The sequence below is a fragment of the Zea mays genome, chromosome 5, assembly GCF_902167145.1.
Source record: "Zea mays cultivar B73 chromosome 5, Zm-B73-REFERENCE-NAM-5.0, whole genome shotgun sequence".
Taxonomy (NCBI): Eukaryota; Viridiplantae; Streptophyta; class Magnoliopsida; order Poales; family Poaceae; genus Zea; species Zea mays.
Window position 1 is genome coordinate 139,086,045 of NC_050100.1, and position 72,089 is coordinate 139,158,133.

The following is a 72,089-nucleotide window of genomic DNA, read 5'->3' on the forward strand; positions in this document are numbered from 1 at the left end:
TCATTCTAATTGCAATAATTTTGTATTAATATTGTCTATCAACTAGTAACACTGTTTAGCCTTGTAACTTGGAATAAAACTGTTCACTTGAATTAATTTGTTCTAAGTGCTTAATGACTTTAGAAATTCATAATTTAATAACCGTAACTCCGAATTTAGTGATTCTTGTTCCTACGATCTCGTTACACAGCGCAAAATATTATTATGCATTCTGATCTATTGTTTGATGTGATGTTAATTTTTGCTATACTATGTATGTTTGTATTGATGCGAGTAAACGGGCAAGCTACTGAGGAGTCAGGTGTTCAGCAGGAGGAGACTGCTGAGCAGGAGCTCGTTGAAGGCAAGTTGTGCCCTTGATCACTTCTTTTTACCCAGTCATGTTCTTATTAATCATAATTATCTGCATATGTTAATTTTGATGGGACCCTTTAGGTTACCCTAGTTTGATTATCTTTATACCTTGACTCCACTAAACTTTTTGGGTAGTACTTGCTATTGCTTTATGTGGTTTTGGGTATGAAGATACATTATTCATGATCACACTTTTATTATCAGTTTATTATTATGGTTCATGTTAAGATCATTATGTTAATTGGAACATGGAGCGACCACGCAGGAAAACAGTGCTACCACAAGGGTGGTATGGGACGCCCTTGGCTGATTAACTAGGAAAGCTAGTGGATGACTACCTTACTCGATAGGGGCAAGGGCAGTAGGGGAGTGGTCAGTGTAGGGAGGTCCTTGGGTTGATTTTGCTGCGATGGCGGTCAAGCGAGGGATCCCTGCATTGGAGCTTCCTATAAACTATAGCGGATTTTCTGAAGCTAGTGGAACTTTGTAAAGGCCTCATAGTGTTACCCTGCCTTGCCTCCTCGGTAGAGGTGTATGGGATTGGCCTTCTCTTGGCAGATGGGTAACATGACTTGTGGGTAAAGATGCGCAACCTCTGCAGAGTGTAAAACCGGTATACTAGTCGTGCTCACGGTCATGAGCAGCTCGGACCCTCACATGATTAATTTATGGAATTAAATTCAATTTATCATTTGCATCGCATTGGGATTATTTTATTATTACTTTTATTTATTATTACTATGGTTTGGTATTTACTTACACTTAGTAATTGCTTATAAAATTTTGACCAACTTATAAAAGCAATGCTTAGCTTCAACCTTTATTTTGTTGATCAGTCTTACAGTTCACATGAACTCCCACCTTTGGTGAGTTCATGCACATTATACCTCACAACTTGTTGAGCTATGAACGTATGTGAGCTCACCCTTGCTGTGTCACACCCCCCACAGGAAAAGAACAGGTGGTTCAGGAGGAGCCACCTAACGAGGAGTTCAACTTGATCTAGGTGGTGTCTCCTAGTCAGCTTTGTAGCTCCAGGGAAAAAGATTTAGTTCGTTTTATATTTATCATTTATTTTGTAAGACTTCCGCTATGTAATAAGTACATTTATGATATTTATGACACTTATCTCTATTCACTCTATAATTATATGTGTTGTTCTTCCTTGGCGCACATTTGAGACGCACCTAGCTTTATCCCTTAAATCCAGGTGTGACAGAAGTGGTATTAAAGGAAATGTTGACTGTAGGACGAAACCTAGATAGAAATAGACAAAACCCTTACCTACTTACCTTACTCTGATTCTTTCTATACTTTTCTTGATCCTGTCTCACCTTCTACTATTCTACTATGATTATTCTTACCTTTTTCTATTCTAATACAAGGAGGATTTCACACTTTGGAATCCTATATTTATGACCTTCTTAAGAGATAGGAGACCTAAGACAAAAAAATAAAATTATTTTCTCTACTTAAAATTATTGGATGTTTGTTCTTATGATAAATGCTTGATTTGCTTCTTTGATTGATTAAATCAGTATAGCAAGGCATTTTAGCATGTACCACCATAAGGTAATGTATTAGCTTTAGTAGGTGACACACTTAGCTAATAAATCCCCCAAAGTAACATGCCTCGTAATTACATGCCTTGTCTACAATCCTTTCTTTCTTACCATATGTTTCTAACTCAGATGGTCAATACCAGGAAGGGTAGTGGAATTGATCTACCCCCCAATCGACATAGTCAGAGGATATATAGACAACCACAACAACAAGAAGAAGAGATGAATCCTCCAAATCCTCCACTAGCCGGAGCTGACCAAGCTGTTGCAGCCCAGATGTGGATAATGCAACAGATGGCAGATACTATGGCGGACATGCACGCGTAGATGCGGCAGGAACGTCAAGAGATGTGCCAAGAGAGAGAGGAGATGCGCCAGGAAACGAGGGTGCAACAGCAGCAAGCACCACTGCCACCACCACCACTTCCACCCCGGGACAAGCACCGGGAATTTTTGAGCCACAAGCCGCCTACCTTCGTTAGTTCTCCAGATCCTCTGCAAGCCGATGATTGGTTGAAGTCAGTGGAGAAAATGCTAAACATTGCGCAATACTCTGACCGGGAGAAGGTTCTATATGCTTCTGGTCGTCTGACTGGTCCTGCTGCTGACTGGTGGGATTCTTATGTTGCTGCCCATGATGCTACTGACACTATTACTTGGCAGAATTCATCACACAGTTCAGAAACTACCACATTCCTGCTGGATTAATGAAGATCAAGAAGGAGTTTCTGTCATTGAACCAAGGCAACATGTCTGTCAGCGAGTATCGTGACAAGTTCATTCAGCTATCAAGATATGCTCCTGATGAGGTGGCTGATGATGAAAGAAAGCAAGAGCACTTCACAGAAGGACTCAATGGGACACTATAGTATGCATTGGTCGCTCATACATTTCCATCATTTCAGAGATTGTTGGATAAAGCTCTAGCTATTGAACACAAGCATGTTCAACTGGGAGACTTATAGAGGAAGGTCGTTGCCCAGGGGTAGGGTAGCAGCAGTGTTCGTCCTTGCTACATGCCACCCCAGGGTACCCCAGCACATCTAGGAGGAGGACCACGCCCAGCTCAGTACGCTCCACAGGGGACTCCGCAGACGCCCCACACTCGTCAGGCTGCCCCCACTAGCACCCTGGCGAGGCCTATAGGACAGAAGACCAGCCCTACATGCTTCAAGTGCAGTCAGATTGGGCAATATGGTAATGCTTATTCGGTGGGGAATTCCATTGCACCAGCTCAGAACAAGCAACAGACTCCTTGCAAGGGATTCTCTATTGCCAGGGTTAATCAAGTCAGCGCTGATGCTACTACTAAAGGGGCTGACATCGCACTTGGTGTGTTTTACAATAATGCAATTCCTGCAACAATATTAGTTCATTATGGTGCTACACATTCCTTCATGTCTGCTCGATATGCCAACACAAATGAGTTACCACTGAAAAATATGAAAACACCAATGTTAGTAATTACACCTAAAGGGCTTGTTGAGGCAAATTATATGACACATAGATTGACATTGACAATTATGGGAAGAGAATTCTGGGCTACCCCTATAATATTAGAAGAAAGCGGTATAGATCTAATCCTTGGTATGTCATGGTTAAGAAAGGCAAAGGTCGTTATACAATGTGGTAGGGGTACTGTAGAACTCACAAGCCCTAAAAGAGAAAGATTTGAAGTTGAAATTATAGTAACTACCTCTACCTGACGTGCATTATTCTTAATAGATGGGAAGTTTGTTGGTGACAACATCTGTGTGGTTAGGGATTTTCCAGATGTCTTTCCGGAGGAGTTACCAGGGATGCCACCAGAGAGGGAAGTTGAGTTTGTCATTGATCTCTTACCTAGTACTGCTCCTAATTCTAGACGCCCATACAAGATGTCCGTAGAAGAGTTACAAGAACTTAAGAAGCAACTAACTGAGTTATAGGAGGCTGGGTACATTCGTCCGAGTTCCTCACCTTGGGGAGCACCGGTACTGTTTGTACAGATTAAGGATGGTTCGCAACGGATGTGTGTGGACTATAGATCACTTAATGATGTAACCATTAAAAACAAGTACCTATTACCTCATATTGATGACTTATTTGATCAGATGAGAGGTGCTAGGGTGTTTTCTAAGAGTGACCTCAGGTCGGGTTACCATCAAATGAGGATTAGGCCATCTGATATTCCCAAGACGACTTTCTCAACCCGATATGGTTTATATGAATTCACAGTCATGTCGTTTGGCTTAACCAATGCACCACCCTACTTCATGAATTTGATGAACAAGGTGTTCATGGAGTATTTCGATAAATTCGTCGTGGTATTTATCGATGATATTCTTATTTATTCCAAGAATGATAGTGATCATGAGGAACATTTATGGATGGTGCTACAGAAGTTACGTGATAATCAGCTTTATGCCAAATTTACCAAGTGTGATTTCTGGCTTGATGAAGTACATTTTCTCGGGCATCTCCAAAGGAGGAATTTCTGTGGATCCGGCTAAAGTAACAGCGATAGTTGATTGGAAGATACCAAGTACAGTCTCGAAGGTCCGAAGTTTCCTGGGACTCGCGGGCTATTACCGGCGATTCATCGAAGGGTTCTCCAAGATTGCGTAGCCTATGACCTCGTTGTTAGAGAAGGGCAAGGAGTTTAAGTGGACTAAGGAATGCCAAGAGAGTTTCAACCAATTGAGATCTAAATTGATGGCAGCCCCAGTGCTGATTGTGCCAGATTTACAGAAGAATTTTGATATATATTGTGATGCAAGTCGCCAAGGCCTGGGATGTGTGCTTATGCAAGAAGGACACGTCATCGCCTACGCGTCTCACCAGTTGCGGAAACATGAGTTGAATTACCCCACTCATGACTTAGAACTGGCAGTCGTTGTGCATGCTCTCAAGATTTGGAGACACTATATTATGGGAACCAAGTGCCGAGTCTACACCGATCACAAGAGCTTAAAATACATCTTCACTCAAAAGGATCACAACCTTAGGCAACGCCGACGGTTGGAGCTCATCAAGGATTATGACCTAGAAATTCACTATCATCCGGGCAAGGCAAATCTGGATGCAGATGCCTTGAGTTGGAAGGAGCATGTCCATGCAGCTATTGTCACCCAGTTACCCGATGAGTTAGCAGAAGATTTTGAGAGGCTCAATCTGGGAATAGTTGCTCATACTGAAGGAATTGGAACCTACCTTAGAGCAAGAAGTACGAAAGGGTCAAATCGGAGATGCCAAAATTTAGGAGATCAAGGATCTGATAACGGAAGGTAGAGGCCCAGATTTCACGTAAGATGAGCAGGGCACGATATGGTTCAAGAACCGGATTTGTGTTCCTGATATTGATAGTCTTCGTGAAACCATATTGAAGGAGGCACATGACTCAGTTTATTCCATCCACCCTGGCAGTAATAAGATGTACCAGGACTTGAAGCAGAAATATTAGTGGTATGGACTAAAGAAGGATGTTGCTTCACATGTAGAACTATGTGATGTTTGCCAGAGGGTGAAAGCGGAACATCAAAGACCTGCTGGTTTACTGCACTCGCTTAAGATACCTGAGTGGAAATGGGAAGAGATTGGCATGGACTTCATTGTGGGTCTACCCCGCACATCTGCTGGGTATGACTCTATATGGGTGATTGTGGACATGCTAACTAAATTAGCCCACTTTATTCTAGTGAAGACCACGTATTCAGGAGCCAAACTAGCCGATTTACTGCACCCGCTTAAGATTCAAAGTTAAAGGGAAGTTGTCTCCTCGCTTTATTGGACCCTTCTTAATCCTAAAACGAGTGGGAGAGGTTGCCTATCAACTAGAACTACCCGATCATCTTGCGGATGTACATGATGTCTTTCATGTGTCTCAATTGAAGAAGTGTCTCAGGGTACCTGAAGAGCAGCTACCTATGGAGGATCTTACTGTCTAAGATGATTTGACTTATATTGAATATCCTATCAAGATTCTTGATACTTTGACTCGTGTCACAAGGAGCAAAGTGATTAAAATGTGCGAAGTATAATGGAGTCATCATGGAGAAGATGAAGCTACTTGGGAGAGAGAAGAACTATGAGTAGATTTTCCTCGCATCTTTCCTAGTCCTTCCTAAATCTCGAGGATGAGATTCTTTGTAAGGGGGTAGGATTTGTAATACCCAAGTAGTGAGAGTAATAGAATGTACAAGAAAAGAGAAATATAAATGGTTCATTTGACCACTGGTGTTGTTAATTTCATTTTTTACATATTTCAAATCATGGGATTAACCCTGACTACCAATAAACATACTAAATAAAAAAATGTGCATCATGCTGGAGATTGTATGTTTGTGCATTAAATAAAAATAATCATGATAATAATAATAATAATATAATAATGAATGGAGTTTTGGATTAAACCCTAAATTGAAGTTTGGATTTGAAACTAGAAAGTGAGAAAAGAAAGAGATAAAGAGTTTAAAACCTACATAAAATATATAGAAGTATATGCTCAAAGTTAGTACCTTAACTACCCAATAAATTTGAAGACATTTGTCACAAGATTTAAATTTAAATTTGAAAGGAAGTTAGATTTGGAAAGAGGTGAAAAAGGAAACGAAAAGAAAAAGAAAAAGAATAAAAACTCTACATGGGCCAACCAACATCATTCTAGCCCATCTACTCTTCCACGCTGCGCGGCCCATTCCACAAACTCGACGCCGACGGGTGGGACCAGGCGGTCGGTCTCTCCGCGCGCGTGATGTCACTGTGCAGCTGACTAGTGGATCCACAAGCCAACTCCACTACGCGCGCGCCACAACCATTCGAATCGTAGACAGGTGGGCCACCCAGGTCAGATCGATCCTCGCCACCGAACTCTCCCCGTGCATGACGCACATCTCGCATGGAATCCGGCATTCTGTTGCGAGGGGATATAACCGGGGTATGTACTCGACCTCGAGTACCTTTGCCCTGGTAAACCCAAGCCTCTTCCCTTGAGAGCCACCATCACCGTGGAATTCGTGCGCGCAGCGGAAGAACCTCGCCAGGTCCCCGCCGTCGTCAATCGGCGTCCACACGCGTTGCCCCAACGTCAACCCGTGATCGGGGGGTAGTCTCTGGGTTCGCGATTCCGCACAAGCAAGAGCCCGAGCGCGAGGATCCGGGGCGTGGCCAGAATTCCTCGCCGTCAAAGCACCTCCGCCGTGCGCCATGGACAGGGCGGAACTCTACTCGGATTCTGGTAAGAACCCCGCCAACGCATCCGCAACATTGTCCTCTTCGTAAAGTAGCGTTTCGCGCAAGAACCGAGAGCTAGGAATGTAGATCGAGGGCGCCGGCGATGGCGCCGCCGTATGTGCGCCGGCACCGCCGCGAATGTGAGGTTGGGTAGAAGAAGGACTTGCGACCGTAGATCAGGGATTGGACGATCAAGATTGATCCAGCCTTCCCTTTGGGGTGATTTCAACCAGCGCCCTTAGATTATGATCTCATGGCCTCGATCACGTATATATGGGGTGTTGATCTACGGATCAATGATCCTGATGGCACACCGGTTCATTGCACGTAGATCTAATCTGGGCGGTTGGAGCTTGAACCAACGACTCGAGATGATCCCGTAACCCTTCGACCGAGCAAGGTTTCAAATAAGTCCCCGAACTTCACAGAATCAAACCCACGGTCCTTCCCTCGAGGTTTTTTGTGTCTGCGGAAATTTTTTGAGAAAGCCCCTGGCTTTTCTGGAATTTGATGTGTCGTCCAGGCAACAGTAAAACAGTGAAAAAGAAATTAGAAAATAGATTTTTAGTTTAAAAACAATTCCATAAACTTGTATAATTCATATTAAATTCATTTTAACTCCAAATTGAGTCATTCTAATTGCAATAATTTTGTATTAATATTGTCTATCAACTAGTAACACTGTTTAGCCATGTAACTTGGAATAAAATTGTTCACTTGAATTAATGTGTTCTAAGTGCTTAATGACTTCAGAAATTCATAATTTAATAACCGTAACTCCGAATTTAGTGATTCTTGTTCCTACGATCTCGTTACGTAGCATAAAATATTATTATGCATTCTGATCTGTTGTTTGGTGTGATGTTAATTTTTGCTATACTATGTATGTTTGTATTGATGCGAGTAGACGAGCAAGTTACTGAGGAGCCGAGTGTTCAGCAGGAGGAGACTGCTAAGCAGGAGCTCGTTGTAGGCAAGTTGTGCCCTTGATCACTTCTTTTTACCCAGTCATGTTCTTATTAATCATAATGATATGTATAGGTTAATTTTCATGGGACCCTTTAGGTTACCCTAGTTTGATTATCTTTATACCTTGACTCCACTAAACTTTTTAGGTAGTACTTGCTATTGCTTTATGTGGTTTTGGGTATGGAGATACAATATTTAAGACCACATTTTTATTATCAGTTTATTATTACGGTTCATGTTAAGATCATTATGTTAATTGGAACATGGAGTGACCACCCAGGAAAACAGTGCTACCACAAGGGTGGTATGGGACGCCCTTAGCTGATTAACTAGGAAAGCTAGTGGATGACTACCTTACCCGATAGGGGCAAGGGCAGTAGGGAAGTGGTTAGTGTAGAGAGGTCCTTGGGTTAATTTTGCTACGATGGCGGTCAGGCGAGGGATCCCTGCACTGGAGCTTCCTACAAACTGTAGCGGGTTTTCTGAAGCTAGTGGAACTTTGTAAAGGCCTCGTAGTGTTACCCTGCCTTGCCTCCTCGGTAGAGGTGTATGGGATTGGGCTTCTCTTGGCAGATGGGTAAGATGACTTGTGGGTAAAGATGTGCAACCTCTGCAGAGTGTAAAACCGGTATACTAGTCATGCTCACGGTCATGAGCAGCTCGGACCCTCACATGATTAATTTATGGAATTCAATTCAATTTATCATTTGCATCGCATTGGGATTATTTTATTGTTACTTTTATTTATTATTACTATGGTTTGGTATTTACTTACACTTAGTAATTGCTAATAAAATTTTGACCAACTTATAAAAGCAATGCTCAGCTTCAACCTTTATTTTGTTGATCAGCCTTACACTTCACATGAACTCCCACCTTTGGTGAGTTCATGCACATTATTCCCCACAACTTGTTGAGCTATGAACGTATGTGAGTTCACCCTTGCTGTCTCACACCTCCACCCACAGGAGAAGAACATGTGGTTCAGGAGGAGCCGCCTAACGAGGAGTTCAACTTGATCTAGGTGGCGTCTCCCAGTCAGCTTTGTGGCACCAGGGAAATAAGATTTAGTTCGTTTTATATTTATCATTTATTTTGTAAGACTTCCGCTATGCAATAAGTACATTTATGATATTTATGACATTTATCTCTATGCACTCTATAATTATATGTGTTGTTCTTCCTTGGTGCACATTTGAGACGCACCCGGCTTTATCCCTTAAATCCGGGTGTGACAGAGTTGGATTAAAAGACCAAAAAGTGCAACCTTGGGCCAAAACCACAAAAATAGGAGATTTAAGTGTTTAAATAAGTCATACTTACTTTATGCTATGTTTCTTGCATTGCTATTTGGCCACTAACTTATATGTGCAAATAAAGTGGCAAATTGGACTAAGTTTGAGCATATTGCAAACCATTATGGAACAAAGTGATAAAGGTATGTTTCTAGCACTTAGTCCATTGATTATTTGCTAACAATGTTCATCTGAGTGCTAGGGAACTCTTCAAGTCAAGCCAAAAAGAAGCAAAGAAGTTTGGCACAAAACGGGAGAAGTTGGGCCAGACTGGGCACCACAGGACATGTTCGGTGTTGACCTAGTCGGCTGGCCCAAATTGGCCGCTCTCGGGAAGCTCACGAGCGCGCTGGCTAAAATTCACCAGACTACCCGGTGTGCATCGAACATGTTCGGTGTGTGAAAGGATCACGATGCCCAAGAGGGGGGTGAATTGGGGTTTTCTAAAAATCAACACTAATTAAAAGCTAAACAAGAGCTAAGCAAGAGCCCAACTTCACCCCAACAACTAGCACTAAGATAATAATACTAGAAATACAATAATGCTAAGACAATACTTCAAATACTTGCTGAACAAATACACAATGAAAAGTGCTTGAATTAAGTGCGGAATGTAAAGCAAGGTTTAGAAGACTCCTCCAATTTTTCCCGAGGTATCGAAGAGTCGGCACTCTCCACTAGTCCTCGTTGGAGCACCCGTGCAAGGGTATCGCTCCCCCTTGGTCCTCGCAAGAACCAAGTGCTCACTACGAGATGATCCTTTGCCACTCCGGCGCGGTGGATCCCTCGAGACCGCTTACAAACTTGAGTCGGGTCACCAACAAGATCTTCACGGTGATCACCGGGCTCCCAACGCCACCAAGCCATCTAGGTGATGCCGATCACCAAGAGTAACAAGTCGTAGACTTTCGCTTGACCAAGAGAAGCCTAATGCAAGTGGTGTGTGCTCTAGGTGGCTCTCGCTAGCGCTAATGAGGAACAAACATGGATTAAGATTCTCTAATCTCCTCACTAGGCTTTTGGTGCTTGCAATGCTCTAGCAATGTGCTGGAATAAATGTGGGGTGCAAGACATTGAATATGGTGGGTGGAGGGGGTATAAATAGCCCTCACCCACCAACTAGCCGTTACCAGCATTTTCCTGCGCGTGGGCGCACCGGACAGTCTGGTGCGCCAACGGTCGTTTCCAACGGCTAGTTCTGACAGTTAGCCGTTGGGCTGATGGCACACCGGACAGTGAACAGTCACTGTCTGGTGCACACCGGACAGTCCAGTGCACTGTCCGGTGCGCCATTATAATTCAACTCTGAAACCTGCGCTCTCGGGTTTCTGCGTGGGGAAGGCTCTTCCCTGGGCCAGCCTGGCCCCACCTGGCAGAGGGTGCACCGGACAGTCCGGTGCACACCGGACAGTCCGGTGCCCCAGGGCCAGAAACCCTATCTCTTGTTTTTCAGCTGATTTTCAAATCGGTTTTCGTTCTAACTTGTGAGTGAGTTCTAGAGTGACACCTAGCACTGAATGTGAGTGTGATTGTGCACCAACACTACACTAGAACTCTCTTGGTCAAACTACTCATCGACAACCCCTCTTTATAGTACGGCTAAAAGAGAATAAAAGACCTAACTAAATCACGAGTGTCCACATCTCCTTGACACTCGGACTCCGTAGTCCTTCACCTTTTGTTTCGTCGTTTTAGCCGTCGCTTCGAGTTCTTATCTCCGAGATTGTTTTCACCGTTGTAGTACTTCTACCTGTCATGCGACCTAACTTACCATTTGTCTCTGCAAAACACACGTTAGTCACATATAACATTACGTTGTCATTAATCACTAAAACCAACCAGGGGCCTAGATGCTTTCAGTGTGCCAGGCGTGCAATGTCTATGCCCCACGCCAACGGTCGGGAGGGTAACCGTACAAGTCTAGTGTGCGAGGCGACTGTCTGGTGCCCACTTGAAAAAGGAAGGTGACCAATCAGATGATTCGGTGGCTGTTGCACAGGAGCTATTCGGTGCACCACCGGACAGTCTAGTACACCAGTAGACAGAAGGCAACCAAGGCCTTTCAAATGGGACTTCAACGACTCCTGGGCCTCTTGGGGCTATAAAAGGGACCTCTAGGTGCATGGAGCAGCACACCAAGCATACTTTGAGCACACTACAACTCTGAGACTCTGTGACCATGCCTCCGAAGTGTTTGAGAGAGATTTGAGCGCATTTTCTGAGTCGTTACTCTGTTGTTTTATTGTTGCGCTCTTTTCTTTGCATTTGTGCCTGTTGTTGCTGCATTGTGCTCTTATGTGCGTTTTCTACTCTGTTCCTTACTCCAGTTTTGATTGTGATCACTTGTGTAAGGTGTTAGAGACTCCAACTTGTGGAGATTCCTCACATCCGGGATATTGTGAGATATAAGGAAGAACTATGGTACTCAAGTTTGATCTTTGGATCAATTGAGAGGGGTTGAGTGAAACCCTCATCCATTAGGACGCCACAATGTGGAGTAGGCAATCATATTACACTTGACCGAACCACGGGATAAAAATTGGTGTGTCCCTTGTGCCATTTACCTTATCGCAATTTTTATCTCCTTCTCATTCCAATTCTTCACTTATGATATTGTTATAAGTTTTCAATTAAATCTCGATAGAGCAATCAAGTGAAAAGAACTACTCTCTTCTATACTCTCAAACATGGTTTTAACCCACTCTAACTCATATTTTAGACCAAGTTTGTGTTGTTTGAATTAAGTTTTGCAAGATCCCCAATTCACCCCACCCCCCTCTAGGTGCTCTCAATAATTTTCCCCTCGCAAGAATTTCCACAACTTGGAGTCTCTTGTAGTCGTACATAGTTTGATGAGAGTTACAACTCTGGAACTACAAGAGCGAGAAGAATAATAAACACTAGATCAAAAGAACAACACCACAAAGCCAACAACACGAGTGTATAGCAGTAGCACAAGACTATATCACAAGAAGTCAAGAACAGATGCTCGGATCGCTTTGCTCTGTCTCACAATTGCGTACGAGTGAAGTACTTGATCTTGGTATGCTTGGTGTGTAGTGGCGGTCGAAATGGGGGCCTATTTATAGCCCCAAGGCACCAAATGGTCTTTGGACTTGCCTCTAAAAACATCCAGAAATTCTGCTCTCGGGTGACGCACCGGACTGGGAACAGTGACGGGTCCTCCAGGTTCTTGATAGGGCCTTCCAAGTCTGGCAGGCATTAGATCGGTCTAGTCCACCACCATACTGCCACGTGTCATCCGACAGCTGAACTAGTCGTTGCACGCCGAAGAGTCGTTGGAGCCAATGGTCCAGTACATCATCGAACCACTACTATATATGGCTCGTTGAATTTTGTAATAAATTCCCGAGACTAATAAGTTTGTACGGAGGGTGGTCTGGTGCACCATCAGACTAATCCAGTGCACTAGGCCTTCAAAGCCTTTGTCTGGCCTCTCTGTGAACTTGGTTTGGTGCACCATCAGACCGGTCCGGTGAGACCCAGACCAGCCCAAGTTTAGCTCCTTTGAATTATCTTGGGAGCTTCCCTACGACTTATACAAACATTGTTAGAGTATAACCAATTGAACTAAGTCGAGGAAACTCACATCTTCCCTATCGTCTCACATAGATTTTTGTTTTGGCTCATACTAAGTCCAAAAATCACTTTTCTCAAGAAACTAAGTTAGAGATTGAATCAAAGTGCTAGAAACATTATAATAGGCATACGCAACATATCTAAAAGTTCAAACCTCACATTTTGCCCTTTTACACAAAGTTGCCTTTCCTAGCCTCTTTTATGCTCATTTGGACTTAGAATCTTCAAATTGAGCTCAAGTGAACTTATGCTCATATACTTAGCAAACAAGTTAGTCTAAGATGTTGTGTTGGACATTCAATCACCAAACATGTAGAAATAGCTAACTTGCCAAATTCCCTTTCAATCTCCTTCTTTTTGGTGATTTATGCCAACACAACTAAAGCAACTAGAGTATGACTAACTCTTAACAAGTTTGCTGTGTACAAAGATATAAAAGCTGCAATTTGAAGTTCAAACTGAAAAAGACTAAGTTTTTTTAATGATTTGGCAAATTTGGACCATTTAGCCACCACTTGTTTTTATTTTGCAAATCAAGACATTTTCAATGTTATCGCTTTTCTAAGTCAAATACACTATGAGTTTTGTAAATCAAAATAGTTTGACTTAAAGCAACTCTTTTTCACCAAAAACTCAACTTTTAGCAATTTTCACGATAAGAGAGCTCCTCTTTGTTGTCAAGAGGGTTTTGGATCAAAAGATAAGTTTAAACTCAAAACACTCAAAAACTCAAGTGGTTCGATCCATTTGCTTTGGCCCTTTAATTTCTCCCCTTTGGCATTAAGCACCAAAACAGAGAAATCCACATGGCTTTTCCCATTGGATCACCAAAAATTGAGAAATAAAGAAATAGAAGCAATGAAAACCAATTGAATGTAGACAGATAACCTTTGAAACCAAAGTATAGTGGAAGTGCCCTTCTTTGTCTAGATTCACCATTTCCCTTTCAAGCATCTTGACACTACACAAATGATCAGCTTCAAAAGTATTGTTAGTCTCAAGGAGGTCAACTTGTAGACTATCCTCCCCCTAAATGTGTGCATCCAAAGAAGTTAGACTTGTGAGGTCCAGGGATGATTTTGTACAGTTTGTCCTTGATAAACACATTTATATAATATGAAGAACAACCAATTGATATAAAAGACAACATGATAACAGTATAAGAAAAGTATGCAAGTGTGCAATACTTCAATCCATGTTCCAAGTGTCTAAGATATTAAGCTCACTCCTCAACTCACAAAATCTCTTTTCATCCAAAGGCTTGGTGAAGATATCGGCTAATTGGTGATGGGATCTCACATGGTCTATAACGATATCTCCCCTTTGTGACTGGTCTCTCAAAAAGTGGTGTCGAATGTCTATGTGCTTGGTGCGGCTGTGTTCAACAGGATTCTCCACCATGCAGATAGCACTCTCATTGTCACATAGGAGTGGGACTTTACTCAAATTGAAGCCAAAGTCCCTAGGGTTTGCCCCATCCAAAGTAATTGCGCACAGTAGTGTCTAGTGGCAATGTACTCGGTCTTGATAGTGGATAGGGCAATGGAATTTTGCTTTTTTAGCTCCGTGTCACTAGGGAACTTTCCAAGAACGAACAAGTCTCTGACGTGCTCTTCCTATCTACGTTGCATCCAGTATAATCGGCATTAGAATATCCAACCAGGTCAAAGGTAGACCTCTTTGGATACCAAAGCCCAAAGTGAGGTGTGTGAACTAAGTATCTCAAGATTCTCTTCACAACCCTAAGTGGCATTCCTTAGTGTTGGGAGCCTTCGGCTTCCGAAGGTCCTCAAAAACATGATTTAACAATGTCTCTGGAGTATATTGTATGAACAGGGATCTTCGAACAAAGGCCCACGGTGTGAAGAGGCACGGAAGCAACACGAAGGATGGAGCAGAGCCGAAGCTGTACGCAAGGGAGCTTCGGCATGATGACAGAAAACAGGGAACCGACTTAAAAAGGAAAAGACTATTTAGACCCGGATAAATTACTATAGAGTTGTTGTCATAGGCAAAGGGCCTGGATGTAATTTTACATGGGCTGCGACCCGTGCCTATAAATAGATGAACAGTACTCCCGTACTGTTCACGCTGACTTGGCATTCACTTTTGCGTCACGCCTGTATTCTCTTTCCTTCAAGCCGAAGGTACATTTGTAGTTTATCATTGTTTACATAAGTAATATAAATCGAAATAGATTAATAATAATGTTTACAGAAATTATGTTACTTTCTGTACTTTGTTTGAATGTTCTCCATCTTTTTATCATGATCATGAAGATATGTCCTTCATGACCTTCGTCCTAAATTCGTTATATCCGAAGGGAAATAATGATTTGAAGGACGAAGGGCTTTAATATTTAACATTTTATGTTGCCTTGTTCTTGATTCATAGCATTTGAAAACAAGTCCCCAACATTGGCGCCCACCTCCGGTGAACTCACTTCCATGTTTTGAGTCTTGAACACTTTCGGCAAGCATCACCTTCGTCATGCCGCCGAAAAAAGCTTCAGCGACAGGGGCTGGTACTTTACAGCCGCTAGATCCCAATCAGGACGTCCTTTCTCTCAGAGAGGCCCGAAGCCAGAAGAGGAAGGCTGTTAGTCCGACACCTCCGGAAGATGACTTGGATCAGGAGATCCAAAACCTGGAGATCCTTCAGCAACAGGTGCAACGCAAGAAGGAGAAGATGGCTCGTCTAGCTGACCTTCAGAGACAGATAGACGAAGCTTCCGAAGAGGTTCGTCATCTTGTTCAAGATGACCAGAGCCGAAGGCCTCCACGCAGAGAGCTCCATCAGGAAGGCTTTCACAATGAGGACGACTGGTATGAAGATTTCCATCATGGAAATTTTGCTTTCGATGATGCTTCTCCTCTATCAACAGAATTGTAGGCTACACCATGGCCTCAGTCTTACAAGCCACCCCAGCTCCCCATGTACGACGGTCATACAGACCCGAAGCAATTTTTGATGAGCTATGAAGCGGCCATATCTTCGTATGGTGGCAATACTGCAGTTATGGCAAAGTCTTTTATCATGGCCGTCAAGAGCGTCGCTCAGACCTGGTACTCTTCTCTTCGGCCAGGGACAATCACCTCATGGCAAAAGCTGAAGGATATGTTGATAACCAGCTTCCAAGGATTTCAGATAAAGCCAGTCACCGCCCAGGCTCTATTCCAGTGTACTTAGGATCACGAAGAATACCTTCAGGCGTATGTCCGAAGGTTTCTGCGTCTGAGGGCAGAGGCGCCAACAATGCCCAATGAAATTGTCATTGAGGCCATGATTAAGGGGCTTCGGCCGGGACCTTCAGCGCAATACTTTGCCAGGAAGCCACCACAAACTTTGGAGAAGCTGCTCCAGAAGATGGACGAGTATATTCGAGCTGACAATGACTTCCGCCAAAGAAGGGAGGAAGCATTCAGGTTCTCTGAAATGACCAGGGGCTTCGGAGGAAGATTTCACCCGAGGCACGTTAGGTCAATTCATAACTCTACTCAAAGTGATGATCGAGGGAGCCAGCAGCAAAGGCCACAATACTCTTCACAAGCTTCGGGGCAGCAGCAAAGTTCTTTTCGGCCGCCAGCGCCAAGGGGCAGAGGCGCCAGGGGCTTCGGGGGAAGGTTTGGAGATCAGCCAAGAAAAATTTACTGCCTATTCTGTGGTGAAGACAAGGGCCACACCACCAGGATGTGCCATGTTACCATCCAGAAGCAGAAGGAGATAGCAGAAGCAGCAGCGCAACAAAGTCAGCCGAAGCAGGTCATGCATACTGCTTCGTATCATTCGCCTTATATTCCAGAATATGTAGGCAACCACCCTGCAGCTTCTGTTGCTTCGGCAAGCCAACCCCAAGCATCTTGGCAACAGCCTCCACCGCCACCACCAACGCAGCGAGCACAGCAGCCAGAAGGGAGTCAGCACAATCACCTTCAGAGGGACTTCAGAGAGGAGTCCGAAGCTCGCACATTCAATAGCACTGTGCCGGAGTCGAAGCACATTTACTGATAAATATCCTACCTCAACAGCAATTTTTTCGTATTTTCACATTCAATATTACTTTTTTGTTAATAAGGAACAATTATGGGAAGTTTAAGTGTCTTTTATCGTTTTTTAATTTCTTGTAACACTTTTGTCTTTTACCATAATAAAAAATATATGTATTTTCTATAGGCTCGAGTTGCCGAAGCATACGAATTTATGGTGGCACGAAGGACCTTTGTATTGTCAAAAATTTGTTCTAACGGACATAGTGCAATTTATTCGAAACAGTAAAAAGTCGTTCCTAAGGAGCGCAGTGTAAGTTTTCTGAGCCTACAGCGAAAAGTCAGCGCTGATTCCGCCGAAAGTAAAAGGCGAAGAAGCTCCTAAGGGAGGCTTACAGCGAAAAATAAACGCTGATTACGCTGAAAGTAAAAGGCGAAGAAGCTCCTAAGGGAGGCTTACAGCGAAAAATAAACGCTGATTCCGCTGAAAGTAAAAGGCGAAGAAGCTCCTAAGGGAGGCTTACAGCGAAAAGTCAACGCTGATATAAAAAATGTGTGTGCTCTATTACAGGGACATGTATTTGCGACACAAATATCATTTTGCATAACATAACATCATCACATCATTCTGCATAACATAAGCATCATACAACATATTGCATGTGGAACAAGAAGGGGATACAGTATTGATCTTCGGAGAATATTTTGAAAAAAGAGAAAACCGTGCTAAAGCACAAGATAAACCGAGAAGAAGTGTAGCTTCATTAGACAGGCTTTTTTAGCTTCGGAGAATATTTCACGAAGCTTGGATAATTCTTCATCAGAGAAGTATGCAAATTCTTGTGATATAGAAAAGATTTTCTTCACGAAGCATGAAAAGAAGGGAAGGTGTTTTTTCGCCGAAGGCTCAAAAAATGGTATGTATGCAAAATTTCATGCATCGTAAAGAATTAAACTACAAATAGATTATATATTACATTCAAAGTTACAATGTATTACACATATTACGTTCCAAATATTTCTATAATAGCATTTAATCCTCCTTAAGAACTATTTCTGCAGCTTCGTTCAGTAGCTGGTTGACAACCTTGTCCATAATGGCTTCGGCCATTTTTCTAATTTCATCGTCCCCCTTCGGGTGGGGCCCGGGGATGCCTCAGCAGGTTCTGAGGAAAGAAAAGATACGGCTGTATTACTATTACAAACCGCGAACAAAGTCTGGAATCAAAAGTTACAACGTAATAAAAACCACTAATTAATACCTATTTGCCCTTCGGGCTCTGTACTTTTCTCGGTAGCCTCCATTACTTTTCTAGCATCATGGATGCCTTTTTCGCTCTTTTGAATAATTTCTTGCGCCATTTCTCGGCCACCGTTGTCCCAGATATCGGTGAAAATTTTTCCGCCGATCATGCTTGCTTCGGCTGAGGGGTCTTTAATGTCTTCGGAGGACAAAGTAGCTTCGGATTGCGCTAAGGATTTTACATGCTTGCAACCTTTCCCCTCCAAAACAGTAGCAATTCCTCTAGCACCCGAAAAAGCACATATGTCTCCGCGGCTATTCAGTATTTCCTCGAAGGCCTCAGCTTCGTGACTGATCCATTCAATCGGACCTTCAGGATTGACCCTTGAGAAATTCTCTTCGCTAGAGAATGCACCAACATTGGCGAAGCTGGATTTTATCTTCTTAACGCACTCTATGGATTTAACATAGCATCTTCTCTGGGATGCATGAAGCTCTTTAACATTTATTTCTAAATGATCGACCCATTGATCACTAAGCTCTCGTTTTGTCTCTTCAAGTATACGTTCTTCTTTAGCTCTAGCTAGCTGTTTCTGAAGATCTTTAATTTTGCGTTTTTGGGCTTCAGCCTGGGCTTTTGAGGCAGCTTCGTCCTCTTTTATCTTGTCCACCAATGTAAGCAGAATTTTATCCTTTTCCAGAGCTTCGTTTCTCAGCTTAATAACCTCTGATCGTAGGTTGTTGAAAGCAATATCATAGCTCTCGTCTTCGGCATTCTTTTGCGCTCTCAGCGCGTTGCTCGATATTAAACCCTATATATACAAGAATTAGTATAAGAATAAAAGAATGATTCAAAAATTGTAAATTTCTAAATATACAATTCTCGCACCTTCAGGCTATTGTATGCAAGGCTATCCGCAAGATCCTCCTTCGTCATAGCGCATAATCCAGCTTCAAGCTTCGGAAACCCCATGCTTCTAGCCATCTCCCGGCAGACGGATAATTATTTGTTGTCCGGGAGGCAGTATAGGAAGTCATCTTCGTCTGTCCCATTGAACACTAGTGCCCCCTTCGGATATTTCAATTCTCTGGCATAGTGATTAGCTTCAAAAATTCCTTCTTCGGATAATTTCTTCCCCGAAGCGTGCCGCACAATATAATCGTATATTTTGGAAGGTGCTTCGGGGGCACCAGTGTCAGTTTCTTCAACCAAAATTGGCTCTGGTATTTTTATTTTTTCGGTTGCCTCTGCAATGTTCCTTTCTTCGGTTTCAAAAGGTTTTACCTTGGCTGGCTCTGAAGGCCCAGTTTCAGTTTCAAATTGTTGCTTCGAAGCTTCAGCATCAACGGCTTCAGTAGACACTTCAGAAGTTTCAACAGTTTTCTTTGGAGTTATGCTCGAAGATTTAATTGTCTCCAAAACATCTAATACATTAACCATTCTTTTTCTTTTTGGGGTTACGGTTGGACCTTTCTGGCTTTTTCCTGTCTCAATCTTTGCCGAAGGACTTAAAACCTCTGATGTTTTTGCTTTTTCAGTCCTTGGTTCTTCCATCTTTTCTATTGCTGGCACTTCGGCCAGCCCTTTGATTTCTGGCAGCAGAGCCTTTGGTTGTTCCAATTTCTCTGTTGCTGGCACTTCGACCAACTCTTTGATTTCTGGCAACAAGGTTGGTTCTTTAGCTTCGGTGGCCGAAGAGGTCTCACCGGCGTACTCAGGTACCGTGGCTGGTTCAATATAGTGTGGCCGGTGTGTGAGAACCTTTACCCTTTTCCTCTTCGGTGCTGGCTCGTTAGGAGCAGCTGAAGCAGTTTCTTTCGCAGAAGTTGTGCCTTTTCTTTTTTGCCCCCGCGCTGGATAGCGGTAGTCAGGGTAGACAAAACCAATTGCATCAAATACGCGGTTGAGTCTTTTCTTTTTTCGGCCGCCAAAGTCCGCTGACAATGCAGTGTCTTCGGCCTTCGAATATACCCCAAGCAATTCATCACTTACAGTTTCAATGCTTTTCAGCCAGTCGTCATCTGGCTCAATGAATTTATCTCCGAACTTAAATGTGTACTTCAGCCTGACTAATCCACCTTCGTCAGTCTCTTTAATGGTCTCCTGCGGCATTTCCCATTTTTCCACAAGCGGCCATACTCTGAAGGCAATGTGTTCTTGGACCAAATCCCTCGTCCCAATAAAAGAGCAAACAACTCCGAAGGCTCTCTGGCATTCTTCGGTTGCTTCATTCATTTCCACCTTCGGCCTCCGCAGGCCGAAGCGTTGCCAGATGGGATGCATAATGATCTTCTTTATATCTTCTCGCGATTTCAAGTCATTCTTCACGTAAAACCATTCCGTCATCCAGTCGCCAGGCCATCTCTTTCGAAAGGTCGGTACTGGGCAGCTTGACCCAGATCAGGAGCCGAAGCTGTAGCAGCCAAAGTTGTTATGATACTGTTCCTTACCCTAGGGTTTTGTCTCGTATAACAATTCATGTATGTTGCAGAAACTTTTCGCATCAGGTTCCAAGCCTTGGCTTCTCGCAGCCCACACGAAGATATTCATCCTTATGATTGATTCAGGAGTGAGTTGGTGAAGGTAGACTTCAAAAACCTTCAGTACTTCCATAACAAAACTGCTTAAGGGAAATCGTAGTCCAGCTTTCAAGAAGCTTCGGAATACCACGACTTCATCTTCTTCGGGAGTAGGCACAGTTCTCTCCCCAATATCCGCCCTCACAATAGACATGTCTCGAAAATACCTTCCCTTCATGGTATCAAGATGACTCTTCTTAATACTCGACTTGCCGAAGATTGTATGGCTTGGTCGCCAGGGTCGATCTTCGAAGTCTTCTCCACCACTTTCCACATCATAACTGTCGCTATCGCCAGTATCTTCAGACAAACCTTCCAAAATCTCCCTGGTAATCTTCTCTGTATTTGTCTTTGCCATTAATTCAAGAAAACCAAGATTCTTCTCTTCGGAAAGGCTCAGCCTCGACTCAGCGACAGCTTTCTTGTCTTCAGACATCTTTGAAAATGCTGAGAAGGTACTCTCAAAGCCGAAGCTTAAAAATTTAAAAAGCCAACCAGGTCTTGGTGCGCAGGAGCTAAAAATTGAGTAAGCAAGAACAGATGGCAAGAAGGCGTGCCAAATGAACCCGTGGTGACTTCTTATTTATACGCCTAGCGTGTTGAGAACTGGAGGGTCCCGCTTGTCAGTGACTGTTGCTATTCTAGCAAAGGGAAGGTGTTTTTTCGGACCTTCGGCTTAAGGCCTTCGTCCGTGTCGCAATATAAATTCATCATTCTAATAAATTAATATTGCGAGGGGCTGCTGTTGGGGGCCTTCGGCTTCCGAAGGTCCTCAAAAACATGATTTAACAATGTCTCTGGAGTATATTGTATGAACTGGGATCTTCGAACAAAGGCCCACGGTGTGAAGAGGCACGGAAGCAACACGAAGGATGGAGCAGAGCCGAAGCTGTACGCAAGGGAGCTTCGGCATGATGACAGAAAATAGGGAACCGACTTAAAAAGGAAAAGACTATTTAGACCCGGATAAATTACTATAGAGTTGTTGTCATAGGCAAAGGGCCTGGATGTAATTTTACATGGGCTGCGACCCGTGCCTATAAATAGATGAACAGTACTCCCGTACTGTTCACGCTGACTTGGCATTCACTTTTGCGTCACGCCTGTATTCTCTTTCCTTCAAGCCGAAGGTACATTTGTAGTTTATCATTGTTTACATAAGTAATATAAATGGAAATAGATTAATAATAATGTTTACAGAAATTATGTTACTTTATGTACTTTGTTTGAATGTTCTCCATCTTTTTATCATGATCATGAAGATATGTCCTCCATGACCTTCGTCCTAAATTCGTTATATCCGAAGGGAAATAATGATTTGAAGGACGAAGGGCTTTAATATTTAACATTTTATGTTGCCTTGTTCTTGATTCATAGCATTTGAAAACAAGTCCCCAACACTTAGGATCTAATTGCAATCTTGCACACATATAAACTAAATGCATAATATCCAGTCTAAATGCACAAAAATAAATCAAGGATCCTATCATAGACTGATATACCTTTTGATCTACGAACTTACCTCTAATGTTGAGATCTAGATGCTCGTTCGACACCATCGGTGTCTTGGTGGGCTTTGCATCCATCATTCCAAACTTCTTAAGTTTGTCCTCTATGTACTTAGTTTGGGAGATGAAGGTTCTGTCCTTGAATTGTTTGACTTGAAATCCAAGGAACTAGTTTAGCTCGCCCATCATTGACATTTCAAACTTCTACACCATAATCCTGCTAAACTCCTCATAAGACTTTTAATTAGTAGAACCAAATATAATGTCATCAACGTATATTTGGCACACAAATAAATCTCCATCAATAGTTTTGTGAATAAAGTAGGTGAAAGTCGCCTAGAGGGGGGTGAATAGGGCGAAACTGAAATTCACAAAATTAATCACAACTACAAGCCGGGTTAGCGTTAGAAATAGAAACGAGTCCGAGAGAGAGGGCGTAAAACAAATCGTAAGCGAATAAAGAGTGTGACACGCGGATTTGTTTTACCGAGGTTCGGTTCTTGCAAACCTACTCCCCGTTGAGGTGGTCACAAAGACCGGGTCTCTTTCAACCCTTTCCCTCTCTCAAACGGTCCCTCGGACCGAGTGAGCTTTTCTTCTCAATCACTTGGAACACAAAGTTCCCACAAGGATCACCACACGATTGGTGTCTCTTGCCTCAATTACAAGTGAGTTTGATCTCAAGAAAGAATGAGAAAGAAAGCAATCCAAGCGCAAGAGCTCAAAAGAACACAACAAATCTCTCTCACTTAACACTAAAGCTTTTGTGGAATTGGGAGAGGATTTGATCACTTGGGTGTGTCTAGAATTGAATGCTAGAGCTCTTGTAAGTGGTTGGAAGTTGGAAAACTTGGATGACTTGAATGTGGGGTGGTTGGGGGTATTTATAACCCCAACCACCAAACTAGCCGTTTGGTGGAGGCTGCTTTCGCATGGCGCACCGGACCGTCCGGTGCGCCACCGGACACTGCCCGGTGCACCAGCCACGTCACCAGGCCGTTGGGTTCCGACCGTTAGAGCTCTGACGTGTGGGCCCGCCTGGCTGTCCGGTGGTGCACCGAACAAGCCCTGTAGGCTGTCCGGTGTGCCACCCGCGCGTGCTCTGACTTCTGCGCGCGCTGGCGCGCATTCAATGCGCCTGCAGTCGACCGTTGGCGTGAAGTAGTCGTTGCTCCGCTGGCTCACCGGACATGTCCGGTGAATTATAGCGGAGCGGAAATCCGAAGCTGGCGAGTTCAGAGTCGCTCTCCTCTGGGGCACCGGACAGTCCGGTGAATTATAGCGAAGCGCCTCTGAAAATTCTCGAAGGTGCGAAGTTTGGCTTGGAGTCCCCTGGTGCACCGGACACTGTCCGGTGGCACACCGGACAGTCCGGTGCTCCAGACCAGGACACACTTCGGTAATCCCTTGCTCTTTTTGTTGAACCCTTTTCTTGGTCTTTTTATTGTCTTAGTGTGAACCTTTGGCACCTGTATAACTTATAGACTAGAGCAAACTAGTTAGTCCGATTATTTGTGTTGGGCAATTCAACCACCAAAATTAATTAGGAAAATAGGTGTAAGCCTAATTCCCTTTCAATCTCTCCCTTTTTGGTGATTGGTGCCAACACAAACCCAAGCAAGTGTGGAAGTGCATAATTGAACTAGTTTGCATAATGTAAGCGCAAAGATTACTTGGAATTGAGCCAATATAAATACTTATAAGATATGCATGGATTGTTTCTTTGATTTTTGACATTTTGGACCACGCTTGACCACATGTTTTGTTTTTGCAAATTCTTTTGTAAATTCTTTTCAAAGTTCTTTTGCAAATAGTCAAAGGTAAATGAATAAGATTTTGCGAAGCATTTTCAAGATTTGAAATTCTCTCCCCCTGTTTCAAATGCTTTTCCTTTGACTAAACAAAACTCCCCCTCAATAAAATTTCTCCTCTTAGTGTTCAAGAGGGTTTTAAGATACTGATTTTGAAAATATTACTCTCTCCCCCTTTTGAACACAATGAGATACCAATTTGAAAAATCATACCAATTGAAAAACTCTTTTTAAAATTAGGTGGTGGTGAGGTCCTTTTGCTTTGGGCTCATGCTCTCTCCCCCTTTGGCATAAATCGCCAAAAACGGAATCATTAGAGCCCTTCCATAACTACTTTCTCCCCTTTGGCAAATAGAACATATGAGTGAAGATTATACCAAAGCCGGAGAGATGCTCGGAGCGACGACGAAGGATGAGTTACGGAGTGGAAGCCTTTGTCTTCGCCGAAGACTCCAATTCCCTTTCAATACACCTATGACTTGGTTTGAAATATACTTGAAAACACATTAGTCATAGCACATGAAAGAGATATGATCAAAGGTATATTTATGAGCTATGTATGCAAGACATCAAAAGAAATTCCTAGAATCAAGAATATTTAGCTCATGCCTAAGTTTGTTAAAGGATTGTTCATCAAGTGGCTTGGTAAAGATATCGGCTAATTGATCTTTAGTGTTAATGTATGCAATCTCGATATCTCCCTTTTGTTGGTGATCCCTTAGAAAGTGATACCGAATGGCTATGTGTTTAGTGCGGCTATGCTCAACGGGATTATCCGCCATGCGGATTGCACTCTCATTATCACATAGAAGAGGAACTTTGGTTAATTTGTAACCATAGTCCCTAAGGGTTTGCCTCATCCAAAGCAATTGCGCGCAACAATGGCCTGCGGCAATGTACTCGGCCTCGGCGGTAGAAAGAGCTACGGAATTTTGCTTCTTTGAAGCCCAAGACACCAAGGATCTTCCCAAGAACTGGCAAGTCCCCGATGTGCTCTTTCTATTGATTTTACACCCCGCCCAATCGGCATCCGAATAACCAATTAAATCAAAAGTGGATCCCCTAGGATACCAAAGCCCAAACTTAGGAGTATAAACTAAATATCTCAAGATTCGTTTTACGGCCGTAAGGTGAGCTTCCTTAGGGTCGGCTTGGAATCTTGCACACATGCATACGAAAAGCATAATATCCGGTCGAGATGCACATAAATAGAGTAAAGAGCCTATCATCGACCGGTATACCTTTTGATCGACGGATTTACCTTCCGTGTCGAGGTCGAGATGCCCATTGGTTCCCATGGGTGTCTTGATGGGTTTGGCATCCTTCATCCCAAACTTGCTTAGAATATCTTTAGTATACTTCGTTTGGCTTGTGAAGGTGCCCTCTTGGAGTTGCTTCACTTGAAATCCTAAGAAATACTTCAACTCCCCCATCATTGACATCTCGAATTTTTGTGTCATGATCCTACTAAACTCTTCACATGTAGATTCGTTAGTAGACCCAAATATGATATCATCAACATAAATTTGGCATACAAACAAATTATTTTCAAGAGTTTTGGTAAAGAGTGTAGGATCGGCCTTTCCGACTTTGAAGCCATTATCTATAAGGAAATCTCTAAGGCATTCATACCATGCTCTTGGGGCTTGCTTGAGCCCATAAAGCGCCTTAGAGAGTTTATAAACATGGTTAGGGTACTCACTATCTTCAAAGCCGGGAGGTTGCTCAACATAGACCTCTTTTTGATTGGTCCATTGAGGAAGGCACTCTTCACGTCCATTTGATAAAGCTTGAAGCCATGGTAAGTAGCATAGGCCAATAATATACGAATTGACTCAAGCCTAGCTACGGGTGCATAGGTTTCACCGAAATCCAAACCTTCGACTTGAGAGTATCCCTTGACCACAAGTCGAGCTTTGTTCCTTGTCACCACACCATGCTCGTCTTGCTTGTTGCGGAAAACCCACTTGGTCCCTACAACATTTTGATTAGGACGTGGAACCAAATGCCATACCTCGTTCCTAGTGAAGTTGTTGAGCTCCTCTTGCATCACCACCACCCTATCCGAATCTTGAAGTGCTTCCTCTACCTTGTGTGGCTCAATAGAGGAAACAAAAGAGTAATGCTCACAAAAATGTGCAACACGAGATCTAGTGGTTACCCCCTTATGAATGTCGCCGAGGATGGTGTCGACGGGGTGATCTCGTTGGATTGCTTGGTGGACTCTTGGGTGTGGCGGCCTTGGTTCATCATCCTCCTTGTCTTGATCATTTGCATCTCCCCCTTGATCATTGTCGTTATCTTGAGGTGGTTCATTTGATTGATCTTCTCCTTCATCAACTTGAGCCTCATCCTCATTTTGAGTTGGTGGAGATGCTTGCGTGGAGGAGGATGGTTGATCTTGTGCATTTGGAGGCTCTTCGGATTCCTTAGGACACACATCCCCAATGGACATGTTCCTTAGAGCGATGCACGGAGCCTCTTCATCACCTATCTCATCAAGATCAACTTGCTCTACTTGAGAGTCATTAGTCTCATCAAACACAACGTCACAAGAAACTTCAACTTGTCCAGTGGACTTGTTAAAGACTCTATATGCCCTTGTGTTTGAATCATATCCTAGTAAAAAGCCTTCTACAGTCTTAGGAGCAAATTTAGATTTTCTACCTCTTTTAACGAGAATAAAGCATTTGCTACCAAAGACTCTAAAATATGAAATATTGGGCTTTTTACCGGTTAGGAGTTCATATGATGTCTTCTTGAGGATTCGGTGTAGATATAACCGGTTGATGGCGTAGCAAGCGGTGTTGATCGCCTCGGCCCAAAACCGATCTGAAGTCTTGTACTCATCAAGCATGGTTCTTGCCATGTCCAATAGAGTTCTATTCTTCCTCTCCACTACACCATTTTGTTGTGGCGTGTAGGGAGAAGAGAACTCATGCTTGATGCCCTCCTCCTCAAGGAAGCCTTCTATTTGAGAGTTCTTGAACTCCGTCCCGTTGTCGCTTCTAATCTTTTTGATCCTCAAGCCGAACTCATTTTGAGCCCGTCTCAAGAGTCCCTTTAAGGTCTCTTGGGTATGAGACTTTTCCTGCAAAAAGAATACCCAAGTGAAGCGAGAATAGTCATCCACAATAACTAGACAGTACTTACTCCCGCCGATGCTTATGTAAGCTATCGGGCCGAATAGGTCCATGTGTAGGAGTTCCAGTGGCCTATCAGTCGTCATGACGTTCTTATGTGGATGATGAGCACCAACTTGCTTTCCTGCTTGGCATGCGCTACAAATCCTGTCTTTCTCAAAATGAACATTTGTTAATCCTAAAATGTGCTCTCCCTTTATAAGCTTATGAAGATTCTTCATCCCAACATGGGCTAGTCGGCGGTGCCAGAGCCAACCCATGTTAGTCTTAGCAATTAAGCAAGTGTCGAGTTCAGCTCTATCAAAATCTACCAAGTATAGCTGACCCTCTAACACTCCCTTAAATGCTTTTGAATCATCACTTCTTCTAAAGACAGTGACACCTACATCAGTAAAAAGACAGTTGTAGCCCATTTGACATAATTGAGAAACGGAAAGCAAATTGTAGTCTAAAGAATCTACAAGAAAAACATTGGAAATGGAATGGTCATGCGAAATAGCAATTTTACCCAATCCTTTGACCAAACCTTGATTTCCATCTCCGAATGTGATAACTCGTTGGGGATCTTGGTTTTTCTCGTAGGAGGAGAACATCTTCTTCTCCCCTGTCATGTGGTTTGTGCACCCGCTATCGATGATCCAACTTGAGCCCCCGGATGCATAAACCTACAAAACAATTTTAGTTCTTGACTTTAGGTACCCAAATGGTTTTGGGTCCTTTGGCATTAGACACAAGAACTTTGGGTACCCAAACACAAGTCTTTGACCCCTTGTGCTTGCCCCCAACATACTTGGCAACTACCTTGCCGGATTTGTTAGTTAAAACATATGATGCATCAAAAGTTTTAAATGAAATGTCATGATCATCTGATGCACTAGGAGTTTTCTTCTTAGGCAACTTAGTATGGGTTGATTGCCTAGAACTAGATATCTCACCCTTATACATAAAAGCATGGTTAGGGCCAGAGTGAGACTTCCTAGAATGAATTCTCCTAATTTTGCTCTCAGGATAACCGGCAGGGTATAAAATGTAACCCTCGTTATCCTGAGGCATGGGAGCCTTGCCCTTAACAAAATTGGACAATTTCTTAGGAGGGGCATTAAGTTTGACATTGCCTCCCTGTTGGAAGCCAATGCCATCCTTAATGCTAGGGCGTCTCCCACTATAAAGCATACTACGAGCAAATTTAAATTTTTCATTTTCAAGTTCATGCTCGGCAATTTTAGCATCTAATTTTGCTATATGATCATTTTGTTGTTTAATTAGAGCCATGTGATCATGTATAGCATTAATATCAACATCTCTACATCTAGTGCAAATAGAAGTATGTTCAACGGTAGATGTAGAGGGTTTGCAAGATTTTAATTCTACAACCTTAGCATGCAATATATCATTTTTACTTCTAAGGTCGGAAATGGAAGCATTGCAAACATCTAATTCTTTAGCCTTAGCAAGCAATTTTTCATTTTCATTCTTAAGACTAGCAAGAGAATTGTTCAATTCTTCAATTTTAGCAAGCAAATCAACATTATCATCTCTAAGATTGGGAATTGAAACATTACAAGCATTTGATTCAACCTTAGCAATTAAACTAGCATTTTCATTTCTAAGGTTGTCAATAGTTTAATGGCAAGTGCTTAGCTCACTAGATAGTTTTTCATATTTTTCTACTTCTAGAGCGTAAGCATTTTTAACCTTAACATGCTTCTTATTTTCTTTAATAAGGAAGTCCTCTTGGGTGTCCAAGAGATCATCCTTCTCATGGATAGCACTAATCAATTAATTTAACTTCTCCTTTTGTTACATGTTTAGGTTGGCAAAAAGGGTACGTAAATTATCTTCCTCATCACTAGCATTATCATCACTAGAGGACTCATATTTAGTTGAGGATTTAGATTTAACCTTCTTCTTTTTGCCGTCCTTTGCCATGAGGCACTTGTGGCCGACGTTGGGGAAGAGAAGGCCTTTGTTGATGGCGATGTTGGCGGCGTCCTTATCGGAGGAGTAGTCGAAGGAGCTCTCGTCCGAGTCCCACTCGTGGCATACATGGGCGTCGCCACCTTTCTTCTTGTAGTATTTCTTCTTCTCCTTTCTTCTCCCCTTCTTGTCGTCGCCCCTGTCACTGTCACTAGAAATAGGGCATTTTGCTATAAAGTGACCGGGCTTACCACACTTGTAGCAAACCTTCTTGGAGCGGGGCTTGTAATCTTTCCCCCTCCTTTGCTTGAGGATTTGGCGGAAGCTCTTGATGACGAGCGCCATTTCCTCATTGTCGAGCTTTGAGGCGTCGATTGGTTGTCTACTTGATTTAGACTCCTCCTTCTTCTCCTCTGTTGCCTTGAATGCAACTGGTTGTGCTTCGGATGTGGAGGGATCATCTAGCTCATTGATTTTCTTTGAGCCCTTGATCATATACTCAAAGCTCACAAAATTCCCGATTACTTCCTCGGGAGTCATTAGTGTATATCTAGGATTACCACGAATTAATTGAACTTGAGTAGGGTTAAGGAAAATGAGTGATCTAAGAATAACCTTAACCATCTCGTGGTCATCCCACTTTTTGCTCCCGAGGTTGCGCACTTGGTTCACCAAGGTTTTGAGCCGGTTGTACATGTCTTGTGGCTCTTCCCCTTTGCGAAGCCGGAAGCGACCGAGCTCCCCCTCGATCGTCTCCCGCTTGGTGATCTTGGTTAGTTCATCTCCCTCGTGCGCGGTCTTGAGCATGTCCCAAACTTCCTTGGCGCTCTTTAATCCTTGCACCTTGTTATACTCCTCTCGACTTAGAGAGGCGAGGAGTATAGTTGTGGCTTGGGAGTTGAAGTGCTCGATTTGGGCTACCTCGTCCTCATCATAATCCTCATCCCCTATGGATGGTACCTGTGCTCCAAACTCAACAACATTCCATATACTTTTGTGGAGTGAGGTTAGGTGAAATTTCATCAAATCACTCCACCTAGCATAATCTTCACCGTCAAAGGTTGGCGGTTTGCCTAATGGAACAGAAAGTAATGGAGTATGTTTAGGAATGCGAGGGTAGCGTAGGGGGATCTTACTAAACTTCTTGCGCTCATGGCGCTTAGAAGTTACGGAGGGCGCGTCGGAGCCGGAGGTGGAAGGTGATGAAGTATCGGTCTCGTAGTAGACCACCTTCCTCATCTTCTTTTTCTTGTCGCCACTCCGATGCGACTTGTGGGAGGAGGCTTTCTTCTCCTTCCCTTCCCTTTGTTGCGGGACTCTTCCGATGTAGCCTTCCCGTGGCTTGTAGTGGGCTTGTCGCCGGTCTCCATCTCCTTCTTGGCGTGATCTCCCGACATCACTTCGAGCGGTTAAGCTCTAATGAAGCACCGGGCTCTGATACCAATTGAAAGTCGCCTAGAGGGGGGGGTGAATAGGGCGAAACTGAAATTCACAAAATTAATCACAACTACAAGCCGGGTTAGCGTTAGAAATAGAAACGAGTCCGAGAGAGGGCGTAAAACAAATCATAAGCGAATAAAGAGTGTGACACGCGGATTTGTTTTACCGAGGTTCGGTTCTTGCAAACCTACTCCCCGTTGAGGTGGTCACAAAGACTGGGTCTCTTTCAACCCTTTCCCTCTCTCAAACGGTCCCTCGGACCGAGTGAGCTTTTCTTCTCAATCACTTGGAACACAAAGTTCCCACAAGGATCACCACACAATTGGTGTCTCTTGCCTCAATTACAAGTGAGTTTGATCTCAAGAAAGAATGAGAAAGAAAGCAATCCAAGCGCAAGAGCTCAAAAGAACACAACAAATCTCTCTCACTTAACACTAAAGCTTTTGTGGAATTGGGAGAGGATTTGATCACTTGGGTGTGTCTAGAATTGAATGCTAGAGCTCTTGTAAGTGGTTGGAAGTTGGAAAACTTGGATGACTTGAATGTGGGGTGGTTGGGGGTATTTATAACCCCAACCACCAAACTAGTCGTTTGGTGGAGGCTGCTGTCGCATGGCGCACCGGACAGTCCGGTGCGCCAGCCACGTCACCAGGCCGTTGGGTTCCGACCGTTGGAGCTCTGACGTGTGGGCCCGCCTGGCTGTCCGGTGTGCCACCCGCGCGTGCTCTGACTTCTGCGCGCGCTGGCGCGCATTCAATGCGCCTGCAGTCGACCGTTGGCGCGAAGTAGTCGTTGCTCCGTTGGCTCACCGGACAGTCCGGTGTGCACCGGATATGTCCGGTGAATTATAGCGAAGCGGAAATCCGAAGCTGGCGAGTTCAGAGTCGCTCTCCCCTGGGGCACCGGACACTGTCCGGTGATGCACCGGACAGTCCAGTGAATTATAGCGAAGCGCCTCTGAAAATTCTCGAAGGTGCGAAGTTTGGCTTGGAGTCCCCTGGTGCACCGGACAGTCCGGTGCTCCAGACCAGGACACACTTCGGTAATCCCTTGCTCTTTTTGTTGAACCCTTTTCTTGGTCTTTTTATTGGCTTAGTGTGAACCTTTGGCACCTGTATAACTTATAGACTAGAGCAAACTAGTTAGTCCGATTATTTGTGTTGGGCAATTCAACCACCAAAATTAATTAGGAAAATAGGTGTAAGCCTAATTCCCTTTCAGTACGATTGACCTTCCTGACTTTAAATGAATTTGCAATTAAGAAATCTCTTAGGCATTCATACCATGATCTTGGTGCTTGCTTAAGCCCATAGAGCTCCTTAGAGAGTTTGATACACAAGGTCATGATACATGTCATCCTCAAAGCTGGTAGGTTGTTCCACATATACTTCCTCCTTGATTAGTCCATTTAGGAAGGCACTCTTGACATCCATTTGAAACAACTTAAAACAGTGGTGAGTAGCATAGGCCAATAAAATCCAAATTCACTCTAGTCTAGCTAAAGGAGCAAAAGTTTTATCAAAGTACAAACCTTTGACTTTGGCATAACATTTTGCCATAGTCGAGACTTGTTTCTTGTCACTACATATTCATATTGTTTGTTGTGGAACACCCACTTAGATCCAACAACATTCTGTTTCAGACCTGGCACTAGGCTCCACACTTCATTTCTCTTGAAGTTGATGAGATCTTCCTGCATGGACATGACCTAGTCCAGATCCTTCAAAGCATCCTTGATCCTAAAAGGCTCAACAGAAGACACAAAAGAGTAATGTTCACCAAAATTAGCAATGCGAGAACGAGTGGTTACTCTCTTGCTTATGTCGCCTATGATTCCACCGGATGATCTCGTTGAATGGTGGTGCAGACTCTTCGGTGTGGTGCCTCCTCCTTGTTCTGTTCTTCCTCAACTCCCCCTTGATCATCGCCATCTTCTTGAACCTCTTGTTATCCATCTTATGTAAGGGGTTGTGCTTGTGTTGAGGAGGGTTTGATCTTGTTCTTATGGTGGCTCCTGCGGGCGTACCTCTCCAATAGACATGTTTCTTAATGCCAAGCTTGGAGCCTCCCTGTCATCTAAATCATCAAGATCAACTTGCTCTCTTTGAGAGCCGTTAGTTTCATCAAACAGGACGTAACAAGAAACTTCAATACATCTAGAGGATTTATTGAAGACTCTATATGACTTTGTCTTTGAATCATAACCAAGTCAAAACCCTTCAACAACATTATGAGCAAATTTGAAATTCCTACCACTTTTTATTAAAATGTAGCATTTACACTGAAACACTCTAAAATAAGAAACATTGGGTTTGTTACAAATTTGCTACAAGTAAGGAGTTAGGGTTTGGGGTTTAGGGTTTGTTACAAGTAAGGAGTTCACATGATGTCTTCTTGAGGAGTCGATAAGGTACAACCGGTTTATGGTGTCACAGGATATGTTCACATCTTCCACCCAAAACTAGTATGAAGAACAACAAGAGGGAGAAGAAGAACACCCATAAGACCAAAAGAACAATACCACAACGCCAACAACACGAGCGTATAGCAGCAACACAACACTATCTCACAAGAACGGACGCTCATATCGCTTTGGTGTGTCTCACAAATGAGTAGGAGAGAAATACTTGATCTTGGTATGCTTGGTGTGCAGTGGAGGTTGAAATAGGGGCCTATTTATAGCCTCAAGACACCAAATGGTTGTTGTACTTGCCTCCAAAAACCTGCATAAATTCTACTCTCAGGTGGTGCACCGGACCAGTCCGGTGCCCCACCGGACTAGGAATAGAGATAGGTCCTCTAGGATCTTGATAGGGGCTTTCCAAGTAGGGCTAGCATTAGACCAGTTTGATCCACCACCGGATCACCACATGTCGACCGTTGAACTAGCCGTTGTGCACCAAAGAGTCGTTGGAGCCCGTGGTCTAATACACCACCAGACCACTACTGTAGATAGTTTGGTGATTTTTATAATAAATTCTTGAGACTGAGCAGTTCATACAGAGGTGGTCTGGTGCACCAGGCCTCTAAAACCTTTGTTTGGGCTCTCTGCAAAATCGGTCCGGAGCACCAATGGACCGATCCTATGAGACCCAGACTAGCACAAATGTAGCTCTTTTGAGCTAAACTTCTTCACTTATTTTGACTTATCTTAGGACCTTCCCTACAACTTAGACAAACATTGTTAGAGTATAATCAATTGAACTAAATCGAGGAAACTCACCTCTTCATTGTCTTCTCGTAGGGATTTCTGATTGGGCTCATAGTATGTCCAAAACGTACTTTTCTCAAGAAACTGAGTTAGAGATTGAACCAAAGTGCTAGAAACATTGTAATAGGCATATGCAACATATCTAAAATTCAAACCTCACAGTTTTACCCTATTACACAAGGTTGCATTCCATGGCCTCTTTTAAGCTCATTTGGACTAAGAATCTTCAAATTGCGCTCGAGTGAACATATGCTCATATACTTAGTAAACAAGTTAGTCCAAGATGTTGTGTTGGACATTCAATCACCAAAACATGTAGAAATGGCTAACTTGCCCATTTGACTTTTAGTGTTACCCTTGTCCTGCAGAAGTCGGCAGGCATAGCTCTAATCATCGAAGCGTGGTGGGTCGGTGCTTGGATACCTTTGTATGCTTATTTGTGTTTAAGCTTGTGCTTTGTTCTGGTAAAGTTTAATGGACAATATGAATAGAACTAGATGTGTATGGTTTGATGAATGAATGACTTGACTTTCTGAGATGTGATTGTGAATTTGAATGGTTGTATGAGCTATGGTGATGAATTCAAATTGTTATGTGATCGATGGGTGTGAATTGGATATATAATGTACGTGAATTCTGATATATATTATCTGCGGTTTGTTGTGCTAAAATTGGATAAGAAATCAGGAAAATTGGTTGCTATAGCAGCACCACAGAATAATTTACATCGGCTATGATCAAGCCGACGTGAGCTAAGTTGTTACTATAATAGAATAACTCCTATTAGACTAACCATAGCCGACAGGAGTTACGATGCTGACGAGACTCTGTTTCCCTTAACTCTCGTCGATCGAGGAGGTTGACAGGGAGTTATGGTTGAACACAACCACCCCTATCGGTTGCTAGTGACCAATGGAAATCAATTAACTCTGTTAGCGGCCCACTGAATTTAATAAATCTCCGACTTAAACCCCCAATAGACAGAAACCGACGGATATTAGCCCATTACCAGAGGAATTAATTATTCCCGTTAGTAACACTCTAATTTCCGTCGGCTTGTGACTGTGAGTTCTAAATTAATGTTGTGATATATCTTGACGTAGTTGGGTTGATTTTTACCAAGTGCAAAAAGTTGGAAGTTGAGACAAGGAGTTGTTGGAAAATACTTGTTAATCTTTCTAAAAGAAATCAAGATTACAATGATTTTAGAAACCCTTGGAAGATGCTATTAGCCACTCCTAGGGCTAGTTTAGGAGTCCAAATACCGGATTCAAGGAGGGTATTTTAGCCCCTCCAATCACATCCGGTTTTGTGTCTCCCAAACTAGCCCTAATGATAGACATGACCATCTACCTACTTAACTGCCCAACTGATCATTACAATTCAGAATAATCACAACAAATGTTTTCTGGTAAAAGCATTCCTAACTTGATGCTGAAATAAAGGCAGCCATTTCTTGGTGGAAGTGGAAGCGGAAGCGCACGAGCTTTGAAGTTAGGGTATGCGTTGACGCATCTCCTTTATGACGGTTCTCAGCGGGGTACGGGGCATTTGTTTCCACGAAATTCCCGAAGATTTCAACCTTCAGCACTCTTGACTCCACGTACGACTTGAAGTTCGTGGCGCCAGAGAAAGACTGAAATATGAAGTATAAATAAATGCTTGGATGGACTGAGCTCTGTGTGCGCATTATTGATACGAGCAAGCTAGCATTCTTGCGTTGCTAGTAAATCAAGAGCTCAAGGCTCACCAGGAAAGCCATGGGAAGCGCTCCCGTGAACGTCTGCGTGTCTCGACGCGGGCAGCAAGCGGAAGGGCCTGCCGCAGTGCTGGCCATTGGCACGGCCAATCCGCCGCACTGCGTGCATCAGGACGAGTTCCCAGACTACTACTTCCGCATGTCCAGGAGCGAGCATCTCACCGACCTCAAGGTCAAGCTCAAGAGAATATGTAAGCACTCCATCTTGAAAATGACACCAAATTATCATTCGTATTTTAGGCACTACTGAAAAAACAGACAATGAGTAGCCGATCCAACGGAATTCCAACCGTTATTGAGCAATTGGAAAAAGGCATCAACTTTTAGGGCATGTACAGTGTTAATTAATGTAGAGGCCGTTAAGTTATTTAAAAAGGATATTTGCAAAAAAAAATCGTAGAGCCATCTCTGTATGAAAAAATGTATCCAACTCGTAACCTAAGTAGCAACAGATGATTCACCTCCCACTGTATGAATTCATCGTCTGTTATATCGATCCGTTGTTATACAAGCACATTTACTTCTATATTTATTAATAGATTATATTTATAGTCACTCTATTGTATAATAAAGTTGTCTATATTTATAGACCCGGTTGCATGGGCAGGTAAAGTGACTTTTAGTACCAAGGTCCACTTTAATACTGGTTCAGAGCTAGATTGCCGCTAAAGATTAACATTTAGTATGGTCTTGCCCAGAACCGGTATTAAAAAGAGATCTTTAGTACAACCGGTACTAAACTGTATTTTTTATTTTTCGCAGATACAAAATTAATTAATATATGCATGTATATATTTACAAGTTCTTTCCAATACATTAAACTTGTCGTTTAAGATTAACCTAAAGAGATTTGATCCTTCTTCTGTGCATAATTCCTTTTTTTCTTAAAGTCAAGACACTTTGTTAAATATGAAAAAGAGTGTTACATACTTTTTTAGTATAAATAGACAAGAAAGTTTTTTCGTCTCGGTTTCTTGTTTTACCCTTATTTTTTATCGGTTCCTTGTTCTTCATTTTCGTACTTTTTTAACCCTACTTTCTTTTTTCAGCACAATTGCTTCTTTGTCTCTGGGGGTGTCTTTGGAGAAGGTTGAAGATGGTCTTAGCCGGCAACAAGCCCTTAACACAAGAAATAAAAAATTTATTCAACTAAGGGATAGTTGGCAGTTAAAAGTATTTTCGTATTTCCTATCTAAGGGTAGTTTATGATTCAAGTTGTTCTCCATTTTAAGGAGATTAATGTCAGCATGATTCCTATAAAAACACATTAAATAGGGAAAATTAGAGTTTAAAATAAACAATATAGGCATTGTGGACAACAAACAAAAAGAAAAAACATGGACAAACATCATTTCACGTGTGTGTGAAAAATGCAAACTCTATAGCAAAGATACATAACCATAAGAGTTTGTGATATGCTCACCGAGGGATGGGGTATCACTGTTGCATGTGAAGCCCTGAGACTCGGACACTAAAACTCATGAATAAGAAAGGTTTGGAAAAGGCTGAATATATAGTGGGAAATTTAGTAGCGATTCTAACTAAGAACTGATGCTAAAGATGTTTTGAGCGTGAGAGTGAAAGTTCTAGGCGGAAACTAGAATATCTTTAGTATTAATTGTTTCTATAAAAAAATCGGTACAAACCCTTTATTTTTAGTACCGGTTCTTTTTAAGAACGAGTACTAGAGTATTTGAGACGCGGAGGTAAAACTTCTAGCAATAATGAAAAATAGCACCGGTACTAAAGGCTCTCTATTTTGTGTCGGCTAAGGGTCTTTAGTATCGATTGATGTTTTCAACCGATTCTAGAATAGTTGAGCTTTAGTATCAATTCAGTTTCTAGAACTGATACTAAAGATATCTTCATACTTTAGTATCGATTGGTGTCTTCAACCGGTACTAAAGACTTGGTATTAATATCAGTTAGGAACGCCAATCGATATTAATATCCTCTACACGTATTTAAACCAATACTAATGTCCTCTGTATCGATTTCAAATTCAAATTTAAATTCAGACACGGTCTATTTAATTTTACTGGCCCAAGCTGGGAAAGCCAAAGTTTTGCAATCCTTAAATATTTTTATGAGAATTCCTTAAATACTTTATCCTAGCACTCTCGGCTCTGTGCCAATTTTTATTCTATGGTCTCTCACACCAGGGCATGCTTCCAAACTCCAGGTGAGAAATCAGGAATAGAGAAACGCTTCTTCCACATCAACGAGGAAATACTGGCCGCCCATCCGGACTTCAACGACCGAGAGAAGCCGTCGCTCCAAGCCCGAATCGAGATGACGGTAACGGAAGTCCCCAAGCTCGCCGCGCGCGCCGCCGCCAAGGCCATCGCGGAGTGGGGCCGCCCAGCCACGGACATCACGCACGTCGTGTTCAGCACATACTCCGGCGCGAGGTCCCCGAGCGCGGACCTCCGCCTGGCGTCGCTTCTGGGCCTGCGGCCCTCCGTGTGCCGTACCACGCTGAGCCTCCACGGCTGCTCGGGGGGCGTCCGGGCGCTCCACCTGGCCAAAGACATCGCCGAGAACAACCACGGCGCGCGGGTCCTCGTGGTCTGCGCCGAGGTTTCCCTCATCTCCTACAGCGGCCCCACGGACGGCTGCGTGGACTCTGTCCTCGGCCTGGCACTGTTCGGCGACGGCGCCGGCGCCGTCATCCTGGGCGCCGGCCCCGTCTCCGGCTCGGAGCGGCCGCTGTTCGAGACCGTGTGCGCCGCGCAGACGACCGTGCCGATGACCGAGGCCGCGATCACCACGCAGTTCGCGCCAGGCGGCATGGAGTACCGCATCGGCAAGCAGGTTCCGGGGATCGTGGAGCAGACTATCAGGCAGTGCCTGCTCGACGTCACTGGGCCGCTCGGCATCGACGTGGTGACATGGAACGACCTCTTCTGGGCGGTGCACTGTGGAGGCCGCGCCATCTTGGACAGCGTTGAGGCAGCTCTCGGACTGGGATCTCAGAAGCTAGCAGCCAGTCGCCATGTGCTGAGAGAGTACGGCAATATGAGTTCCGCAGCCGTCGTCTTTGTGCTCGAGGAGGTTCACCGCCGACTGACGTCCAAGAACGCTGACGGGGAGACTGCCGAGTGGGGGGTCATGGTAGCGTTCGGACCGGGGGTCACAGTTGAGATAATGGTCCTGCGTGCCACGACAAACCTCGAGGAGAAGTAGTGTTTGATACACGTAGTAGTTTATCTGCCACACTATTGCCGCTGTATAAAATACTCATACTAGTGTTTAATACACATGGTGTATATTGTCTAGACGATTATTAAAATAGGACACATGTACTGTTGTCTTATTATTCAGACTTGGCATGCTAATAAGAAGCTCATTTCTTTTATGATCTACGCATATAGATCTATTGCATCTAGGGCTGGGAAAAAAGCTCGGGCTCGGCGAGCCGGATCGAGCTCGTCGCGGCTCGGTCAGGCTCGAGCCGGCTCGCGAGCTGCCGGCGAGCCGAGCCGAGCCAGTTTAGCGAGCTCGACAAAATCCCGAGCCGAGCCGAGCCAGCTCGCACAAGCTCGCGAGCCGGCTCGCGAGCCAAGCCCAACAGTAAACAACGTAAGTGCAGCCCAATAGGCCCAATAGGCCACACAGCGTAAGTGCTGAACTCTGAAACGCGATCAAGGCGTCAAGCGATCAAGGCGTCAACCGTCAAGCCGCCGCGCCCAAACCACCTAACCCTAACAGCTCGTGCTCGGCGGCGGCGCCTCGGCGGACGGCGGTGCTCCACTGCTCCTCAGTCCTCAGCTCCACGGCGGTGCTCCACTGCTCCTCGGCAGCCCGGCAGGCGCTCGTGCTCGACAGCGACCGACGCTCGTGCTTGGCCACCGCGAGTCCGCGCCGCGACTGTCGCTAGGCCCGCTGTGCGGTCGTGCTGCTGCTGCCGTGCGCCCGTGCGGTCCGGCGTTCTGTACACGGCGCCCCGCCACGTGCGGACGCGCACGCGGCCACGCCGGCACGCCGCTTGCCGCCACCCGCCACCCGCCTGGCCGCCTCCCTCTGCCTGGCCGGTGGCTGCTGGCCTGCTGCCTGGCCCAGTGCCCCAATCTGCCATCTGCCATCTGACCGGTGAGCATCGTCAATTCTCATCCACAGCTCGAGTTGCAGTTATGAGTTAACACATTATATCTTGCAGAATGCAGACTGTCCTAGGTTGCAATTAACATATTATATATTCTTGATCATAAATTGATAGGTTATGGAATCTGGTGTGCAAGGGGAGGGGGTGAATCAAAGTAATGAGATAGATTCAGAAAGCAATTCATTTGACAAGAACGATGACATGTCTGAGGATGAAATGACTGTCCTAGGTGGGAGAGAGATTGATGTTGTGGAATCAAATAATGATGACAAAAGAAAAGCCAAGAAAAGGCGTAAGGGGGTGAAAGTAAAGGATAACAACTCTAAATCCAAAGTGTGGGAAGTTTTTGATAAAGTGACTATTGGAGATGCATCCGAGGATGGAAAGAAGACATTAAAGGCAAAGTGCAAGTATTGTAAGAAAATGTATGCCTACATGCAAGGGTCAACGACATCAACATTATCGAGGCATATGAAGAGTTGTGGGGCATATTCAAAGCATTTGGAAAAGAAACTAGATCAATCTCTTCTCAACTTTGCTCCTTCAAATGCAGGTGAATCAGGTTCTGGTCTCCCTACTATCACATCCCCTAGAGATTATAATCATGAGCAAGTTAGAAAATTAATTGCCAAGATGATTATAGTTCATGAGTACCCATTTAGAATGATTGAGCATACATGGTTTAACATTGTCATGAAGTATTTGAATCCACAATATGAGTTCATTGGTAGGAAAACCATTAGAGCAGAATGCTTGAAAGTGTATGAGTCTGAAAAAGAAAAACTGTCAACAGGTACATGATGATGAGGACGACATGGAGACAATCTCATTTCCAAAAAGCTTTGTGCAAAGCAACTAGTAATAGTACTTGTGTATATTTGTACTTGTACCATTATGGCTTGTAGTTGTAGACTTGTAGCCTTGTAAGATGCTTATGTATATTTGTTTCCTTGTTCAGGTGTGTAATGAACTAATGATAATGAAAGTGCTGGACTGCTGCTTGCTGGATGCTTTTGGAGTTTTGGTGGAATGGTGGATGTGGATACAACTATACAAGATTACAAGCAGTGAAGTTGAAGTTCCTGGATGTTTTTGGTCTTTTGAAATATGCAAGTTGATGAGTGCTTTTGACTTTTGGTTGATATATGTAATATGTTGCTGGAATGCTGGAGACCTGGAGTGCTGGTTGATACTTGATACTTTGATAGCATATGCTTGTTGTCATTGAATACTTGACTGCTTGGCTGCTTGTATTTTTATATCAGTGGTGTAATATGTTGTCAAACCCTCAAAGTAATTTCCTTTTATATTGCTTGGCTGGTTGTATTTTTATCAAAGGAATTTCCTTTTATAATGCATTCACCAGTCATGCAGATTTTGTGTATACTTGTTTTGTATTTCTATTGATTCCTGTCAGCTGTTATATTGTGATGGGCGGACAGGCTCGCGAGCCAGCTCGAGCCGGCTCGCGAGCCGTACCCGAGCCGAGCCGAGCCTATTCTGGTAGCTCGTCATACCGGCGAGCCGAGCCAGGCTCGAGCCTGTTCACCACCGAGCCGCACCGAGCCGAGCCGAGCCTGGCTCGGCTCGGCTCGTTTCCAGCCCTAATTGCATCTGATGACCTTTAGCACAACAACGCTCGGACATCTCCAACCATACAATATTATTGCTATTGTGCAAGCTATATAGGTCTCCTTTCGAACGCATGGATTTCATAGAGATCGTATAGAAATTTCTAGAAATTTCACAGAAATCAGTTCATTTTCTCAGAAAAAAACACAGAAAACAGGAAAAAAATCCTACATTCTAAAGGAGGTCATATATGTTTCATTATCATACCAATTTTTTCATAGAAAATATTATACAACTTTCTAAACACCTATAGCAACATGTGGGGATATTTACGGGGTGTATTCATATATTAACTAAAATATCTTGTTCGGTAGAAGTTAAAGGGGATTGGAGGGATTAAATCTGTTTCTAGTCAGAATTGAATAAAAATAGATTTAATCCCTCCTCAATCCCCTTCGATTCATGTGCAACCAAACGAGACCTTAAGGGTTTGTTTGGAAGCAAGATAATTGAATATCAAGGGAATATTATCCCCTTCAAACTTAAGCTTGCTCCTACATAAACACTAAGCATCAAGGCCTCAAACTTAAACTTAAACTTTAAACTAGAAAAAACAAAAGTAGCTTATGCTACATGCACCTTTTGTAACACCCCAGGTGTTTATCGTTTGCTCGACCACGAGTGCGGACTTTAAAACGTGATAGCGGTGAATAAAATGTATACTAAATTTTAATTATCTTTGTCTATCGCGATTTTGATATCGTGTCTGTCTCCATCTGTTTAAATTGTCCTAAATTATTTTGCAAAAATTCAGACTTTAGTAATCTTTCGAAACATTGAATCCAGTATCGTTTGGGTTGAGCCATCGACATCTTGCCCCAAACTCTAAATTCTTGAAATCGGATCTGGTTCCTAAACTTTGTTTCAAATTCTTTCACTCTTGCGTTGCACGTGTCTCTCTGTGGCCTGTCATCGTGGTGCGTGGCTGGTGCTAACCGGTGCCTGGACAGCGCACAACCTCTCGCCCACATGAACGATGCGTAACTTCGCTTCCGAAGGAATCATAATTTCGATGCCGGATCGATCTCGCGTATTTATTTCGCGAAATGCCGAGCCTTGTGTCTATTTAAAATTTATGGATTAAGAGAACATGAATTTGGAATCCCGACCCACTCTTGTGATTGTTGACCCGAGTAAAATTTATTAGGTGCTCGGCGACAAGAGTGTTGATGCGAGATTAAACTGGAGCGAGATAATTAGAGCCGATATTGCGTTTTCGTAATTAATCTGTTCCACTATCTACAACTGTGGAAATTTGTCTGATTTCTAAGTAAACAAAAGCTGACTAAAATATTGAGCCCGATCTCCTTTTAGTTTGTATCGTTTGCATCTCGCTTGAATCTAGATTCTAGAATTCACTCTTATATGTACTCCCTTGTTAAAAATCGAGAAAAGAACAAAAATCTATTTTTTTTTCTTTCGCCTTATCTTCTCCACCGCTTAACTCCCTCAACCTCACGGTTTACAAAACCGGTGGGGAGGTAAAAACCGCCCCCCACCGGTAACGGTTTACCGCCGGTAAACCGGTAGAAACCGGTAAAAACCGACCGGTTTGGCCAAACCAAATCAGTTTGAATTTGAATTGGTTTATCGGCGAAAAACCGGCGAAAAACCGGTAGAAACCGGCGGTTAATCGTGAAATAAACTGGTTTTTACCGTTTTTAGCAGAAAAAAATGAAAATTTTGGCAGGGTTTATTTGTAGTTTGCTCAATTCACATTGTACAGTAAATATTAATTGATCCACACAACATGAGTTCATCAAAATAACATACAACATACATATGCAACCACAAACTCTAGTTCTCATGCAATAAACATCCAGCGAACTTCGCAATACTCAAATACAAGTTCTTTTACACCTCTCCAACGAGGCAACGACACATAGGTCGACTTATTTCACAATACTCACATGTTCAGCTCGAGTCATAGTGATAGTACTCAGGCATGTTGGAAGGGTCGTGATATTGATCCAATCCGTCATACTGATAGTGATAGGCCTATACAAAAGATATGAGATACATTAGTGAGGAAACAAGAACGACAAATAAATACTTATCCACAAAGCAAAAGAACATACCGGTGCAGCAGGAACTTGTCCATACCCATATTGTGGTCCTGGTGGATACATATTTGATAAATTTGAATATGGTGGTGGTGGAGGTCCATAGTTTCCATACCCATACATGATCGATGGTGGTGCTTCGCCTGATGGTGGAGGGGGTCCATAGGTTCCTTGACTCGGTTGCCATTGCCATGCATAAGGGTTATAGCCTGGGTCTTGTCCAGTCGGATAGTTAGAAGAACCAGAGCTACTTGAGCTACGGATTCCATCTTGGACAGGAAATGAAACCGAACGACGTCGACCACTTATTGTCTCCCGCTGTGAATGAGGTGCATCATGGTAAGAATCTTGTGTGGAATGGGTGAACCGACTTCCTCCAGTGGACCTCCAATCTCCTGCACCACTCCCTCCCATACCACTCCCTCCTGCACCACTCCCTCCACCATATAATCCAGCATCACCATGGCTGCCATCATCACCAGCACTAGGGTCGGTTGTGTTATCATCACTGTCTTCATCCTCGTCTTCCTCTTCGATTTGATCGGTGATTTTGACCCTTTTTCCTTTCCTATCTGATGGACCAAGTCTTGTCTTCCGCTTACCAAGGTGGGTGTCACCAATTGTTTCATCGGCCCATTCTTGCACTTCCTCTGTGCCTCCTTGTTCACGTACAAGCGATGTAAAAAGCATGCTAGGAAGAGGAGTGTCACTGATAGGTGAGTCTTCATCCAATGTTGGAGGTGCATTGGATCTTCCTCTTTCCATCCAATCTCTAATGGCTTCATTATGCCTATGTAATGATAGATCCATGAAGGCCAAGGCAGGATCAAACTCACTAGGCTCTGGTGTACCAGTTGCTCGTTGGATGCGAAGACGAAGGTTGTAGTTAACAAACACAAGCTCATGCAATTTCAAGTAGCCGAGTTTGTTGCGGAGCTTTGTGTGGATGAATGCGAAAGTACTCCAGTTGCGCTCACACCCACTCGACGAGACACACTGTGATAGCAGCCGCTTAGCAACACGTTGAAGTGTTGGCGTATCTGATCCAAACATGGACCACCAACTTGAAGGAGAAGTCCCGCGGTCAACGGCCATTCTCCTTGCAAGAATCTTCAAGACATTTTTGATCTCCTGCTACATCAACATATGTATGAGTGGCCAGTAAAAAAAGGGTGAAGCAACTATGAGTATGTACAACATACGTACCTGCATTATGAATTTATGGTCCTGGACCTCTCCAGTTGCATCAACAGTCTTTAAAAAATACATCATCCCATTGCAATACACCAAAAAGTTAATGATGCTCTTTTGTGTAGGACCAGTCCATGAATCACACATTAGAGTCGCACCAAACTCATTCCACTCAATCTTCCATTTGTCAATCTCCTTCTGAAACTCCTTAACATTTTCATCAAGATACTTGCCATCAATCTCTCGACCAGTTGGTAATTTGACCCCCACACCTGCATTTAAGGCAACAAGATTATGTCAACAACATAGATCCAATACAACAAAATATATTGTGTTATTTGTTACCTTGTTTTTGGGACTCCATAATTGCGGCCCTAAAATATGGGTTATCGACCTTTCGACCCGGGATGCCAATGGCATGACAAGCCTTTGCCCAAGCCCTACCAAGAATCTCTTTCGAGCTCCTTCCCTTACTTGTCCAGGGACCAGTATCTATCCTCTGTTGCCTTAGTCCAGAGGCTTGAGCAAGATTGTAGTCTCTAACACGTTCAGGTACCCTCTGGCTGGAGGATCCACCACCCCTATCATACCTTGCACCAGCCCTCTGACTAAATTCGTGCTCCACACGTGACTGATGCAGAGCCGCTTTAAGTTCATCCTCATACTCATCGTCCCCAAAATGGGTTCGTGCTGCCTCATCTGCCCTCAGCTGCTGCCTGAACCTAGAACTCTTTTTTTCCTTTGTCTTATCTATGTCAAGCTGGAAGTATGCCTTTATGTCTGGAGGAACAGAGGGACATTTTTTGACATTCTTCCCTCTATGCGCGAGATGCTCCTTCAATCGGGTACCACCCCCTCCGCTCTTTGTTTCTCTACAATACTTGCATTTGAAACCTGCGCCAACCTTCTCTCCGTGCAACCAGACTCTATCTCTATCTCTTTCTCTATCTCTATCTTCATCCGACATGTCTCCTACAGATGTGGCAAAAATATCATATAACTTGAAACAATAACTAAACCATAACTAATACATAAACCATAAGCCAACACATCTATAATAACAATACCAAATCATATTTACATTAGTAGTAAATAATATTATGAGTTACATATACTCTAACTAAAACAGAGCTAGGCACTAAATATCTAAAGCAGAGTTACATATACTATAACTAAAAAATCCATGAACGGAATCTAACAATAACTATGTTATTAACTAAGTTATTAACGCAAATATGAATGAAATCTGAAAACCTAAACATTTAAAATCCAAATCTAGGCACTAAATATCTAAATCTTGGTACCACAACCGGTTTACCGGTGGTAAAACACGATTTACCTCTCCCCGTGGGCGGTTTACCGCCGGTTTTGCGACGAAACCCGTCGGCGAGGGGATCTGCGGCGACGATGGGGGGCAGCGGCGAAGCGGGCGGTAAACCGCTGGTAAACCGCTCCTGGCCGGCGGTTAACCGCGCTTAGCCGCCGGTAAAAGCCGCAGCGGCGGCGATTTTTGCGTGTGCGGCGGCGTCGGTGTGTGGCTGAGAGCGTAAGTGAATGGGGAAAGTGAGGGAGCTGGGGAGGACGCGGAGGAGATGAGTTTTTAGATTTTTTTTGTTAACGGGTTAACGGGTCCATAACGGGTCCATATATGTTTCTATTTTTTTTGTTGGCTAAACTGATTTGAATTTAAATATCTTTTATACCAAATTACTCAGAAAAGCATGTAGTTTTTTATCATATATTTTTTTATAAATTTTTTCAAATTTTTTAAATTTGGACTGAATTCAAAAAAAAAACCGCTGGAAAACCGTTACCGCCCCCTGGCGGTTTCGGTTTACCGAGCGGTTTACCGCCGAAAACCGTCGGTTTTGTAATCCTTGCTCAACCTTATCCCCTGTACGCATCATCTCCCACACGTAAGCTATTCCTCTCACCTCTACTCCCATGGTCGTCCCTCCTTCATCCCTCCCCATGCCCGAGCTCCTTCTGGCCGAGCTTGGCCCTGCGCTCTCCCTCACAGCCGCGCTCTCCTCCACCTACAGCTCGCCCCATCTCCTCCTCTCCCCATGGCGGCTCCCCTCGGATCCCTCCCTCTGTGGCTGCAGTCGCCCCCAAGCCCGCGGTCTTGCCGAGCTCGCCCAGCCCTTCCCCATCTTCTCTCCACCTCCCTGATGATCAGCGCCCTTACCCCATGGTGCCATGGATGCCGCCCTCCCCTAACGGCATGCTCCCAGCGCCTCCTCCCCACGCTCGGCTTGGCATGGAGGTCAACCATGGGATGCATCACACCAACCTCACCGGCCATACCCCCTGCTCCTCCCCACCGTCCGCAGCCCCAATGTCATCGCCGTGTTTAGTCATGGTGATTCCTAACCATCTTGTATTTCACTAATTCTTCTAATACGAGTAGATTTTTGTTGATGTTATGTTGATACGAGGTTACGTGTATTTGTGTGCGAGTGTGACAGAGAGAAAGATTCTAGGGTTTGGTTGGAAAAGAAAGCTATAGCACGTCGACCACCAAGTGTTTGATGAATTAGATGAATCAACGCTTGTTGCGGTTATTGTGAAGTTTCGGTTCATATGAGCTTTTAGGGTGAGCCAGTTTCTCGCTCTTATTTTTGGTACTATGCATAAAGTGATTAGATGTATTATATGCGATGTTACATGGCGATGTTAGGGAAGGATTTTCCTTTATATTTTTCTTAGGATAGTTGAGCATAGGTATTGTTTGATGTTAGATTAGGATTTAAAATATACAAGTGTGCGAGGAATAGTGGTAAATCAGTGGTTGTTGTTAAAATACCGTGTTGTATGTATTGTTATGATTCTATCCATAATTATAATGGAGTCGCGTCGTATGATTGAGTTAATTGTTCTTGTGTTCACAATCAGAAATTTCCTTTGTGTACAGTTTTGATTGCACAACTAATTTGGTAAAGCAAACTACGTTTTCTGTAAAGATGTTCTATATAAAAGTAGTAGGTAACCTCCCCATCTTTCTTGTGTTAAATTTTCATGACCATAGGTTTAGTAGTTTAAGAGTTATGATTTTCCCAAGTCCAGTTTCAGAATCTGTCCAGATTCTGTACTGATTTCGAAAATTGCTTTGTTTGACTAAATTAAACTTAGAATCAGACCTTAGTAATTATAGAAGAATTGTAGTACCTTTTTTAAGGTTTCCAACAGATTTTGGATCACCCTTTTTTGTGATCTATAAATTAAGTTACAGCTGTTTGAGTTAGTATCTCTGAATCTGTCCAAATCTGTACAACAATGTTTGTTTGTATTATACACATTGAATCACTTTGAGATGATTATAAATGAATTATAGAAAATTCTATTAGCTTTCTAAAAAGTTTAGGATCACCTGATTTGGATTTCTGAAACTCCAGTTATGGATTTTTGAAGTGAAGAGCCGAATTCTGTCTAAATTTGGACAGAATTAAAGTTTAGCACTGTTTGACCATTCAAACTGTCGAATCGTGTTGTGATGATAATATAAGAGTTATAGAGGACTTTCTAAGCTTTCCAGAAAGTCCTAGTTTACTATTTTTGGATACATATTTGGTGAGTTATGAATAAAACAATTAACCGTTGTGCTACTGTCTAAAAATTCTGCAAGTATTAAATTGTTGGTTTGAAGTTACTATTGTTTGGCTAAGTAAGTTTAGCTGATTCTTAATTGGTGAAGTGATGCTTTGTTTTAGTAATTATCATGTTCTGTAGTTGTTGATTGAGTAAATATCATAAATGGAGATTGGTCGCTTAAGTTAATCATCTTGAATAAATGTTCCTCATTATCCTTATTAGTTGGAAGCAAATAGCATCAATAGGTTTATTCTAGTTGTAATCCGAGAGCTATATAGTGGGAAGTGCATTTAGGCGCTTAAAGTCTTTTGCTTCTAGGTTATAGTCAAATGAGATTATGTAATATTTGATGATGCTCTACTTGCTAGGACAAATAGTGTGATGTGTTATTTAGCTCGTGCGCTATGCTAGTTAATCCGATGAAATAGTTTAAAAAGTTAGTTAAAGTATTTATATTCAAATTCGAAGTTGTAGATGTCCAAGGCTAATAAGTTTAAATTATGGTAATCGTTTGGTGTATGTTCTAGTTAAAGAGGATCCATACACGGTTCACGATTGTTTGGTGTTTAAGTTAGGTTTGATTGATTAGAAGATCATGCTTGTTGTGTGAGTTAATGTATCTAGTGATTACTTATGCTTGCTTATAATGCTTTGCTAGAGAACTTCATATAATATTGTAGTTCATACATGTGCATTGTACATTCAAATAGGTACGCTAGCTGAAAAATCGTGCGAAGCGAGGGGTGTGGATCAAAACAACCCACAAGACGATGTCGGCTAATGTGCCCGAAGATGGATGTACTAAGCAGATGTCAGAATAAAAGTTGATCGTCAAGTGGCCTTCATTTAACAACACACTTAGTGTTATCCCAGGCAAGCCCCGGTGCATTTGCCACCTCCTTGTTGTTTTAAAACTTTTATCACTTATATGCTGCATTAGGTGATAGGAGTTGAGTGATGAAATAATTGATGCATTACCATTCCTTGGAATTTGATTATCCTCCTTGCTACCTGTTTTATAAAGAGAACTAATGAGGCTTAGCTCTGCCTAGAGAATTAAAACTTGTTTCTGTTTAAAAGAATGTTGTGTAACACTGGGTATGGGTTTGTTTTATGAAAAAGGACTTGTAATGGTGAGAGCATCATCTGTAGTGATGAATTCATCATTCAAGTATGGTACCTCTGTCAGGTACATGGTTTTGAGAAGGAAAATAATAAGATGAGACCAGACGTTGAGCAGGAAAGGTCGCCCATCTGTGTCGATTAAGGACCGCACCGAAAGTAGGCTTGCTGATTTAGGACCCTTTAACTGGCCACATGCCTCGTCATGGGTAAGCTTAGCCTCGGCCGGACCAATACCAGAACAGCTCGCACGCACTGGGAGTGGAGAGATGGCGGGAGTAACGTGTGCCCACCTGGCAAGTGGCTGGATGGTGGGGTACTGTGCTCTCGGGTCGTGTGAACCCATTCTGGTCTTGAGAAACCCGTGGGCGAGTTGACATATGCAAGGTTTAAGTGCTACATATGTCGTGTGGTTGGAGATCCTCAGCTGAGTATTAATCGATTCGGATCGCCGTTACTTCTCGAATATGAAGACTGGATCACTGCCCTACATCGTAGATAACAAGTGAAACTAAAGCTGCTAAAATGAAGCTAGTGTAGGACAAGTGAATGCTCTAGATTAGGCAAATCTAGATTAAGGAAAAATACTTAACTTGTGAAGTAAAATTTTGGCATAAGGATCCACTACTAGTAAGCTTTTCTGCAAAAAGGAGTCTTTGAAATTTGATGAGCTTTACCTTGATTCCCAACAAACCAGTATACCCTTGAGAGTCTTTTCTTTAGTCGGGTAAGTCTTGCTGAGTAATTGCATAGTCAGGGTTTTATTCCCTATTGTTTTTCAGGTTATAAGTTTGTTCTGTTGTGGATGGTGCTAAGTGCCGGTGGGCTCGTCCTTCTTATATATGTATATCCCATCTTTAGCTTCTTTATTGAGGATTGTCACTTAAGCTAGCATGTATTTTAAAACTTATAAATGTTTTATACATTCAAATTGTAATCTTTTGTATCAATTTCTCTTGTAATCACTCCGATGATATATTGTAATATGGCTATAACTTGTAAATGTTGTAACTTGTAATCATTTTGTAATAAAGAATTTATTTCCGCTGCAAGTGTTTGTATGTGAGTTGTGTTTACTTAATCTTGCGATCTTGGCGGTAAGTCATTTATCCGAGGTCCTCGGGGCACTCGGACAGATCCTGTTAAGTTGTTTGGTGCACATGCATAGCCGTTTGAGGTCTTTGAGACAAGGACAGGTGCATGTGGGCCCGATAACTTGGGAGGTTCTGCGACAGCTGGTATCGGAGCTGAATTAAGTATAAGATGGTCACATACATATTTTTAAAACAAAGTTTTGGTTTCGAAAAACTTATTTTCAACTAAACACATTGTTTGGTTTTGATAAAAAAACAGATTTAAAAAACTATAATGCTAGCGACATTCTCTGTTAAGCCCTAAGTTAAGGACTACTAGGTGGCTTAGTTTAGAATACTAACCCACAACCTGGGAAGGGTGATGCATACATGTGTAATGTTGTTTTTGAGGTCATTCAGTCTTGAGTGGATCGACGCTCAGGTAAGGTGAGAAGTGAGAGCGTGACCGGACAAACGTCGGTCTAGGAGAGAGTATAAAAAGTGCTTGATTATATACATGTTTTACATATGTATATATGAAGGCTGCGATGTGGAGTATTTACTTTTCCAGGATTCAGTACCCCATGGATGTGTATGGGTATACAGACATGGGAATACTGAGAAGTGTAATGTACCACAATGGGCTGCCCTGTGGTTAAAGTGTGACAGCGGCGCCTATGCGTGGCTCGGCGCTTAATGAGGAGCTGGCCTCCATATAGAAATATATGGAGTATAAACTGTGATAATCTGTCATGTGTGAATTGCATCATTGGGAACTGGGTTGTGATGGAAATTTTCTGCAGGTACACTAACTTCGAACTCGTATGTGTAGCTGAGACTAGCAATATACCGAGAGAGACGTAGTTATGCCACCGATATAGAACGTTATTGCCACGTTATGTTGGCAAAACTGGTGAGGCCGAATAGGACGAGCATGCATCCTGATTGTTGCATTGTGTCTGTTGTTTGCGCACAAAAATGATTCCATCACCTTTATTCTAATAATTGGTGGTTGTAAACGAATATGCTTTTCTCATCTTTATTCCGATAATAAATAATTGGAAAATGTTTGAAGCATGACTGTCCTATAAGCAAATTTCTAGCTTTGTTTGTTGTGTTTTTAGACATGTGTTTATGTGGCTTGTGGTTCTTCTTAGTTTGACCGTCAGTTCAACCTGTGTTTGCTCCTATACTCGATGTGCCGATAGAATATTGGTGACTTGTTTGTATAAACCCAAAGCTAGGCCATATTTTTCATGTTGATTTTGTCCCATATTCATGTTGATCTCTCCTCCACTCATCCTAGAAATCCATCTTGGTGGATGACCTCTCTTTTTACCTGGACCTAGCAATATTTCTCCGTATGAATTAGCTGTGATTTTATCTGCCTAACATCTTGATCATTGGTTAATTCTACCCTTTCATCTTGTTGCTTGCACCAACGTCTTGCTAAGTGTTGGATGTTTAGCAAATTTAAATCTCCCATTGTTTTCTTAATATCCCGCTTGTGTAAAGATGTGTCTTGAATATCTCTTCGATGGGCGTCAAATGCATCTGAGCTTAAAACCAGAACCTTGGATTCAATTGTTTTTCTTGAATCTTGATGCCTTTGATTCTCTCCTATCTCCCATAGGCTCATCCATCTAACCTCATGATCATTTCCTCTTTATATCTAATCTGATGTTGATTTTTAACCTAGTAATCTCCTTGTTGGACAAAAGATGCATTCGATCTTAAGGTAAAGATCTCGAGTCTGTGTTCCTAATAATTAATTCAAAACTATTTTGTGGTTATATTTTCATTCTAAACCATGCCCTTGTTCGGTTGGTGCAAGCTGATGGTTCTATTCTGCTTTGCCTCTCCAAGAGAATCACATTGTTGCTTTCTCAATCTAACCTAGGAAAGGAATGCCCAATTATTTTTCTTGAATTTAATGTCTTTGGTTTCCTCATATCTCTCAAAGGCATACCAATTTAATCTTCTGATAGTTTTCCTCTCTATATCTAATCAAACACTAATCGTTGACTTGATAATCTCTGCGATGGACATAGAAATATGCTTGGGCTGAATTAACAGTCTCCGATCGCACTCCTTCGTAATAAATCTATTAAAATCAAAATCTATCTATGTCTAATTGTGTGATAAAAATCACCCCTTCCACATGTGATCCCTTTTCTCTTGACTTTGATAGTGACGACATACATACAAGTTTCCTTTGCATCCTTTGTGTAAAGGTGAAGCCTTGGAGCTTTTTAGTGTTGGGAGACAATTGATTAGTTCTCAAAATGGAGATTGACTTCCCTTGCTGCTAAATGCAGGAGTTTGTTCATTCGCCTCCTTATTGGATTCATACATCTAATACACATGTTAGTTTGTCTCGTGTGGAGGAGATGAATAAATAATCTGATCAACTGAATCCTTATCCAAATGCATGCCCTCGTACTCGTAAATGTGAACTCCCAACCTCTGGTTTGCTGATGGGTAATAAGAGGACTTGCTCGATGTCAAAGGTAGTTCAACAAGTTGGTTTTACTAATTTGTAACTGCCCAATGAACAAAGGTTGAGTTTAGAGATCATTTTATCGAGTTGTCTAAACTCACTTTAGTTCAGCGTATCCTAAAGAGACCCTTGTGAAGATCAAGTGAAGGTTATGAACATATGCGCAGATCTTATGCCATATTGGATTAGATTATGAGCATATGTATCTTAACTTTACCTTGTTGGCCGAGGCACTTTGCCATCCTTAGCTAACTATTAACAGCCTAACCACAGCTCTAGTCGTGGATCGATCGCCTCACGTATGGTTTTCCAACGTGTGTGATCAAGTCGAGCCATGATTAGTGCTTGATAAAATGGATTGGTTGCGAAGTCAACATCTATAGATCCCTCCGCTGGTGATTTTCTCGAATCTATATCACCTTTCATGAACTTGGATTCTCTAGATAATCACAAGTCGACCGTGAGGCTGTTCGACATTCACAACCGTCTCTTATGCTATGGATTTGCAGTGACGCCTTAATGACAAATCTCATTTTGTGTGTTTTACCCAAGAAGGTGCATCTGATTCTGCTTGGCAACTCCCATATCTATTATTCGCCCAGCAGACTCCAGTTGTCTGAGAAAGCAAACCGCACACATGGAACCTTATGTGTTCTTTTGTCAGTTATAGCTTGTTTGTTGATGTCTCTAGTTAAACTAAAGTGGTATGTGCTATACCCACTAGAAAAGCAACATTATGAGATGCTCGTCTTTGCTTGGAATTAGTTTATGCTATCACTATTATGGACAGGGTTATACGCCTCTCTACTCTTAGAAGTCTTTCGTTCTGAATCTCGGGACGAGATTCTTTTAAGGGGGAAAGGCTGTAACACCCCAGGTGTTTATCGACTGCTCGACCACGAGTGCGGACTTTAAAACGTGATAGCGGTGAATAAAATGTACACTAAATTTTAATCATCTTTGTCTATCGCGATTTTGATATCGTGTCTGTCTCCATCTGTTTAAATTGTCCTAAATTATTTTGCAAAAATTCAGACTTTAGTAATCTTCTGAAACATTGAATCCAGTATCGTTTGGGTTGAGCCATCGACATCTTGCCCCAAAACTCTAAATTCTTGAAATCGGATCTAGTTCCTAAACTTTGTTTCAAATTCTTTCACGCTTGCATTGCACATGTCTCTCTGTGGCCTGGCATCGTGGCGCGTGGCTGGTGCTAACCAATGCCTGGACAGCGCACAACCTCTCGCCCACGTGAACGATGCGTAACTTCGCTTCCGAAGGGATCACAATTTCGATGCTGGATCGATCTCGCGTATTTATTTCACGAAATACCGAGCCTTGTGTCTGTTTAAAATTTATGGATTAAGAGAACATGAATTTGGAATCCTGACCCACTCTTGTGATTGTTGACCCGAGTAAATTTTATTAGGGGCTCGGCGACAAGAGTGTTGATGCGAGATTAAACTGGAGCGAGATAATTAGAGCCGATATTGCGTTTTCGTAATTAATCTGTTCCACTGTCTACAATTGTGGAAATTTGTCTGATTTCTAAGTAAACAAAGCTGACTAAAATATCGAGTCTGATCTCCTTTTGGTTTGTGTCGTTTGCATCTCGCTTGAATCTAGATTCTAGAATTCACTCTTATATGTACTCCCTTGTTAAAAATCGAGAAAAGAGCAAAAATCTGATTTTTTTTCTTTTGCCTTATCTTCTCCACCGCTTAACTCCCTCAACCTTATCCCCTGTACGAAGCACCTCATCTCCCACACGTAAGCTATTCCTCTCACCTCTACTCACATGGCCGTCCCTCCTTCATCCCTCCCCATGCCGAGCTCCTTCTGGCCGAGCTTGGCCCTGCGCTCTCCCTCACAGCCACGCTCTCCTCCACCTATAGCTCTCCCCATCTCCTCCTCTCCCATGGCGGCTCCCCTCGGATCCCTCCCTCCATGGCTGCCGTCGCCCCCAAGCCCGCGGTCTTGCCGAGCTCGCCCAGCCCTTCCCCATCTTCTCTCCACCTCCCTGATGATCAGCGCCCTTACCCCATGGTGCCATGGACACCGCCCTCCCCTAACGGCATTGAAAGCACCTAGAGGGGGGGGGGTGAATAGGTGATCTTGTAGATCTTAAAAACTTAAGCCACAAAACTTTGATTAAGTGTTAGCACAGTTAATGCCAAGTGGCTAGAGCGAAGATCTTGCACAATATGATAATCACAAGAAGATCAACATAGAGAGGACACGGTGATTTATCCCATGGTTCGGCCAAGTACAAAACTTGCCTACTCCACGTTGTGGCGTCCCAACGGACGAGAGTTGCACTCAACTCCTCTCAAGTGATCCAACGATCAACTTGAATACCACAGTGTTATGCTTTTCTTCTCAATATCCCGTTTGCGAGGAATCTCCACAACTTGGAGCCTCTCGCCCTTACACTTGAGATTCACAAAGAAATACGGAGTAAGGGAGGAACTAGCAACGCACACAAGACTCAAAACCAGAGCAACAACACGCACACAAGTCGCAACAAGAGCTTGCAACACAACTCAAAGAGTTCACAACTCCACAAGAGCTCTAGATGCTATCACAATGAACCAAATGCGCGAAATCGATGTCTTGGTGCTTAGGAATGTTGTAGGAATGCTTGGTGTGCTCCTCCATGCGCCTAGGGGTCCCTTTTATAGCCCCAAGGCAGCTAGGAGCCGTTGAAAACAAATCTGGAAGGCCATCCTTGCCTTCTGTCGTCGGGCGCACCGGACAGTCCGGTGCACACCGGACACTGTCCGGTGCCCGATTTCCTTCCTTAAACAGCGCAGCCGACCGTTGCCAACCGTTGCAGATCTGGCGCACCGGACAGTCCGGTGCACACCGGACAGTCCGGTGCCACTTTCCGACCGTTGGCCAGACCACGTGTCGCGCGCAGATTCCGCGGCCGACCGTTGGCTTGGGCCGACCGTTGGCTCACCGGACAGTCCGGTGCACACCGGACAGTCCGGTGAATTTTAGCCGTACGCCGTCGGCAAATTCCCGAGAGCAGCGTCTTCGCCCGAGGCAGCCTGACGCACCGGACACTGTCCGGTGCACCACCGGACAGTCCGGTGCCCCAGACCGAAACAGCCTTTTGGCTGTACACAGCCAACTCTTCTTCTTTCTTCTTCTCTCTGTTTCTATCACTTGGACAAGTATATTAGTACACAAAACCAATGTACTAAGGCTTAGAAACATACCTTTACTTGTGATTTGCACTTTGTTCATCCATGGGCATAGATTTACATTTAAGCACTTGTGTTGACACTCAATCACCAAAATACTTAGAAATGGCCCAAAGGCACATTTCCCTTTCAATCTCCCCCTTTTTGGTGATTTATGCCAACACAACATAAAGCAACTAGAACAAGTGCAAAATCACTTCAAATAAAACAAATTTGAGTTTTATTCAATTTTGGCATATATGGATCATCCTTTGCCACCACTTGGTTTGTTTTTGTAAATCAAACTCAAATCTCTATCTCTAAGTCAAACACACATGTTGAAGCATAAAGAGAGTCATTCCAAAAGAGATTGATCAAAGATGTCACAAACTCCCCCTATTTCCCATAATCAATACTTCTCCCCACAAGAAGCCAACTTTTGACAAAAGAGACAATAAGAGAGTTTTAACAAAACAAAAAGCTCTATTTCACTATTTTCAAAATTTCTCAAGTGGTAGCTGATCCATTTATTTCTTTGGCCTTTATTTTCTCCCCCTTTGGCATCAAGCACCAAAACGGGATCAATCGTGGCCCAATAACCCCATTGCCTCACCAAAATCTTCAATTAAGAGCAAATGGCAATAAGAGTTCATGAGATGGACTTGGAATAAGTTACCCTCTCATCGGAGTGCAGTGGAAGTCTTTCATAGTCCAAGTCCACCTTTTCCCTTTCAATTCTCCTTCGAGACTAAATCAAGCAAACTCAAGCATATGGTTAGTCTCAAAGAGTCAAGTTGTAACACAACTCCCCCTAAACATGTGCATCACTTTGCAACGGACTTGTGAGGTCCAGGGAGTGTTTGTACAACTTGAGCACCATAATAAGCAACAAAATGCAGAATGAACATGATCAAAGGCATAAACACATGTATGCTACAGTTCAATCCAAGTTCCGCGAATCTAAGACATTTAGCTCACTACGCAGCCTGCAAAAGGTCTTCTCATCTAGAGGTTTGGTAAAGATATCGGCTAGCTGGTTCTCGGTGCTAACATGTAACACTTCGATATCCCCCTTTTGCTGGTGATCTCTCAAAAAGTGATGCCGGATGTCTATGTGCTTTGTGCGGCTGTGCTCAACAGGATTTTCCGCCATGCGGATAGCACTCTCATTATCACATAGGAGTGGGACTTTGCTCAGATTGTAGCCAAAGTCCCTGAGGGTTTGCCTCATCCAAAGTAGTTGCGCACAACACTGTCCTGCGGCAACATACTCGGCCTCAGCGGTGGATAGGGCAACGGAAGTTTGTTTCTTAGAGTTCCATGACACCAGGGACCTTCCTAAGAATTGGCACGTCCCCGATGTACTCTTCCTATCGACCTTACATCCAGCATAATCGGAGTCTGAGTATCCAACCAAGTCAAAGGTAGACCCCTTTGGATACCAGAGCCCGAAGCAAGGCGTAGCAACTAAATATCTCAGAATTCGCTTCACCGCCACTAAGTGACACTCCTTAGGATCGGATTGAAATCTAGCACACATGCATACGCTAAGCATAATATCCGGTCTACTAGCACATAAATAAAGCAAAGAACCTATCATGGACCGGTATGCTTTTTGATCAACAGACTTACCTCCTTTGTTGAGGTCGGTGTGTCCGTCGGTTCCCATCGGAGTCTTTGCGGGCTTGGCATCCTTCATCCCAAACCGTTTTAGCAGATCTTGCGTGTACTTCGTTTGGGAGATGAAGGTGCCGTCCTTGAGTTGCTTCACTTGGAACCCAAGGAAGTAGTTCAACTCGCCCATCATCGACATCTCGAATTTCTGCGTCATCACCCTGCTAAACTCTTCACAGGACTTTTGGTTAGTAGAACCAAATATTATGTCATCGACATAAATTTGGCACACAAACAAATCACCATCACATGTCTTAGTGAAAAGAGTTGGATCAGCTTTCCCAACCTTGAAAGCATTAGCAATTAAGAAATCTCTAAGGCATTCATACCATGCTCTTGGGGCTTGCTTAAGTCCATAGAGCGCCTTAGAGAGCTTACACACGTGGTCGGGGTACCGTTCATCCTCGAAGCCAGGGGGTTGCTCTACGTACACCTCCTCCTTGATTGGCCCGTTGAGGAAAGCGCTCTTCACATCCATTTGGAACAACCTGAAAGAATGGTGAGCGGCATATGCTAGCAAGATACGAATTGATTCTAGCCTAGCCACAGGAGCAAAAGTCTCCTCGAAATCCAAACCTGCGACTTGGGCATAACCTTTTGCCACAAGTCGAGCCTTGTTCCTCGTCACCACTCCGAGCTCGTCTTGTTTGTTGCGGAACACCCACTTGGTTCCCACAACATTTTGCTTAGGACGAGGCACCAGCGTCCAAACTTCATTCCTCTTGAAGTTATTGAGCTCCTCTTGCATGGCCAACACCCAGTCCGGATCTAGCAAGGCCTCTTCTACCCTGAAAGGCTCAATAGAAGAGACAAAGGAGTAATGTTCACAAGAATTAACTAATCGAGACCGAGTAGTTACTCCCTTGCTAATGTCACCCAGAATTTAGTCGACGGGATGATCCCTTTGAATCATCGCTCGAACTTGGGTTGGAGGTGCCGGTTCCGCTTCTTCCTCCATCACATGATCATCTTGTGTTCCCCCTTGATCACACGCCTCCTGTTGATGAACCTGTTCATCGTCTTGAGTTGGGGGATGCACCATAGTCGAGGAAGAAGGTTGATCTCGTTCATCTTGTTCCTGTGGCCGAACGTCTCCAATCGCCATGGTTCGTATAGCGTCCGTCGGAACATCTTCTTCATCTACATCATCACAATCAACAACTTGCTCTCTTGGAGAGCCATTAGTCTCATCAAATACAACGTTGCTAGAGACTTCAACCAAACCCGATGATTTGTTGAAGACTCTATACGCCTTTGTATTTGAGTCATAACCTAACAAAAACCCTTCTACAGCTTTGGGAGCAAATTTGGAATTTCTACCTTTCTTCACTAGAATGTAGCACTTGCTCCCAAATACACGAAAGTAAGATACATTGGGTTTGTTACCGGTTAGTAGCTCATATGACGTCTTCTTGAGGAGGCGATGAAGGTAGACCCTGTTGATGGCGTGGCAAGCCGTGTTCACGGCTTCCGTCCAAAAGCACTCGGGGGTCTTGAACTCTCCTATCATCGTCCTTGCCATGTCAATGAGCGTCCTGTTCTTCCTCTCTACCACACCATTTTGCTGTGGTGTGTAGGGAGCGGAGAACTCGTGCTTGATCCCTTCCTCTTCAAGGAACTCCTCCACTTGAAGGTTCTTGAACTCGGACCCATTGTCGCTCCTTATCTTCTTTACTTTGAGCTCAAACTCATTTTGAGCTCTCCTGAGGAAGCGCTTGAGGGTCCCTTGGGTTTCAGACTTATCCTGCAAAAAGAACACCCAAGTGAAGCGGGAAAAGTCATCAACAATAACTAGACCATACTTACTTCCTCCTATGCTCAGATAGGCGACGGGTCCGAAAAGATCCATATGCAGCAACTCCAGGGGTCTTGAAGTGGTCATCACATTCTTGCTGTGATGCGCTCCTCCCACTTGTTTACCTGCTTGACAAGCTGCACAAGGTCTATCCTTTTCGAATTTCACGTTAGTCAAACCTATCACGTGTTCTCCCTTTAGAAGCTTGTGAAGGTTCTTCATCCCCACATGTGCTAAGCGGCGATGCCACAGCCAGCCCATGCTAGTCTTAGCTATTAAGCATGCATCTAGACCGGCCTCTTCTTTTGCAAAATCAACTAAATAAAGTTTGTCGTCTAATACACCCTTAAAAGCTAGTGAACCATCACTTCTTCTAAAGACAGACACATCTACATTTGTAAATAGACAGTTATATCCCATATTGCATAATTGACTAACAGATAGTAAATTATATCCCAGAGACTCAACTAAAAACACATTAGAAATTGAGTGCTCATTTGAGATTGCAATTTTACCTAACCCTTTCACCTTGCCTTGATTCCCATCACCGAATATAATTGAATCTTGGGAGTCCTTATTCTTGACGTAGGAGGTGAACATCTTCTTCTCCCCCGTCATATGGTTTGTGCATCCGCTGTCGATAATCCAGCTTGAACCCCCGGATGCATAAACCTGCAAGGCAAATTTAGGCTTGGGACTTAGGTACCCAACTCATGTTGGGTCCTACAAGGTTAGTGCAAATATCCTTAGGGACCCAAATGCAAGTTTTGTCTCCCTTGCATTTTGCCCCTAACTTCCTAGCAACAATTTTCTTATCCTTTCTACAAATAGCAAAGGAAGCATTTAAAGCATAATAAATTGTAGAAGGTTCATTCACTACTTTCCTAGGAGCATGAATAACATTCTTTCTAGGCATAGCATTTTTCCTAGACATATTTCTAACGTGCATAAAGGAAGAACTAGAAGCAAACATGGCATGAGAGTTAAAATCATCATATGCATTATAACTCCTATACGCATTTCTAGTTTGTCTCCTATCATGATATAAAAAGGCATGGTTCCTTTTAGCACTAGTAGCCATAGGGGCCTTCCCTTTCTCCTTAGTGGGAATGGGAGCCTTATGGCTTGTTAAGTTCTTGGCTTCCCTCTTGAAGCCAAGTCCATCCTTAATTGAGGGGTGTCTACCGATCGTATAGGCATCCCTTGCAAATTTTAGTTTATCAAATTCATTCTTGCTAGTCTTAAGTTGGGCATTAAGACTAGCCAAATCCTCATTAAGCTTGGAAATTGAAACTAGGTGTTCACTACAAGCATCAATGTCAAAATCTTTACACCTAGTACAAATTACAACATGTTCTACACCAGAATTGGATTTATTTGCTACTTCTAATTTAGCATTTAAATCATTGTTGACATCTTTCAAAGTAGAAATGGTTTCATGACAAGTAGATAGTTCAATAGAAAGCATTTCATTTCTTTTAACTTCTAAAGCATAGGATTTTTGTGCCTCTACAAATTTATCATGTTCTTCATACAACAAATCCTCTTGTTTCTCTAAGAGTCTATCCTTCTCATTCAAGGCATCAATCAACTCATTAATTTTATCTATTTTAGTTCTATCCAATCCCTTGAACAAACTAGAGTAATCTATTTCATCATCACTAGACTCATCATCACTGGAAGAATCATAAGTGACATTGTTTTGATTGCATACCTTCTTCTCCCTTGCCATAAGGCATGTGTGACGCTCGTTGGGGAAGAGGGATGACTTGTTGAAGGCAGTGGCGGCAAGTCCTTCATTGTCGGAGTCGGAGGAGGAGCAATCCGAATCCCACTCCTTTCCGATATGTGCCTCGCCCTTGGCCTTCTTGTAATGCTTCTTCTTTTCCCTCTTGCTCCCGTGTTCCTGGTCACTATCATTGTCGGGACAGTTAGCAATAAAATGACCAAGCTTACCGCATTTGAAGCATGATCGTTTTCCCTTGGTCTTAGTCTTGCTTGGCTGTCCCATGCGACCTTTTAGTGCCGTCTTGAATCTTTTGATGATGAGAGCCATCTCTTCATCATTAAGACCAGCCGCCTCAATTTGCGCCACCTTGCTGGGCAGCGCCTCCTTGCTTCTTGTTGCCTTGAGAGCAATGGGTTGAGGCTCATGGATTGGGCCATTCAACGCGTCGTCCACGTACCTCGCCTCCTTGATCATCATCCGCCCGCTTACAAATTTTCCAAGAATTTCCTCGGGCGACATCTTGATGTACCTAGGATTTTCACGAATATTGTTCACCAAGTGAGGATCAAGAACGGTAAATGACCTTAGCATTAGGCGGACGACGTCGTGATCCGTCCATCGCGTGCTTCCGTAGCTCCTTATTTTGTTGATAAGGATCTTGAGCCGGTTGTATGTTTGTGTCGGCTCCTCGCCCCTTATCATCGCGAATCGTCCGAGCTCGCCCTCCACCAACTCCATCTTGGTGAGTAAGGTGACATCATTCCCCTCATGAGAGATCTTGAGGGTGTCCCAAATCTGCTTGGCATTGTCCAAGCCGCTCACCTTGTGATACTCGTCCCTGCACAAAGAGGCTAGCAACACAGTAGTAGCTTGTGCATTTTTATGAATCTGTTCATTAATAAACGAAGGACTATCCGAGCTATCAAACTTCATTCCACTTTCCACAATCTCCCAAATGCTTGGATGGAGAGAGAATAGGTGAGTACGCATTTTGTGACTCCAAAATCCGTAGTCCTCTCCATCAAAGTGAGGAGGCTTGCCAAGTGGAATGGGGAGCAAATGAGCATTTGAACTATGCGGAATGCGCGAATAATCAAAAGAAAAGTTTGAGTTAACCGTCTTTTGTTTGTCATAGTCGTTGTCGTCGTTTTCCTTTTGGGAAGAGGAAGATTCGTCGCTGTCGTCGTAGTAGACGATCTCCTTGATGCGCCTTGTCTTCTTCTTCTTCCCTTCCTTCCGTCTATGGCCCGAGCCGGAGTCGGTAGGCTTGTCTTCTTTGGGCTCGTTGACGAAGGACTCCTTCTCCTTATCGTTGATCACGATTCCCTTCCCCTTAGGATCCATCTCTTCGGGCGGTTAGTCCCTTTCTTGAAGAGAACGGCTCTGATACCAATTGAAAGCACCTAGAGGGGGGGGTGAATAGGTGATCCTGTAGATCTTAAAAACTTAAGCCACAAAACTTTGATTAAGTGTTAGCACAGTTAATGCCAAGTGGCTAGAGCGAAGATCTTGCACAATATGATAATCACAAGAAGATCAACACAGAGAGGACACGGTGATTTATCCCGTGGTTCGGCCAAGTACAAAACTTGCCTACTCCACGTTGTGGCGTCCCAACGGACGAGAGTTGCACTCAACTCCTCTCAAGTGATCCAACGATCAACTTGAATACCACAGTGTTATGCTTTTCTTCTCAATATCCCGTTTGCGAGGAATCTCCACAACTTGGAGCCTCTCGCCCTTACACTTGAGATTCACAAAGAAATACGGAGTAAGGGAGGAACTAGCAACGCACACAAGACTCAAAACCAGAGCAACAACACGCACACAAGTCGCAACAAGAGCTTGCAACACAACTCAAAGAGTTCACAACTCCACAAGAGCTCTAGATGCTATCACAATGAACCAAATGCGCGAAATCGATGTCTTGGTGCTTAGGAATGTTGTAGGAATGCTTGGTGTGCTCCTCCATGCGCCTAGGGGTCCCTTTTATAGCCCCAAGGCAGCTAGGAGCCGTTGAAAACAAATCTGGAAGGCCATCCTTGCCTTCTGTCGTCGGGCGCACCGGACAGTCCGGTGCACACCGGACACTGTCCGGTGCCCGATTTCCTTCCTTAAACAGCGCAGCCGACCGTTGCCAACCGTTGCAGATCTGGCGCACCGGACAGTCCGGTGCACACCGGACAGTCCGGTGCCACTTTCCGACCGTTGGCCAGACCACGTGTCGCGCGCAGATTCCGCGGCCGACCGTTGGCTTGGGCCGACCGTTGGCTCACCGGACAGTCCGGTGCACACCGGACAGTCCGGTGAATTTTAGCCGTACGCCGTCGGCAAATTCCCGAGAGCAGCGTCTTCGCCCGAGGCAGCCTGACGCACCGGACACTGTCCGGTGCACCACCGGACAGTCCGGTGCCCCAGACCGAAACAGCCTTTTGGCTGTACACAGCCAACTCTTCTTCTTTCTTCTTCTCTCTGTTTCTATCACTTGGACAAGTATATTAGTACACAAAACCAATGTACTAAGGCTTAGAAACATACCTTTACTTGTGATTTGCACTTTGTTCATCCATGGGCATAGATTTACATTTAAGCACTTGTGTTGACACTCAATCACCAAAATACTTAGAAATGGCCCAAAGGCACATTTCCCTTTCAGGCATGCTCCCAGCGCCTCCTCCCCACACTCGGCTTGGCATGGAGGTCAACCATGGGATGCATCACACCAACCTCACCGGCCATACCCCCTGCTCCTCCCCACCGTCCGCAGCCCCAACGTCATCACCGTGTTTAGTCATGGTGATTCCTAACCCTCTTGTATTTCACTAATTCTTCTAATGCGAGCAGATTTTTGTTGATGTTATATTGATACGAGGTTATGTGTATTTGTGTGCGAGTGTGACAGAGAGAAAGGTTCTAGGGTTTGGTTGGAAAAGAAAGCTATAGCACGTCGACCACCAGGTGTTTGATGAATTAGATGAATCAACACTTGTTGTGGTTATTGTGAAGTTTCGGTTCATATGAGCTTTTGGGGTGAGCCAGTTTCTCGCTCTTATTTTTGGTACTATGTGTTGTAAAATTAGAGAAATAAGTGGCATGCTTTCTACATATTTAAATAGATTAAATATTCTAATTCCGAATAAAACAAGCATATAACTCAGATAAATGCCATATATAATTATTGCAGCAATGAACAGTAGCAATTCTAGAACATGTAAACATGTAAAATAGCTGTTCAGGTACATTTCATAATTAAACATGGCTTGCAAATGAAGAAGGCAGATTAAACAAATAAACATGATTGTTTATCTTAAAATATTGCTCTCAAAATAGCGGGTTGTTGTAATAAACAACCCTCCAACGCTAAAAGGTGATCAAAGATCCTCGACTAACGTGACAGTCCTATCTTACCAAATCAAGGTTTTAGATCAGATGTAATAAGCCTAATAATCAAGTATAAATACTGATAGTAAGGACCTGTGTACTAAATAAAATAACAGCAATTTAACACAGGTAAACAGCCTCGACAAAGAGAGATTTAATTAGGCACAAATAATATCAATGCTGAAAATGATAGTACACTAAAACCTAGACTGTCACGTTGTCTCACTACACCGCTAACATCATCGAGCACACAAATCCGCCCACAATAGTGCAATCACACTCAAGTATATAATACTAGCAGATTGCACAAAAATTAAACAGTAGATAAAGTGAGTCAAAGAATAACTCACAGCACATAGATTGACTACGTGGGAAGATCAGCTCAGCGAACACAAAGTTCTGTCCCAGAAAACCAATTCTGCCGCCCACGTCCGGGTCTGCACGGCGGGAGGTTGACGGAGATACTAGAGCCGCTGTCGGAGCCGAGGGAGACGTCCACGGCACCAGCCCGAGAATACGAACACCGCGCAGCAGGGAGCCTAAGCACCAGGCCACGGTGGACAGAGATCAGACAAAAATCGGAGCACCAGAGAAGTGCACGATTCCGGCAACAGAGCACATGTATATCACGCTGCGCAAGTACAACCCATCTTCCTCCCACTTTGAACCACTCCCAGCAAGAATCGCCACCAGAATACCAGGAAATGAACTGGTAGTTTCAGTTCTTACCGGAGCAGCACACACGGAGAGAGGAAGAAGAACAACCGACTGCTTGACCAGCGCCAGAGAGAGAGGAAACGCACCCATACTTATGGAGCAGATCGGGCACCAAATTCGGAGGCCGTTGAACAGAGAGAAACGCTAGAGGCGGTCGTGCAAGCCGGTCAACCAGTTCAGCCTCCACCGCCGCTCTTTGTCCCTGTTTTTAGACGCACACGCAGGAGGTGCCCTAGCTGGGAGTTTTACCAGCGCTTGTCGGTGGGCTGCTCGGCCTCCAGCCTTGTAGCGGCCACCCGGTCGGCCCCCTTGTTTTTTTAATAAAGTGAAAATTTGTAAAATGGACAACAATCCCCACCATTTTCACTCTTATTTTCTGATCAATGTCATTGAGCTCCCGTACTGTTTATATACTACTTTTCGGCAGAGGTACTTGTTAGGTTTGATCCAAAGCCTATCCTAGTGTACTCCAACCCTGCACGAGTAAGCGGAGGACTACGCCTTGATCCACAAATCCTAGTGTGAGAATCTTTGCACAAAAGGCACATAGTACTAGGTAGATTATCTGCTTCTCTTACGGGGCGGGGCGTTACGGTCATGCCCTTTAATATCTATTCATGAACTCACTAGAGAGAAAACCCCATTCTCTCTCGGACTGCGACCCCACAGTCAGCTCATATAGGTGAAATCATTAAGGAAATTCTGTAGGACAATTTCCCTGCTTATAGTATTGACTTCATTAAGAGCATATTGCTCAACCTGCCATACAGACAGAGCACAGCAGCTAATGAGACTCTTTGTCTTTTGTGCTCTTGGTTCCACAGTGCTTCGTTTCCTGGAGCCTGGATCTCGGGATCTCCGGTCACACAGGACAGTTATCCGCAGTTGAAACCGCTAACAGGGTATGAGTCCCATTCCCATGCACGCTGCTTGGATTGGCTTTTGAGCCAGTCCTTTAGTGAAAGGATCAACAAGGTTCCTTTCAGACTTGATGTAATCTACGGTTATTACACCCGTCTCTCTAGCATGCCGACATGAATCAAGTCGTCTTTTGATATGCCTCGAGGATTTTTGGTTGTCCTTTCTACTGTTCACTTTCAGCAACATAGAAGTGTTGTCATAGTATACTAGGACAGCCGGTATCGGCTTTCCTAGCATTGGAAGGTCTGACAACAGGTCTCTCAACCATTCAGCCTCCAATGCTGCTGAATCAAGTGCAACTAATTCAGCCTCCATGGTGGAACGTGTCGACACTGATTGTTTAGACGATCTCCATGACACAGCCCCACCAGCTAAAGTGAACACATAGCCACTTGTAGACTTCATTTGATCCGAGTTAGAGATCTAGTTTGCATCACTGAATCCTTCAAGTACTGACGGAAATCCGGTATATTTAATACCAAGATTCATCGCTCCCTTCAAATACCGTAGCACTCTGTACAAGGCTACCCAGTGTCTATCTCCTGGACTGGCCGAATAACGAGCCAGTCTGCATACTGCATATGAGATATCTGGTCTAGTTGCACTTCTCAGGTACATGAGAGATCTGATGATCTACGAATATAATAGATGGTTCACAGGCTCGCCTTCATGTTTACTGAGCGTGTAGGATGGATCATAGGGCGTGGTGACTGGTTTGCAGTCCATATGTCCAAAGCGAGTCAGGACCTTTTCCACATAATAGGATTGTGACAAAGTAATCCCATCCTCACCCTTTATTAGCTTGATGTTCAATATTACATCAGCTTCACCCAAGTCCTTCATATCAAAGTTCTTGGAGAGGAATGCTTTTGTCTCCATGATAGCCTCCAAATCGGTCCCAAAAATCAATATGTCATCAACGTATAAACACATGATGACACCTTTGCCCCCAGAGAAGTGATAATACACACACTTGTTGGCTTCGTTTACACAAAACCCGACAGTGGTCAGAGTATTATTAAACTTCTCATGCCATTGTCCGGGAGCTTGCTTAAGACCGTATAAGGATTTAATCAAGCGACACACTTTGCTCTCTTGTCCTTTAACCACAAATCCTTCTGGTTGCTGCATATAAATTTCCTCTTCCAGCTCTCCATTTAGGAATGTTGTCTTTACGTCCATTTGATGAACAAGAAGTTTATAAGCAGCTGCCAGTGCTAAAAGCACATGGATTGTGGGCAATCGAGCCACCGGAGAATAAGTATCAAAATAATCCTCCTCTTTCTTTTGAGTAAAACCCTTAGCCACAAGACGGGCCTTGTACTTTTCAATAGTACCATCGGGTCTCCTCGTCCTCCTAAAGATCCATTTGCAGCCCACAGGCTTGCAACCAGCTGGGAGATCAGTTATCTCCCAAGTTCCGTTCGAGATGATTGAATCCATCTCGCTACGGACAGCCTCCCTCCAGTACTCTGCATCCGGAGATGTATATGCCTTTGTGAGGGAGCGTGGTTCTTCATCCACTAGATAGATAATATAATCATCACCAGAGACTTTTCAGTCCTTTGTCTCTTACTCCTCCTTAACTCCAAATCTGGAATCTGGTCATGGACACTCGAGGGCAGAGAATATGTCCGAGATGGACCATCTGGGGTTACTACTTCCTTATCTCGCATAGGGAAGATGCTCTCAAAGAATGTCACATCCTGAGACTCCATTATTACATTTACAGTGATTTCGCTTGTCTTGGAATGGACCACTAGAAATCTATAAGCTGCACTGTTATGTGCATAATCCAGGAAGACACAGTCTACGGTCTTAGGGCCTAGCTTTCTCTTCTTCGGCAACGGGACATTCACCTTTGCAAGGCAGCCCCAAGTTCGAAGATGCGAAAGATCTGGCTTCCTTCCTTTAAATCCTTCATAGGGCGTGACCTCACGGTTGCGAGGCGGCACCCTGTTCAGGACATAGCACAATGTGAGTACTGCCTCACCCCACCAGATGTCAGGCATCCCCGAACGTTGCAACAAAGCGTTAGCTAAGTCACACACCGTTAGGTTCTTCCTTTCAGCTACCCCATTTAACTGAGGTGAATATGGAGCAGTGGTTTCATGAATGATTCCACACTCTTTGCAGTACTCATCAAAAAAGTTGGAAAGGTATTCACCTCCTCTATCATACCGTAACCTTTCAGTCTTATAGATCTTAAAGTGTTCTAGTGCCTCATCTTTAGTTCTGAGTAAGTAAATATAACAGAACCTGGTAGCATCATCTATCAAGGTAAGAAAGTATCTTTTACCACCTTTTGTGATTATACCATTCATCTCACAGATATCTGAGTGAATTAGTTCTAAAGGAGTGGTACTTCTGCCTTCAACCGTATGAAACGGTTTTCTAGGCTGCTTAGCTTGCACACAAATACCACATTTTACACCTTTAACATGTTTATATTCAGGAATTAAAGACATGTCACTTAATCTCTTAATGGCCTCAAAATTCACATGACACAAATGGGAATGCCATATATTATTAATGGAATCGTTATTACAGACCACATTAACATGGTAAGAAGAATGATTATTCAAAACAGAAAGACGGAACAAACCGCCTGACTCATATGACTTTCCAACAAAAGTACCAAACTTAGACAGGACCACTTTATTAGACTCAAACACTAATTTGAGACCCTGTCGACATAGCAGCGACACTGATATGAGGTTCCGGCTCATCGATGGCACATAGAGTACGTCCTTCAGCACGAGTGTCTTTCCTGAAGTTAACTTCAGGTAGACCTGTCCAGTACCTCGAACTGCTGCCGGAACACCATTTCCCATCAAGACTGGTGCGCTGCTGTATCCCTGGAATGAAGAGAACATGGATCGATCAGCACAAATATGAACAGTAGCACCGGAATCCATCCACCAGTCATCTGATGGACTTGCCATAAAGGCCTGAGGTGCATACCCTGGGGTGGAGTTAACCACCACGTTCCCTTCTTTGCGCTGAGGTGGAGGACCTTTTCCCTTCCTAAGTTTGCACCTCCGAGCTGTATGCCCGGAGACACCACAAACGTAGCCGATAAAGTCCTCCTTTTTCTTCTTCATCTTTTTGGACTTAGGTTGGTTCATATTCTTCTGTGGAGAGTTCTTCTTCTTCTTCTTCTGGAATTTTCTATCTCCACCCTTCTCAACAACGTGAGCCTGGAGTTGCTGGGATGGCTTGTTACTGGACCTTGCACGCTCTTCCACATTAATCGCAGCTGACAACTCAGTGAGAGTCATTTGCTTCTTCATGTGGCGGCGTGAAGTCACAAAGTATCGCCAAGAAGGCGGGAGCTTTGTCAGTATTGCATTCACCTGAAAACTGTCTGGTAGGACGCAGCCATATTGTACCAAGTCCCTAACAAGGAGTTGAATCTCCTGTAGCTGCTCCATAGCAGACCTTCCCTCAGCCATTTTATAGTTGAGGTAGTTTTTCGTTGTGAATGACTCATTGCCATTGTCAACTTTAGAGAACTCGTTCTCAAGTTCAGTCCATAGACCCTTAGCGGAGGTAAAACCAGAGTACACGTCAAATAAGCGGTTCAACAAGACGTTCAGCAGACGAGACAAGCATGCCTCATTGGCTTCGTCCCACTTGGCCTTCTCCGCTAGTGCGGCAGCCTTCGCTGCATCATCAGAATCATCTGATGTAGCCTGGGGAACAGCCGACGTCACTACCCAAAATAATTTTAGGTCAGTGAGCCACATGCGAGTCTTAATCTGCCAGCCCTTAAAGCTTGCGCCGTCGAACGCTTCAGGCTTAATGACATCAGAACTGGAGGCCATTATACGAATTGGTTTTCTGGATTGTTGTAAAATTAGAGAAATAAGTGACATGCTTTCTACATATTTAAATAGATTAAATATTCTAATTCCGAATAAAACAAGCATATAACTTAGATAAATGCCATATATAATTATTGCAGCAATGAACAGTAGCAATTCTAGAACATGTAAACATGTAAAATAGTTGTTCAGGTACATTTCATAATTAAACATGGGTTGCAGATGAAGAAGGCAGAATAAACAAATAAACATGATTGTTTATCTTAAAATATTGCTCTTAAAATAGCGGGTTGCTGTAATAAACAGCCCTCCAACGCTAAAATGTGATCAGAGATCCTCGACTAACGTGACAGTCCTATCTTACCAAATCAGGGTTTTAGATCAGATGTAATAAGCCTAATAATCAAGTATAAATACTGATAGTAAGGACCTGTGTACTAAATAAAATAACAACAATTTAACACAGGTAAACAGCCTCGACAAAGAGAGATTTAATTAGGCATAAATAATATCAATGCTGAAAATGATAGTACACTAAAACCCAGACTGTCATGTTGTCTCACTACACCGCTAACATCATCGAGCACACAAATCTGCCCACAATAGTGCAATCACACCCAAGTATATAATACTAGCAGATTGCACAAAAATTAAACAGTAGATAAAGTGAGTCAAATAATAACTCACAGCACGTAGATTGACTACGTGGGAAGATCAGCTCAGCGAACACGAAGTTCTGTCCCAGAAAACCAATTCCGTCGCCCACGTCCGGGTCTGCACGGCGGGAGGTTGACGGAGATACTAGAGCCGCTGCCGGAGCCGAGGGAGACGTCCACGGCACCAGCCCGAGAAGATGAACACCGAGCAGCAGGGAGCCCAAGCACCAGGCCATGGTGGACAGAGATCAGACAAAAATCGGAGCACCAGAGAAGTGCACGATTCTGGCAACAGAGCACATGTATATCACGCTGCGCAAGTACAACCCATCTTCCTCCCACTTTGAACCACTCCCAGCAAGAATCGCCACCAGAATACCAGGAAACGAACTGGTAGTTTCGGTTCTTACTGGAGCAGCACACACGGAGAGAGGAAGAAGAACATCCGACTGCTTGGCCAGCGCCAGAGAGAGAGGAAACGCACCCATACTTATGGAGCAGACCGGGCACCAAATTCGGAGGCCGTTGAACAGAGAGAAAAGCCAGAGGCGGCCGTGCAAGCCGGCCAACCAGTTCAGCCTCCGCCGCCGCTCTCTGTCCCTGTTTTTAGACGCACACGTAGGAGGTGCCCTAGATGGGAGTTTTACCCGCGCTTGCCGGTGGGATGCTCGGCCTCCAGCCTTGTAGCGGCCCACCCGGTCGGCCCCCTTGTTTTTTTAATAAAGTGAAAATTCGTAAATTGGACAGCACTATGCATAAAGTGATTAGATGTATTATATGTGATGTTACATGGCGATGTTAGGGAAGGATTTTCCTTTATATTTTCCTTAGGATAGTTGAGCATAGGTATTGTTTGATGTTAGATTAGGATTTAAAATATACAAGTGTGCGAGGAATAGTGGTAAATCAGTGATTGTTGTCAAAATACCGTGTTGTATGTATTGTTATGATTCTATCCATAATTATAATGGAGTCGCGTCGTATGATTGAGTTAATTGTTCTTGTGTTCACAATCAGAAATTTCCTGTGTATACAGTTTTGATTGCGCAACTAATCTGGTGAAGCAAACTACGTTTTCTATAAAGATGTTCTATATAAAAGTAGTAGTTAACCTCCCCATCTTTCTTGTGTTAAATTTTCATGACCATAGGTTTAGTAGTTTAAGAGTTATGATTTTCCCAAGTCCAGTTTCAGAATCTGTCCAGATTTTGTACTGATTTCGAAAATTGCTTTGTTTGACTAAATTAAACTTAGAATCAGACCTTAGTAATTATAGAATAATTGTAGTACTTTTCTTAAGGTTTCCAAAAGATTTTGGATCACCCTTTTTGGTGA

The 72,089-nt window shown here is 43.5% G+C and overlaps 1 protein-coding gene across 1 annotated transcript; it reads left to right on the forward strand.

Annotated features, from left to right (window-relative positions):
- The first annotated feature begins 35,512 nt into the window (after nt 1–35,512).
- LOC103626945 (bisdemethoxycurcumin synthase) lies at nt 35,513–38,923 on the forward strand. The gene is made up of 2 exons (XM_008647307.3): nt 35,513–35,780; nt 37,772–38,923. The coding sequence occupies exons 1-2, from the start codon at nt 35,591–35,593 to the stop codon at nt 38,773–38,775; spliced, it is 1,194 nt and encodes a 397-aa protein (XP_008645529.1). The 5' UTR covers nt 35,513–35,590; the 3' UTR covers nt 38,776–38,923.
- Nucleotides 38,924–72,089: the final 33,166 nt, after the last annotated feature.

What these genes read in the sequence shown, in the direction of transcription:
- LOC103626945 (XM_008647307.3), top strand. Translation starts at nt 35,591, where the DNA reads ATGGGAAGCGCTCCCGTGAACGTCTGCGTGTCTCGACGCGGGCAGCAA. An exon ending in GGTCAAGCTCAAGAGAATAT is followed by an intron (nt 35,781 to 37,771) that starts GTAAGCACTCCA and finishes TCCAAACTCCAG; the next exon opens with GTGAGAAATCAGGAATAGAG.